This window comes from Barbus barbus, assembly GCF_936440315.1.
Source record: "Barbus barbus genome assembly, chromosome: 10".
Lineage (NCBI taxonomy): Eukaryota > Metazoa > Chordata > Actinopteri > Cypriniformes > Cyprinidae > Barbus > Barbus barbus.
This window is the reverse complement of record NC_136738.1, coordinates 27,900,427-27,969,905: the sequence shown is the minus strand read 5'-3', so window position 1 is coordinate 27,969,905 and position 69,479 is coordinate 27,900,427. Positions and strand designations below refer to the sequence as shown.

General features: G+C 36.4%; 3 protein-coding genes across 5 annotated transcripts; 1 reads left to right on the top strand and 2 right to left on the bottom strand.

Annotated features, from left to right (window-relative positions):
- Window positions 1–10,398: 10,398 nt before the first annotated feature.
- frzb (frizzled related protein) lies at window positions 10,399–15,496 on the bottom strand. Its single transcript, XM_079427560.1, has 7 exons — window positions 14,712–15,496; window positions 13,870–13,908; window positions 13,699–13,755; window positions 13,418–13,483; window positions 13,083–13,287; window positions 12,947–13,010; window positions 10,399–11,388 (listed from the first exon to the last, which is right to left on the bottom strand). Exons 1-7 carry the CDS (start codon window positions 15,166–15,168, stop codon window positions 11,314–11,316), a joined length of 963 nt encoding a protein of 320 aa, XP_079283686.1. The 5' UTR covers window positions 15,169–15,496; the 3' UTR covers window positions 10,399–11,313.
- A 1,646-nt stretch (window positions 15,497–17,142) lies between these two features.
- Window positions 17,143–57,401, bottom strand: LOC306876473 (nck-associated protein 1-like). Of its 3 annotated transcripts, none has more exons than XM_079427663.1 (30): window positions 57,084–57,401; window positions 50,463–50,573; window positions 44,484–44,576; window positions 44,016–44,072; window positions 43,774–43,916; window positions 43,606–43,696; window positions 43,348–43,485; window positions 42,724–42,772; window positions 42,381–42,537; window positions 42,166–42,222; window positions 41,846–42,049; window positions 40,515–40,647; window positions 40,065–40,146; window positions 39,701–39,759; window positions 36,169–36,314; window positions 35,413–35,545; window positions 32,833–32,952; window positions 31,540–31,679; window positions 30,971–31,102; window positions 28,835–29,053; window positions 27,900–28,030; window positions 27,658–27,755; window positions 26,050–26,143; window positions 25,181–25,263; window positions 24,082–24,162; window positions 23,917–24,010; window positions 20,864–20,980; window positions 20,602–20,711; window positions 20,355–20,444; window positions 17,143–18,094 (listed from the first exon to the last, which is right to left on the bottom strand). In XM_079427663.1, exons 1-30 carry the CDS (start codon window positions 57,189–57,191, stop codon window positions 17,978–17,980), a joined length of 3,387 nt encoding a protein of 1,128 aa, XP_079283789.1. In that variant the 5' UTR covers window positions 57,192–57,401; the 3' UTR covers window positions 17,143–17,977. The 3 variants fall into 3 exon arrangements, with proteins under 3 accessions (XP_079283789.1, XP_079283790.1, XP_079283791.1); XM_079427664.1 differs by having other exon boundaries at window positions 44,484–44,570; window positions 57,084–57,377; XM_079427665.1 differs by lacking the exons at window positions 50,463–50,573; window positions 57,084–57,401 and adding an exon at window positions 48,171–48,300.
- A 1,202-nt stretch (window positions 57,402–58,603) lies between these two features.
- On the top strand, window positions 58,604–61,642 carry LOC306876472 (dual specificity protein phosphatase 19-like; the record flags this gene model as incomplete). The annotated part of the gene is made up of 4 exons (XM_079427662.1): window positions 58,604–58,817; window positions 59,264–59,310; window positions 59,392–59,544; window positions 60,276–61,642. The coding sequence occupies 4 exons, from the start codon at window positions 58,604–58,606 to the stop codon at window positions 60,492–60,494; spliced, it is 633 nt and encodes a 210-aa protein (XP_079283788.1). The 3' UTR covers window positions 60,495–61,642.
- Window positions 61,643–69,479: the final 7,837 nt, after the last annotated feature.

Genomic DNA, 69,479 nt, shown 5'->3' with positions numbered 1-69,479 from the left:
TTAATTTATCTACCATAAGCCGTCTCCAAAGGCGTTTCAGAGAATTTGGCAGTACATCCAACCGGCCTCACGACCGCAGACCACGTGTAACCACACCAGCCCAGGACCTCCACATCCAGCATCTTCACCTCCAAGATCATCTGAGACCAGCCACCCGGACAACTGCTGCAACAATCAGTTTGCATAACCAAATAATTTCTGCACAAACTCTCAGGGAAGCTCATCTGCATGCTAGTCGTCCTCATTGGGGTCTCGACCTGACTGCAGTTCGTCATCATAACCGACTTGAGTGGGCAAATGCTCACATTCGATGGAGTCTGGCACTTTGGAGAGGTGTTCTCTTCACGGATGAATCCCGGTTTTCACTGTACAGGGCAGATGGCAGACAGCGTGTATGGCGTCGTGTGGGTGAGCGGTTTGCTGATGTCAACGTTGTGGATTGAGTGGCCCGTGGTGGTGGTGGGGTTATGGTATGGGCAGGCGTATGTTATGGACAACGAACACAGGTGCATTTTATTGATGGCATTTTGAGAGTGAGAGTAAAACCGTTATAATGTTCAAATTAATGCTGTACTTTTGAATTTTATCAAACAATCTTAGAAAAAATGCATCATGATTTCCACAAAAATGTATAATAATAAAAACATTATTAATAATTAAGTACCAATTACAATTGATAATAATTGACCTGTTTTCTAAAGGATCATATGACACTGAAGACTGGAGTAATGGCTGCTGAAAATTTAACGTAATTTTTTTTAATGACAATAACATTTTTTTTCATTATACGTTCTGCCAGTGCCTGATTCATTTTTGAGGACTTTATATTTTTCCCTCTATGCTACTTTTGACATTACAACTGAAGATAGATTGCTAGGGAAAGCTTTGTGTTGGCCTAGTCATGAGTTCCCATAAGCAAAGATGACATCAAGCAGGTCCTGTACTGAGACGAATGGGAAAGCTAATGGTCACTTCTGCCCAGGTATTATAGACCTACTTATTTGGGTTTTGATCGTCAGCCTGAAAACTCCCGCACCTCTCTATTTGTTCCTTCATCTCCACAGGGGCCCACACGGCTGAATTGCCGCCTCCAGTCCAAGTTCATCTGAACTTCCTTCATTTTACCAAGGGAGAAGAGAAAGGAGGGGTTCAAAGGGCCCGGCTGCCCCGTGCGCAGATGTTCGGAGGATGAAATGTCTAGGGTCCGTGGCAGCACATCAAACCCTTTTCTTCCCCGTGTCAGTCCGTCAGGAGCTCCCTTCATAGTGCGCAGTGTGTGTCCTGGCATGTGCGCTGGAACAGGGCTCACCCCTGTGGCCACTGCCTTGGCCTCTGTCATTCGGGCGCTGGAAGAAAATCCCTCAGCGGCGTGACCCCAGCGTACCCCCCTAACCGCCGGGTCCCATCCAGCGCTTATGAAATCATGGATAACGCGCAGGGTGGGGAAGAAGGCCATAAAAAAAGCAGCACACCCCAAATTAAACAAGGTTCAGTAGTAATTGTTCAGGGTCATTTTGACCATTAGAGAACACTGGAAAGGAATCATGGGAAGCGTGTGAATGTCCTGCCCAGGTGAGGCAGCGTTCCCAGAGCTGCGGTTGCCCTGGTGATTCCTGGGGAACTGGGCGACCCTGCGGGATTGCTGCGCATTTATTTTCTTTCATTCGGAGGTGGAAAAATCCCACCTGGGGCCGCTGGACAGGCTCTCTCGGCTGGCAGTGCTTTTCCCAGTTCTGGCGTCAGCGCGTTGTAGCACCTTGTAACCACAATGTGGTTTTTACGAGAGGAACACTAGAGTTCACGGAAAACACACACTATATGCTTTTAAAAACCAACGTCATTTTGGACAATCATAAAAATGTGTTTTGAAATTTATACCCTGATTAAAGTTTTATGCTTTTTTTTATTAAATATCACACCAAAATAATACATTTTCTTATTTTTTTTAATTGACTTGGTTCACGTAGTCTTATTTTGCTGCGGTTGACGTTCACACACATTAAGGAGTCGGGGGAAAGGGTTTATGAAGCCCATGTGATAACCGTAATGATTTTTCTCCATCAGGTGCACAGCTCTACTAAAATGACTATAAAGCTCCCTAATGACTATAAATTCAGATGCACATACAGACTGGGGCAAGTCTTGTAGATGGGTTGGTGGCATTATTATTAATATTTTTTCATCTTTTATTTTATTCAGAAATTCATACACAGATATTTTTGTAAATATGTTTTCAAAGTCTGAATTAAAATTAACTTTAATATTTTTATTTTATTGTATACGTAACTTCAAAGAGATTTTAATAAAACAAACGTTCATAATTTACATATTTTATTCCTTAAAAATGTTAATTATTTATTATTATTATTTCATCTATCATGTTATTTAAAAATCATAAAGAGAAGCTTTTACTGTAAATGTTTTCAATGTCTGAACTAAAATTTGTTTTTAGATTTTTAGTGGGGTTTAAAGTAAAAAAAATAAAATATCTAGGTGGTGTAACTTCACAGAGATTTTAATAAAGCAAACAGTTTCAGAACTTCTTAAAAAACAATAATAAACTTTGAAAGTAGTTCGTTGTTCCTTAAAAATATATTGTTAAATAATTTTTATTATTAAAAAAATCAGCTCAGTGCATAGTATATGCAGTCCTTTTAAAGTAAAAATGGCTAGCTCCCTCAGTCTGAATAATTAATAATATTATTCAAAATTTAAAATGAAAATAAAATTCTAATAAAAATAAAATGCTTATTTTTTTTTACATTTGAATGCTTGAAAACATAATTAAGATGTGCTCATAACTCATAAATCAGAATTCAAAGTGCAAGGAAAACATTTTATTGTTAATATTTTACTTGACTATAAAACTGTAAATCACTATTAAAAAGTAATTAATAATTTGCTGAAAATTGTATTTTTTTTTTTTTTTTAACTGTGTGACAACAACATGAATACAAAAAATATGTAGCATCTGTTTTAAATCAGATTTTTAAAATATCTCTGGCATCCTTATTTGTCACTGAAATTTTGCCCAAATTTGTCAATGAAATGTGTATAAAAATGACAAAAACCCATCAAGTTTTTTTTTTTTTTTTTTTTTTTTTTTTTTGTAAATCTCCTGTTTGATGTGTAAAAGTATTTGGTGTTAATGATTAAGTACATAAGATGCCCAACCGGTAAAGCCCTTATTTGTCCAGACAATGTAAACGTGATAATTGGGGTTTTGTGATCAGGTTTTCTAAAGTACGTCTGTCCTGTGTGACTGGCTTTACAGAACATCTGAAAGCTTGCAGCTGTTTATCACTGCAGAGATCTTATGATAACAGATTCGTCTGCAAGCAGACACAGTCCTCAAAACCTCAAGGCAGGTATTTGAGCAAATTAGTGTTGACTTTTCCCTTCAGAGAAAAAGGTTTGTGTACAGGTAATTAATCAATTAGTATACAAAGTTAATAGGAAAAATGCAAGACAAAGCATAATAGTTGAATTGTGGGAGTCTTGGAGAATGTGGTGCTCAGAGGGAATCTAGTGTGAAGAGAAACACTGCTGCAGGAACTGTGACCAATCCCTTCGAAATGGAAGTTAAACCCCTCACCTGGTCCACTGCTGCAGACTGCAATGTTTTAAAGGACCTGTTCACCCAAAAATTACAATATATTTGACCTCAAATGACATCTGCCAGCTGGATATCAGGGATTATTGATCTAAATTCGCTGTCAGATGACTTCAGAAGGTTTTAAAGCTCAGAAGAAAAAAATTATATATATATATATATATATATGCACACACACATATACAGTCATGGCCAAAAATATCGGCACCCTTGGTAAATATGATCAAAGAAGGCTGTGAAAATTAATCTGCATTGTTAATCCTTTTGATGTTTTATTTAAAAAATTCACAAAAATCAAACCTTTCATTGGATAATAAGAATTTAAAATGGGGGGAAATATCATTATGAAATAAATGTTTTTCTCAAATACACATTGGACACAATTAACGGCACCCTTTGATTCAATACTAGAAACCCCTTGAAATTCTTATCTTATCAAAGTATATCTCTGAAGTATACTCCCATTCATATTCACAATTTTGAGCACTCCAGGATGATTATGAACATGAAATTATCCAGCCATGGCTTCCTGTTTCACAGAAATATAAATAGGAGAAATATAAATATTCCCTTAATCATCCATCACAATGAGAAAAACCAAAGAATATATTTCTGATGTGCAACAAAAGATAATTGAGCTTCACAAATTAGTGAAGTGGCTTTAAGAAAAGAGCTAGAGCAGTGAAAATCCCCATTTCCACCATCAGGGCAATAATTAAGAATTTTCAATCAACATAAAATGTTACGAAACTGCCTGGAAGAAGACGTTTTCACAGCCTTCTTTGATCATATTTACCAAGGGTGTCGATATTTTGACCGATATATATATTAGTGCTGTAAAATAATTAATCGTGATTAATTGCATCCAAAATAAAAGTTTTGGTTTACATAATACACTTGTGTACTGTGTATATTTATTATGTATATTTAAATATACACACATGCATGTATATTTAAGAAAAATCTGTTAAATTTATACATTTAAAATATTTATATATAATATCAATTATATGAATATAAATATACGCATGTGAATATTTTCTAAATATATACTGTATTTATGAGTATTTATATATACATAATATATGTATATTATGTAAACAAAAACATTAGATAGATAGATAGATAGATAGATAGATAGATAGATAGATAGATAGATAGATAGATAGATAGATAGATAGATAGATAGATAGATAGATAGATAGATAGACAGACAGACAGAGTTAGATTATATAGATAGATAGATAGACAGACAGACAGACAGACAGACAGACAGACAGACAGACAGACAGACAGACAGACAGACAGACAGACAGACAGACAGACAGATAGATAGATAGATAGATAGATAGATAGATAGATAGATAGACAGACAGAGTTAGATTATATAGATAGATAGATAGATAGACAGACAGACAGACAGACAGACAGACAGACAGACAGACAGACAGACAGACAGACAGACAGATAGACAGATAGATAGATAGATAGATAGATAGATAGATAGATAGATAGATAGATAGATAGATAGATAGATAGATAGATAGATAGCATCTCTATGTATACATTTATCTTATTTTATAACTTTTTTATTTTCATGTTGATATAAATTTGATGTCTTTTTTCTGTGGAACACACACAAAAAAAAAGTTCACTGCATTTGTATGAAAAAGAGCAATTCTTCAGCACAATTCATCACAACTCTTCAAACATTCTCAAGAATTCTGAAGAATAAATAAAATCAAAGCAGTTTAAAATAACACAAGAGGGAGGAAATGGTCCCAAAATTGTATTCTGTGCGTGAACCAACCATTTAAGACTAACAAGCAGTCTTTGCACACCAGAAAGCAGCTGTTCAGGTTTTGACGTCCTCCTGTAAGTGTCCACATGAAGTTCAGGAAGCCTCCACTTGTCTTTGGCCTCATTAAAGGGCAGAGTTATTTTTCTGTGGCAGAGGGCAAAGAAAAGCAGCCATAAATGTGAGCTGTACAGATGTTTTAACATTCTGCAACAGCAACAGTGAGGCAGCCTAAGTCACACATCTGTAATGCATTTGAGCTGGATCTCTACAGTCCAGACAACCCTTCATCATCCACCACTTCGCACCTGTGGAGGAGACTCACGCATATGCACAGCCCTCTGTGGGTGCGTGATATAAATGGTAACAAACAGTAAGTGTTGCTGATTCAGTGACAGATTTCTTTTGATGCTTAATTGGAAACGATGGGTTTGATTTCAACAAAACAGTCCAGTGCTGTGTTGTGCAATAGGCCTATTCATGTTCCTGCAATAAGTGTGATTAGACTGAGGGCGATCACACAGCAGAGCTCCAGCCACATATGAAAGTACTTAGTTATCTGAACAGCCACATGGAATCAGAACTGAATCAGAACAGATTTGGAATTCCTCACAAAGTTCTACACATACAAACCCATATCTTGTTGTGTGTTTGTTGGTTTTGGATCATTTTATCATGCTTTCAGCTACCACAAACGGTGTAGTCCTTTCAGCTTTGCATATAACATTTAAATATCCAATGAAATGGCTTGACATCCAGTTTTCTTTCCATGTTAAAGAAACCCAGAAATGAACATTTGCTGAAAATTTACTTACCCTCAGACCATCCAAGATGTAGATGAGATGAGAACAGATTTGGAGAAATGTAGCATTACATCACTTGCTCGCCAATGGATCCTCTGCAGTGAATGGGTGCCAAACAACTGATAAAAATATCACAATAATCCACAAGTAACCCACACCACTCCAGTCCACCAGTTAAAGGTGCTACAGAATGAAAAACTGTCTTTACCTTGGCATAGTTAAATAATAACAGTTCTGTACATGGAAATGACATACCGTGAGCCTCAAACACCATAGTTTCCTCCATATGTAAATCTCATGATTAAAAGACCACTGAAAAACAGGCGAATCAGAACATAACACCGACTGAAAACCTAAAGGAGGTATTTGAAAGTTAGCATCTTCTTTCTGTCATTTGTCAATTTTCTTTTAATTTTCCCTCTTTATTTGAGTATGTGAGTCAGTACAAGTCTCAAGCTATCAGATTACATTCTAGTGGTCATGTCAAAGTGAAAATGTTGATATTTTCAAAACTAATGGCGGATAATAATTCGGGAACATGTTTTGTACTATCATTAAAATATATTAAAGAGAGGGACTCCCAAAACGCGTTAAATGTAAAATAAGAGGTTTCTTCCTTGTAAAATTCCAAATTATGTATAAGAATAACTGTTGCCTTGTTTGAGAATGTTTTTTGCTAAGAGACTCTTGGCTTTGCTGTGTCCATTTCATTCCCTTTGCGTGCAAAACATAATTAGCACTGGAATATCTTTTTTCCTTGTTAACACGTACTGAAGAAACAGAAACCCAAACAAAACGTCATATCAAGGAGGAGTTGAAAGGTGTACTCTGTACTTTTTTCCTCATTACATTTTTTTTACACATAAATACATAAATAATACTACTGACAAATATGATTATAGTTAAGATTACTCAAATGAGATATGACTCCAGAATGATGTATCATAGGGCATAATAATAATAATTCAGCTTTAAAGAATGACTAAATGAACTAAAGGGTATATTTGTCAATCATTTAATTTGGTTAAATGTAGAATAAAAATATTTATTGAGTTAGTATGGCAGTAATTAATTCCAGCATTGACAAAAACAGATTAAATGGGGAAAAAAAGATCATTAATATGAATGACTATGACCTTGAAATATTATCAGCATGTAATTGCGACTTGGCCTGCACTGCACACCTCAAATTTGAAACATTTCCCAGATTTTTCACACACATTTCAACATGTGTTTCTGATCAGCGTTCATATTCATGAACGCAGACCCTACGGTGTGACAGGAAATGTCTAAAAAGGGAAAAAGAGACCCAAAAGGACAGTTCCTCTTGTCAGCAGTTCTTTATGCTGTGAATTATGGAGGTCAGTAAGTCTTTGATACTTTCTCAGCGTTAAGGAGTGCATGGAGGTCCTGTCCAGGGTCCAGGGATGGTGCTCGTTGTCAGCGGTTCTGGATAGCACTGCCCACATCAAATAGGGCTAGATCAATTTTAAGACTTGTTTTGCTCAGCAATGTTCTCTAATTTTTTTCTTGCTGAGCAAATCATATTTTATTGGTACTCTTCTGAGCTCCAGACTCCACTGTGCTGTGCCAACTAAAGGTTTTGGGGACTATCTATCTATCTATCTATCTATCTATCTATCTATCTATCTATCTATCTATCTATCTATCTATCTATCTATCTATCTATCTGTCTGTCTGTCTGTCTGTCTGTCTGTCTGTCTGTCTGTCTGTCTGTCTGTCTATTATAAGATATATATTATATACTGTAGTGTAGATAGATATGAGACATGTAACAATATATATATCTCAAACATTTGAAGGTATCTTTAAGCAACAATATATTAAAGCCATTAGTATACATGACATGGGCTACACAAATGAAGATGTGAATATTTGGTGCTTACTGACACATTGAACTCGTGAAATTAGCTTGAGTAGAGTATATTATGGGCTTTAAACTTAGCGTATTTCTACATAAGACTTCTCACAGCTTCACTTACATACTGAGAATGAATGGAAATGCAATTTAAACATCCACCCATCCATTTAATACTAGATTTTCCATATATTTGTGTCTCCTTTCGCATCTTTTTGTCTCTTTGCAGTGCAGTTTTTCTTTTGGTCTGCATGGAAGCAACATCAAAAATCATCTTAGAGGGAACATTCTGCTCAGCATCATAAAATGATCACATCAGTGCATCGTCTGCCATTCTTTCCCTTCTCATGCATAATGGATGTCAAACCAATCCAGTGATTGTGCGTAAGCTGATTTTATATGGAGAAACTGTAGTTAGGCCTCACTGAAGTGCTCCTCTGGTAGTCATTACAGGTCTGTTTTGTGAAGTCAGTGATGTGTTTTGGGGAAGCCGGCCATCGGTTTGACGCAGGGCCAGATGCTGAAGGAGACGTGCCCCCCTCCACTCCTCCGGCAGCTCTAGAGAAACGGAAACAGGAGATTTACATTGCCGCTATGCTGTTTGATGGCTCCCACATGTCGCATAATTTCAACAAGTTAAAATATGAGGGCTGCAGGACGGACTGATTGTGAGGGCATTTCATTAGCCCCGGTATACACACACACATATATATATATATATATATATACACACACACAATGTCAGTTAACGCTTATAATTCAAGTAACGAAAATTGTTTATATGGTTTTAGTTAATATGCATGGAGTAATCATGCACAATAAGAGTAGGAACACACAATAAAAAAAAAGAAAAAAAAGGTAAAATGTGTCAAATACGTTTTTTGTTACTTTAAAATTCTCTTTTGCATTAGTGTGCAATTTGTGGACACTAAACATGCTCTTTATTATTGCACTCTGTACCTGTAACAGTGGATGTGGGGTCAACAGCTGTCATTGCAATAGTTCTGTGGAGCAGGTTGTTTACAAAGAGTAACTCTGTATGACTCTATTACTGTAGATTACTGTAATGCCGGGCCCAGTACTGAGCCACGGCATTGAGAAGCACAAACAGACTCTCTCTCTTTCCCTGACAGCAGGAATGCTTCACAAAACACTGCAATAGCATGCTAGTTTGGACTGGCTCCAGGTTTGCTCTCTATCCATCGACCAACAGCCAAAGGAAGATGAGGGGAGTTTTCAGGTCAGGAAACCTGCTTGAAAACAGTTATTATTTATTTGTAATTCTTAAATTTGGTTATGCAGAAATTACATATTTCAACCTTCAAGTAAATATGGTCAGTTTTGACTTGATACGTGAAAACATATCATTACTTTGTCGTTTTCTCATAAAAAATGTTTTAATATTCTTAAATCAATTTTATTTTTTGAATCTGTATCAAAATTATGTGAATTTATCCCTAAACACACACTCACAAAATCTGCCAATTTCAAGAAAAATCAACCTAATTTAATGGGAAAACAAGATTAGTTTCTTGTTTTAATATTTATATTTTAATAAATATTTCAAGGATGAGACCTAAATGAATAGTTCACCCAAAAATTTTAATTTGCTAAAAATGACTCACCCTCAGGCTATCCAAGATATAGGTGAGTTTATGTCTTCATTGCAATAGATTTGGAGAAATGTAGCATTACATCACTTGTTCACCGGTGGATCCTCTGCAGTGAATGAGTGCCGTCAGAATCAGAGTCCAAACAGCTGATAAAAAACATAATCCATAAATAGTCCACATAACTCCAGTCCATCAATTAGTCTTAGATAATGTCCAGAACTGTTTCCACTTGTAAACCATGCTTAATATGTACATATTTCTATCCTGATTCAGATGAGACTTTTTCACTGGAGCAAACAATATTAAGGATAGAGGACTCATATTTTAGCCAGAAGCAATGGTTTTAAGTTAAAAACGTCTTAATAATGGATTAGTTTTATTACAAACACACAACTTTTCACTTCACAAGACTTTAATTGATGGACTGGAGTCGTGTGGATTATTTTGATGTTTTTATCAGCTGTTTGGACTCTCGTTCTGACGGCACCCATTCACTGCAGAGGATCCATTGGTGAGCAAGTGATGTAATGCTACATTTCTCCAAATCTGTTCTGATTAAGAAACAAACTCATCCACATTTTGAATGGCCTGAGGGTGAGTAAACGATATTAATATCTTAAATCATTTTGCTTCTCAAGTAAATGTATGCTTTTAAGTATGTGTATATAAAAATAAATACGTCACACCGAGTTAAGATTAAACATCTTTACTTGAACCGAAAGTACAATGAAGAAATATTCTTGTTTGTCTTGGAAGACAAAATGTCTATTTGTGAAATTGATGTCATTAACAATGCATATATTAATGGTCATGTCTTCAGCTAGATGTAAACCAAGTTATAGACTGATAATGGACTCAGAAGGATTATGTACAGTTTGTACAATAATAGCCATTTTAATTGCATGACACTTGCAAACGCAACGTCTTCCTAGGAACAACACTTAAGATCAAGCATATCTACGAGAGAACAGAAATACAGAAATTATCATGTAAAAAGCTTTTTTTCTTTTTTTAAATGAACATCATTCAGAAAGACCAACAGCTTGTTTTCGTCGTCCACGATAATGTTACACTCCTAGTCTTGGATCATCTCGACGTCTCTGTGCTTCTGCCAAAGGATTCTCTCTCTCTCCCCCCGCGCTGTTCATTGTTCTTCAGCAGAACGTTTAAACCTCCTGAGGGGAAAATCCAGCGCAGCTGCAGTTTGTGATGAGAGCGCGTTTGTTGCTTTTGTACGCAGAGAGCTCAATGGAGCGCTGCGTCATGTCAAAGCACACTGGCATCTCCGTGGCTCTCCACCTCAACGCCGCTAGAAAAATACTCCTCCCTCCCGTTCATTCCTTCTCTCTTTGATGGGCAAAGGCTGCCCGACACTCGCCACCCTTTCCCAACAAGTATACACAGCAATGTAAAACCAACATTTTGTTTGTGCAAAGGCAACATTTTGTTTATGAGAATATAACAACAATAAAACAAAGCAAACAACTAAAAAAACAGTCTCAGCCAAAAATGAAAAACAAACAAATAAAAGTACAATAGTGCAATTTTTCAGTTTTTTGAACCTCCTCTCCTCCTCGGGCTTGTCCGTGTGGTTTTTCTGAGGACAGTTAGTGGCGGCTCCGTCTCGTGTTGCTCCTGCCTGAGTTTGCTCGGCTCTGCTCACGCAAAAGCTGGTCCCAGCGCTGGCACACACAGAAAAACATTAGTCACTTCCCATTGCCCTCTGCATCAGGGGCCTCTTTCCATATTCTCATTCAAAGGCTCTACAGTCTTAGATTTAATGTCAGCAGGTCAAAGCCATACAACACAGAAATTGATGACATTTTATTCTATGCCAAAGTTTGCAGAAGAGAAAAATATTCTTGCTAGCTATTATATGCTTACAAAAACTCTATCTATCTATCCATCCATCCATCCATCCATCATCTATCTATCTCTGTATTTTGGCACTTAAAAAATAAGAATATCATATAAATATAATTTATATATTTTTAAATAGTGCTGTCAAACGATTAATTGTGATTAATTGCATCCAAAATAGAAGTTTTTGTTTATATAATATATCTGTGTGTACTGCGTATATTTATTATGTATATATAAAGACACACATACAGTATATATTTTGAAAATATTTACATGTATATATTTATATTAATTTAATTTAATTTAAATTATAAATAAAAATATTTAATATATAAACATAACATAAAAAAAACATATATGCATGTGTGTATTTATCTATACATATATGGTGCAAACAAAAACTTTTATTTTGGATGCAATTAATCTAAGGTTGATTAATCGTTGCCCAGCACTAATATATATATATATATATATATATATATATATATATATATATATATATATATATATATATATATACACACACACACACACACACAACAAATTTTTATATTTATTGTATATATGTTTGTATGTATGTATGTGTGTGTGTGTGTTTATATATATATATATATATATATATATATATATATATATATATATATATATTACATAATAAATTCTGTATTTTATATATAGGCAATCAAAATTCTGTCTATATATACTTGTATTTGGAGACTTAAAAACACAAAAATAAGTTTGTTGGGTATAAAACTGTTCATACTTTGAAAGAAAGACAAAGTTTGTAGAAGAAAAAAATATTTCCTTACTAGATATAATGACCAAAATAAATAAATAAATGAATGAATAAGGACAGATTTGTCTACATGAATATATGATTTGTAAATGTGAATATATAAAAATAGATTTTATGTATACTTTGATGTATGTTTGTGTGTGCTTACATACAAACACATATGTCTATATATACATATAAGTATCTGGAGACTTAAAAATACATTAATGCCATTATTTTCAATTATCTATAATATAAAACTATGTTTGTTAGATTTGAGATGATAAAACTGTTCATATTTTTAGAAAAAGAAAACCAAGTATTTGGATACTTTTTGGTAGTTAAATGTTAGGAACATTCTTCTACACCTGTAGTTATTCTGCTATGACACCTGTGTGAACTTCCAAGAAAATCACCTTAAGACCGGTTGATTAAAAGTGACTGAGCAAAACTGGCTCATAGAAGTATCATCAAGCATCATTTCTTTGCAGCTGCTGCTTGATTTGATATCTGACCTCTAATGCAATATTTAGATATTTTAAGACTAAAGAATGTAAATGCTTTCTCGGGCCATGGTGATGAATTGAATGCTATTTTCATACCTTCACTTTCCGGCCCATTTTGTCTTTCCACTTCTGTGCAATGGATCCTTCAATGAGCAGCAGTCTGTGGGAGAAATGATTAATGAGAACAGGAATATAATCCACAAATATCCTCATCACATAAATCAGGCCTTACCTGGACCTTTCCTCATTTTCATAACCCATGATGATATATTCCTCATTGGCTGCTAGCGGAGGACACAGACACCCGGAGTTATAATAGAGAGTGACTGTGTCTCGAGGGATGTTGACCAGAGAAGACTTCAGGACGTCTTTGACCTCCACGATGGCACTCAGGTCATGATTTCTAGTCTTGATCTCTTTCACTCTTGCCCGGATGACTGGAAAGAGAAACAATGAAAGCGTGCCCTGAGCTTTAGGAGAACATGTAAGAAATATAAAGCAAACAAAAAGAGCAGTCTGAGACTGCTGAGAACTTCACACAAGATAAATGATAAAATAAGACCTTACCATAATTGTAATTGTTCTTTGAATATGTCTTTTGACCAAGTCTCACAGACTTGCATTTGCACCGATCTAAAACAAAGTAAAGGTATTTAGGTTTAGAATTTTTAGGCAGAACTCTAGTAAATTTGTAATGTTATGTTTATAGAAATATTTTTATATTTTTGTACAGCAAAAATAGACTGTAAAGCACTTTGCTATGCCATTTTAAACATATTTGCACATTACTTATTATGCACACAAACAAAACTAAAAAACATAAAACCATAGATACTTAAATAGCATACCATTAGCTCCTTTGCAGTTGGCATTATGTGAATCCATTGGGAAGTCTGGATTTCCTTCTGTACAAGAACCAGAACTGAGATTACATTTCAAAATGGATATGCATTTCAGAAATTTCCTCTTTAAAATTTGCAATACTTAATCATTCCCAAAGTAATATAACATTATCTCACCAGGGTTACATTTTGAAGGGTCTTGATAGTAAGGATTATCTTTAGGGAAGAAAAGTTCAAGGATTATTTTAACAGAATTTCATTGATGATAATGATTGCAGGTATTACAGAAAAAAAATATACTATACATACTATAAGTTATAACTAACGTATATGAATATAAAAGGTGAATTCATGTAAAAGTAGCCACTTTGGATACTGAGATGACTGTCAAAAGTGCCCCAATAAGACACCTTTTATTATAATATAATATAATAATTCATCACTACTGTGTATAAATATAATATAAAATGGCACATTTTTTGATACTGAGATTACCAAAAGTATTCCAGTCTACCTGAATTCATGCCATATAATAACAATGATGATAAAAAAATTATCGCACACTTTACATATAAACATATTACACACTATATGCATAGACTACAATAAAATCTGTATCTATATTATATAAGCAAATTTTGTATTGGGTAAATTTGCACAAATTGGGTCACTTTTTGACACTGATAAAACTGCCAAAAGTGCCCCAATAATACACCTTTCATTATAATATAATGCCATAATTCATTACCACAGTGTAAATATAATACAAATTGCCTACTTTTCGATAATGATATTATCAAGTGTTCCAATCTACCTGAATCCATGCCTTATAATAATAACGATGATAACATTTTACACACTGTATGCAAAGACTACAATAAAATCTGTATCTATATCATATAAGCAAATTTGCACAAATTGGGTCACTTTTTGACACTATGATTGTCAAAAGAGTCCCAATTTACTCTATATATCATTAACAATAAATAACAAAAATCAATGATAAATGCATGAATAACCTGGCCCCTCCGCCTTGACTATCGCCTCAGGTGAGATGCAGACTCCTCGGTCGTACACAGGTAGCTCCTCGCAGGCCAGACTCTCCGGCCACGTGTGGTTGTACTTCTTCATGACCGGCTCGCAGCCGCACTTGGCCCGCTCGCACACGGACTTGCAGGGCTTGATGGGGTCGTGCTGGAAGTCGATGGTGCATATGGGCGCGTACATGGCGCACAGGAAGAACAGCAGGTCCGGGCTGCACTGGGTGCCCAGGAGCCCCTCGAACTGCTCGATGGCGAGCACGGCGTTGGCCTGCGTGCTGTGATGGAGGTGGTTGGGCATCTTGGTCATGTTCCACGGCATGGACCTGCACATGGGGATGCGGATGGGCTCGCAGGACGCGGCCGCGGTGCCTCGGGGGATCTCCAAGAGACAGGCGATGGCCAGGACGCAGATGAACATCTCGTAGGAAAACATGTTTTTGGTGATTAAAAAAAATACACAATTGAGAGACGACGCTATATATAATTCACCAAGGGCATGCGGAGGTCTTCTGGAGAGCTGGAGACTCTTGCGCGTAAAAGCTTCCCAAAACAAAGTTCCTCAAACTAACTTCAGCACACTGGAGTATTGCACCAGATACACAGAGAACGAAAGCTCTTTAAAAAAATTAATAAAAAATTCTCGCTGAAATGGAGGTAAAAAAAAAAAAAAGGATTTGTCTCCTGGAAATGCTCGTCGGGTTCCTCACTTCAGGAGCGCGCTGGTGAACTGATCTCTCCTCCAGCTCCTGCCGACAGAAAGCGACTGGAATCAGCTGGAGGAGGAGGAATAAGAGGAGGTGGGCTGGGGACATAAAGCAGACCACCTCCTCCTCCATCACTTCAGTCTCCCGTTGCGCCCTCAAACACAAGACTGTTGACTTACTGCCGTAAAAGACTTCCAAGACAAAAGCGCCGTTTGAACAAGTAAAATAGTACATAGAGTTGTGGACATAAGGTGGTGTTAATTTAAAGGCAGACCTCTAATCAACATCGGTCTGTGTTGATTAGGACACTACAATAAGCTTAAACAAAATTAGAGAGGAGAAGGGTCACACTTTACATGTTCTTGAAGTGAATTTACAAAAGTAGCTAATGAACGGCATGCAATTATATTTGGAGCTGATATTTTTGCAATGTAGGCTAAGGCTTAACTTAAAATATGGAGACATTTTTGGCTATACTATAAATTAGCATCTACATGAAAATATAAATATCGTGAAATCAAACTTGCTTCTAATTTTGTGTCTTTAGCATAACGTTTATTTATTTACGAGTAAAATAAGGTTTATGGTTAACATTAATTTCAGGTTTTTGCATAGTCATACCTCAAACATGATTTCTTGAAGAAAAAAAATGCTAGTCGCTAGCAAGTTACTAAACAAAGACTACAACTACCATAAATATATCAGGTTATGTTCTTGACGAATCAGACATCCGTTTGTAGTCTTTATGTAGAAAATTGTTAGCATCTTACTTTCAGCTGCATTTTAGGAATGACTTCACAATCTGTTATACAACAAAATGTGAAAGTCTCCTCAAGAAATGTTAACTACACACCTTAATTTACTCATAAATCGAACAACTGCTAGGCTAAAAACCCATTAGAAATTTCTGAGGGAACTCATGAGTCAAATCCTAATTCTCTTCTGGGGTTTAGGACAATAAACAGCTCTTTTAAGCAAATTCATGAAGTGATACCCGTCCACCAGATGATATAATCACTGAAATAATGTGACAATGTACCACAAAATATCAATATGCTGTGAGAGCCAGAGACATGAATCTAGAACAGCTATGTAGCAAATGGGTTCAATTATGCAGTTACACCTGGAGAAATATGTTTTTTTGTTTCAGCAGCAACTTACAAATTAGGTTTTAACTATATACCTAAAAGGGTCAGGCACAACTTAAATGTGAAGCTAAAAACAGAGTGCAAACAAAAGGTAAAAACAAGTCCATAAAAGTATATCTAAAAACATCTGCACAGTGCCCCCTTTGGCTCATGTGAGAAGATTTAGATGAGCAGCCTCGGATCAAAGAAGTTCAGCAATGTTTCTGTCAGCTTGGACTAAAAACAGAATACGAAAAATGCTGTATATAGAAGCCATTTTTCATATTCCCACATAATACAGTGTCAAAATCACACATGCAACCTGTTAAAGGGTTCCCATACTTTTTGACAAATGAATTTTCCATAAAGTTGCTGGTGACCTCTGGATAAGGACTTTTAATAAAAAAAAAAAAACATCATAAAATTGAGAAAATCATTTAGACAAATATGTGAATTGGCTTGACTGAATTAAAACGAATCGACTCAAAAAGACAATTTACTGCTATTTCCAGGTTTTTCACGACTATCAGAACTACTTTACATCACTAAACAGCATTAAAGTGGACCAGCCAAACTGCATTTGACCTGATGTTTATTCATGTTAAGGAAGATACATCGTCATTTCCAAAAAATCCAAAACATATAAAACCGGTTAAGAGAGAGGAGGGGGAAAACAACTGATAAACATTCAATAAATATGTAAGAATGTTTATTGTAGCTCACAGACAAGTACAATGGAGTGTCAATGCCACAAGGCATCATGAAAGTTAGTTAAAAAATTATACTATGCTTTGTACAAACAACACACGGTTGCTTTTATAACATGTAGTTATGCACAATTCTGCCGTTTCAATCCAAATGAGATGCTGTTTTATCCATTAATTTGGCAAGTATGTCAAAGGAACACAAAGTGTAATGAAAATCAATGCAAATTCACGGGGGGGGGGGGGGGGGGGGATTGGAGAGAAAGCACGCCGTAACCCACACAGATTAGATCTAGAACAACATCAAAAAAAGAATCACTGTTTCATAGAGGCATCTGTTATCGTAACAAGCATTTAGCATGATGTAGAGTTTTTAATAATTCACCCTTGCCCTCCCCCCACGTCCCAACACACACAATTAACTATTTAATGTGTTTATTTCCATGTTTAACCATTGCAAATTAAAACACAAACCAAAAAAAATGGTCAAAATTAAACTTAGTGTCACTAGTTCCTGGGATCAAACTCGATTATTGTAAGTGGTCAATAAACAAATCATTTGTTTCCCTCTTTATTCAGTGTCATAAAAGTTTTGATCCCATTAAAAGTCTTGAACTGGTAAGACTATAACATTGGAGAATCCTACAGAGGAATATGGAATGAGGGCTGAAGTATCCGCCCCTCGAGTGCTCTACGCACGGGAACTCTTACGCGGAAGAAGACACAGACTGCTTGTACACAGCGTGGTAGGCGTTCCGGAGCAGGACGTACGGGAAGCAGGATTCCAAGAGGTCCATGGTGAGGAACGGTGATTCTTGAACGATCTAGACAAAAACAATCATGTTCAGAATCAGAACAGATGTCAGGGTGATGGGATTGGGAGGTTCGTGGGCTCATTCTGATAAAAACCCCTTCTTGCTTTCCATGACGCTCTAATTCAACGCATCCTGTAGATTGCGCTTCAAAGAGTGAAAAATCCCAGGGACAAATCCCCAGCAAGCCTTACAGATCAAAAGAGCTGCGTGACTCAAACAAACAACAGAAACGGTCCTTAGCACATTTCCCAGTCATCACATGGTAATGGACTTAAAAGAACCAAACCAACTGCTTTGGTGCGCACTATTTCTCCATATTGCCATCATTTTTTTAAGTATTTTCCCTATTCATTTTCTCCAGAGGGAGTTCAAAACTCTCCAGTTCTAAGCACTGAATCAAACCATTCCACTCTGAGAACAATCACATTATTATTGCATTTGGTTCAAGGCAACAAAGTTTATGAAGAAAAAAAAAAAAAGACAGACAATTCTAAGTAATATTGTTTATGGGGAAATGGACTATTTATGCCATAAAGCATTTTGAAGTTATGACAAAACTACTGACTTTAGTTCCAGCTAAATAGTTTAATTTTACTGCAAAAAATTATATATTATAATTTGGGATCAGTAAGATTTTAAATGTTTCTTATGCTCATCAAGGCTGCATTTATTTGATAAAAAGTAATATTGTGAAATATTATTGCCGTTTAAAATAAGCTTTGCATTTTAATATACTTCAAAATATAATTTATTCCTGTGAAGCAAAGCTGAATTTTCATACTTGAGTCTTCAGTGTCATATGATCCTTCAGAAATCCTTCTAATATGCCGACTTAACCAACTGTTATGCTGCTTAATATTTTTTAGGACCTGTGCTACATTTTTCAAGATTCTTTGATAAATAAAAAATTAAAAAGAACAGTGTTTATTCAAAATAGAATTTGTGTTACAATAATACACCACTATTCAAAAGTTTGGGGTCAGTAAATGTTTTACTTTTTTCCAGCAAGGATGTTAAGATTTCTACTTTGATGAATAAAAAGTTAAATAGAACAGCATTTTTTCAAAGAATTAAATAAAAAATTATCACAGGTTCCAAAAAAATATTACGCACCACAGCAGTTTCAATACCGATAACAAATAAGCATATTAGAATGATTTCTGAAAAATCACGTGACACTGAAGACTGTAGTAATGGCTGGTGAAAATTCATTGCTGCGTCACAGAAATAAATGACATTTTAAAACATCATAAAATAGGACACCAATATGAGAAACCGCAATAATATATTGCACAATATTACAGTTTTCTGCATTTTTGATCAAATAAATACAACCTTGATGAGCATAAGAGACAACCATTAAAACAAACATTCAAAATCTTACTGATCCCATACTTTTGAACGGCAGTGTATATATAGTCCCATGCTCATTTACACCGATCAAAAATACAGTAAAAACTATTTAAAATTAGTGTTAATCGCATCCAAAATAAACGTTTGTTTACATAATATATGTGTGTGCTGTGTATATTTATTATGTATATATAAATACAAACACATGCATGTATATATTTAAGAAAAATTGTGTTTATATATTAAACATTTATATATAATAGAAAATATATAAATATATATGCATGTAAATATTTCCAAAATATATGCTGTATATGAGAGTATGTATATATACACATAATAAATACACAAAGCACACACAGATATTCTGTAAACAAAAACGTTTATTTTGGATGCGGCACCATTTAAAATGTAATTTAATCCTGTGATGCAAAGCTGAATTTTCAGCATCATTCCTCAGAAATCATTCTAATATGCTGATTTGGTGAAGCATTTATTATTCACTGATGAAAGCAGTTTTTGCTGCTGAATATTTTTTGGTGAAAATCGTGACATTTAGATTCTTTGACGAAATGGTTAAAAGTTCAAGTTCAAGTGCATTTATTTAAAATGCATTTATTTAAAATGGAAACCTTTGAAATATGTCATTTCAACAAGTATGGGAAACAGACTTAACATAATTTCTTCAGACTTAATCAGTTCTCTTTAATAGACCTTTTTATTTTTTGAAAATTTGAAACCAGTTGCTTTCACAGAAGTATATATCATATATACTTAAAAACCTCAGCATATGATAAATCTGTCTTGAATAATTAATACATTATCATTAAAAACTGATACGTCTACAGGGAATATGATTGCACACCATTCTGAAAGGCTGTCTTTTGTCTTGTAACGGAGGTGTGGATTCACTCACCATGTCCAGGAGCAGGTAAACAGACTCCCTGTTCCGTGTAGTGGTTTTATCCGTCTCCTGTCCAATCTTCAGCAGGCTGGAGGAGGCGAGCTGTGGGAGAGAATTACAGTTTTATTAAGCTGCAAAGTCCCAGAGAGAGAGAGTGTTTATTGTTGACATGTTAACGTAAATCGCATGTTGTGTCGTAAAAGTATTGGAAACAAAAAAGCCAGGATTTAGAACAATTACAGCTAATTCTGTTACTTACGGCGAGGAACTCTTTGAGGCGATCCTCTATGCTGCCCTTGTGGATAGTGAACAGAGCAGCGGCAATCTGGTTTATCGCTTTAGCCAGACAGTGAATGTTGTTGCAGTGACCTTAAAAGATTTATAGAGAGTTAACACACACAAGATAAATGCCACGCGCATTAAAACGCGTCGTTCCAGCAGACCGCAGTTCAAACCGCTCAGATGTAATCGGATTTCATTCACAGCGGTTCAGCACGAGTCTGAAATGTAAAAATTGGTACCTTCTATTGCGGGACTGTACTGTGACATCACGTTGCTGGCCAGGGTCGGCATGGAAACGGCCACGAAGACCATCAACAGGCAGGCGATCTTGTACTCCTCCTCCGGGCTAATATTTTCTGTTACAAAAAGAGAATTGAGTTCATGAATTTTCCTTTAGGTAACTCTGAGAAATACTGATGTGCTGCCACTGTGAGATGGCAGGGAACTTGCAGCGATTGCATTACTCTCTCTGGACAGTGTCCGAAAATCTGCACGAAGAGCCAAGAAAAACGGCACTAATGTCCAAACATTAACTCTTATTTATGTTATTAGCGCAACAGCATTTGGAAGTGATTCAATTAAGTCTAGTTTGAGTTGACTCGCTATTTAGATAGTAAACTGAAGACGTTTGGATTTAACCATCAGGGGAATAGAACAAAAACATCGGTGCTGGCCAAGAGGCCTTGGAGGGTCTGGGCTGCCCTGAGAAAATGAAAGCTGTTCACTGGAGAGCTTTGCTCAATTCTGGGGAACTGCTGTGTGGAATGAGGTACGTTTAAGTGCACAAGGCTCTTCTCAGGAAGCTGATTCCTCGAATGGGCTCTAATGCCTGATGAGGGTTTGATAAGCAATGCTGGACAAATGCATCTCCAAACAGCTGTGTGAGAGAAGCTACTTTGAAACTAGCTTCACAAACTATAGCGATACACATCATTGCACAAGCATTGGGTACAAAAAAAATTACAAAATGTTAAGACTAGTGCAATACACTGCAATTTTATACATGCTACCATTTAATATATTAATTTACATTTTAAACAAAAGCACTAAATATATTCTATACTCTGATGTAAAAATACCGTACAAATATTGAAATATTGATTTAAAAGTGTCAGTTTTCCATTAATATATTTTAAAATTTATTCTTGTAATGGTGCTGCTCAATTTTCAGCAAGTTGAAAATAGTTGCCTAATTTGTGAAAATTTTCAGGATTCTTTGATTAGTAGAACATTCAAAACAGCATTCATTTCAAATAGAAATCTATTTATATCATTATAAAGGTTATTGTGGAGCAGTTTAATGCATCCTTGCTAAACAAAATAAAGTATTAATTTCTCTTACTTTCAAAATAAAAAAAAACACATTTGAATAATAAAGGTAAAAGAATACATTTAACATTAAGTAATTTTTTTTTAAATTACATAATATTTATATAACCAAGTATAATATTAAAAATATTGTGATAAACAGCAGCATTTAACTGAATATTTCCATTAAACAATGATGTAAAATGCCTTGCATAGACTCTTTTTTGAACCAGTTAACTGAAACAACCTGTCCAAATGAACTAATTCAATAAAATGAAGTGTGTTTGATTATTGCCTCAGTTTGCATGTCTGTTTGCAGCATTTATAGATCAACCTGCTCAAAATGTTGCTTTATTATGGTAGTACCTCTAATATCAAGGCCTAATGTCTAGTTTAACACATCCTTTGTGGTGGTGGAGAAACTATGACACGAAATGGGCTGATGGCATAACATTTGCCAAGTTCAAAGGTCTATTAAAAAGACTTCGGTCTCTTTAATGCATAGTCTGTGGTGGTCAAGAAACCACACCGCGAAATGGGCTGATGGCACAACAGGTGGCTCATTGTCCTATATACTAAATTTAATGGTTTCTTGTGCACATTTTCACTAAAAAAAAAAAGAAAAAGAAAAAAAAGTGGCCTAATGCTTAGAGAGTCAGACTCGTAACCTAAAGGTTGCGGGTTCGAGTCTCAGGTCCAGCAGGGATTGTAGGTGGGGGGAGTAAATTTGCAGCGCTCTCTTCCAGCTTCAATACCACGACTGAGGTGCCCTTGAGCAAGGCACTGAACCCCCAACTGTTCCCCGGGCGCCGCAGCATAAATGGCTGCCCACTGCTCCGGGTGTGTGTTCACTGCTGTGTGTGTGTGCACTTTGGATGGGTTAAATGCAGAGTACAAATTCCGAGTATGGGTAACCATACTTGGCCACAAGTCACATCACATAAAAGTCTGTATATTTTTTTATTTTTGCAAAGGTCCTTGAGTTATGTAATACAGTGCTAAGAACATAGTGTGAAGAAACCCAAAATTTTGCATAATGAAAAAGTGCACCTCAAATTCATTCAGTCATATTTGGCGATCACTAAAGAATCACTACACAGCTGCCAAGTTACGGGCAAAGTGATGACGTTTCAAAGACAGCTGAGTACTATCACACAACAACAACAAAAAAAAAAGTTAAGTGTCGTTTTCGTTAGCCAATCTTCAACCCTGAAAACGACACTCATGAGACAGATCTCATATGCACAGATATTTTTTATTATTTTTAACTCTTGAGGTTGTGGTTAAGATTGGCCTGGCCAAGTGAGGTTTGAAGCTTTCTTGTGAAATCATTCACCACAGAAATAATAAGACATGGTAAATTGATACTGTGACCAAAGTGAATATGGGTGTGGATGTAATGTATGTTTCTGAGTGTGTATTATAGCATGAGGTTACACCGTAATCACAGTGCAAGCGAGCATCCCAGCGCTGCAGTACTTGACCAGATTAGACCCGATATAAACCATGTGATACCACTTAACGTTTCAACACAAACCAAACCTTTTTTACAGCCAGCTAGCTTGCATCCAAGGTCTTAATACAGGGATTTCTGGTAAATCATTTGGCATGAAATGGCCTTTAGATTTGACTTGCACTTTGGAAAAAGAATTCCAGTTCAACTTTTCTTTCAAGTATGTGCACACCGACGTCACACTTTGTTAACTGCCTATTTTGTAGCAAATGCTGATGAAAGCTGAATTCCGAAAGTAGACGCTCTGCGTTCTAACAAATCTAGAGCAAAAACACCTGATGCGTATCGGCACATCGGCAAAATCTGCACTTTCTTAAGAGGCCAAAACCAAAGAACTTCCAGTTACGCCATTTTATTTTCCTCTGACTGGGAAAAAACCGAGCCAGTTTATATTTTGATGCCAAAAAGTTACATCTGGGTTAGAAATGGCCTGATGCGCATTGCCATCTCAAAAGGTCTGAAATAACCTACCAGACTTCTGGGAAGACAGAGCCACTACCAGAGCAGGGTCGATCTCACAGGGCAGGCCTGCCGCAGAAGACAGCTCGTACACGTTCATGGCGACCTGAGGAAAGGGAGAATTTCAGGTCTGGCGGCCCATCGTTACTGCTGACGGCAAGTCTGAGCGTCACCTACCTTCATGTCAGTTTCACGAGGAATGTGGTCTTTGAAGTCTTCCACGGAGCTCACCAGGAAGGGAATGTGGCAGGACAGCACCTGGAGAAAAGGATACATCTGTGATTAGAACTTATTAGGACAACGACGTCTTCAAACAAAGGAATAGTTAACCAAATTGTTTATTTTACAAAATATTTGGAAAAAAAAAAGTTTTTACTCAACCTCACTTCATTCCAATGCTGTATTATTTTATTTCTTCCTTCAAACACAAAAATCAGAAGAATGTCTGAGCTGCTCTTTTCCTTACAATAAAATGGGACAGTAATTCACACCAACAAGCTTTGAAAATGACAAAAAAACAAAACAAATGTAGTCTATATGACTTGTGAGCTACATTCAAAGTCTTATAATTTCATATACATATTTATGAATAATGATTGTCTGTAAATTTCAATTATCGTTTACAGAGAATCTCTTACTGTAGCTCTCATTCACACTTATGCATATTCAAACTTGTCATGTGACACGTGACAACCAAACTGAAGTATCTTCAGGTGGCATATTTGAAAGTTTTATTTTAGCATTATTTATATTCTATTATAGTATTTAATAATTGGCATTAGGTTTTATTTGTACATTTTCATTTTCCATTTTAATAAATTTATGTACTTTAGTCATTTTTATTAGTTTTTTTTATTTATATACATACACATATATATATATATATATATATATACACATATATATATATATATATATATATATATATATATATATATATAAATAAATATATAATTCCAGTTACTATTAGGGTTTATATAAATTTTATATAAAAATACAAATTTTATTTTTATATAAAATGTCTTATTTTTTTTTCTTTTTCTTTTTGGAGCTTGGCAGTACAAATAATCATCCATGTGTACTGTATGAAAAAAAGCTCGGACATTTTACTTTACACCTTGTGCATTTCATGGAAACAATAAAAAGCTAATACAGGATTGGAATGAGCAAAATCTCAGCTACGAGATGTATAACATCCTTGTGTTAAGCTGAAACGATGTCCATGTGAGTGAGGAGCGAGTCATGAAAGAAACCAGACGTCTGGATAACAACTCACATCTCTGAGAGCTTCCTGAGCCAGAGAGCGGAACGACAAAATCACGCCGATGATGGTCATCCGTTTCAGCACGCTGTCAACCGCTACAGAAATAGAAGACAAGGCATATTAATAAGTTCCAAAAATAGGCCATTTTCTTCCTTTAGAACCACTAAAAATAGGTCTGCAGGTGGAGTGTATACGAGTCACATTCCTCAGACGGGATTTTTAAATTCCTGCTCACATTTGAGCTCAGTAATATGACTGTATGAGGACAAGCCATAACAAATAGCTCTGTGTAGAGGGCCTGTCTGCAGTGAGAAGGGGCCGGTGGGTATTATTACAGCTCTTACCATGACATTCCAAACAGCTACTGTCTAATACAGGGCTTTTCCACCTGTGGTGCATGGACATGACTGTAAACTTACAATCTTTACACCATCTCAATTTTGATATTTTTGGAGTTTTATTCGTCATTTCTGACCTTGTCTCACAATATTAATTTTAAAGCTTTGTGTCAGTCTACAAATCATTCTAATATGCTGATTTGCTGCTAAAAAACATTTCTTATTAGCATTAATATTACAACAGTTATGCTGCTTAATATTTTTATAAGGGGGGAGTGGTGTGTGGCCAAGTACGGTGACCCATACTCGGAATTTGTGCTCTGCATTTAACCCATCCAAGTGCACATATACCCGGAGCAGTGGGCAGCCAATGCTGTGTCGCCCAGGGAGCAGTTGGGGGTTCGGTGCCTTGCTCAAGGGTCTCACCTCAGTCGTGGTATTGAGGGTGGAGAGAGTGCTGGTTATTCTCTCCCCCGCCTACAATCCTAAAGTCGATTGAACTTATTGAATATATATATAAAAAGTCCCACAACTGATACGCACATGTGAGCCGCTTAAAGAGTGCTGCCATATGGTCCGGCTTGTCGAAGCTGGTCCTCATCTGGGTCAGAACCTCCACATTGTCCACCACAAGTTTCTGTAAGGGTGACAAAAGACACTATGATGAAAAAGCAGAAAAATTACGATAATAGATCTGAAGCAGTCTGTACATCTTTCCAGGAGGACATCATAAGCTACACGCACCTTTAAAGGAATTCAATACTAATAACAGCATTTATGACAACGTTGATTACCAGAAATTAATTTTAATTCGAAAATCAAAACAAATGCTGTCGATTGAACCCAGAAAATTACTTTTTACATCTAAACAGAATAATCTTGAACAGAAGCAGATTTAAGATATGAAATCGCCTCAGACGGGAACAGGAAAGAGTTAGCACGTCAACAAATGATTTGCGTAATTTGAGCTCTAAGAGAAAACACGTTCTGCATTAAAATCCTTTGGTGAACATAGTGCAGAATAGAAGTGCAAAATAAACCATTTCACTCCACAGCTGATTGTGGGTCAGATAGGAAACTTGGTTCTTTTTTCCCCAAATTACTTTCAGCTGAAGGAGAGAGGCTTGCATGTTAGAACATCACTGACATGTGCCAAGCCTGTGTTCACACACTTGGTGGTGGTTGTTGCTCAAGAAATGTTTATAATACAGAGGGCTGTTTCAATTATATATATCACGCATTTGCAAACCTGCTCCCATTAATGAAATGAAAACAACAAAAAAAGCAATATACAGATACTCCACAAGAAAAAGAGAAAAGCAGTCCATTCCTTTATCATTGTGTCAGGGAGTGCAAACAATACACCATTCATACCCCACGAGGAAGGCTTTACCTTCAATGTAATCAAACTAGCATTTGGTTCAGGTTTGATCACAGTTCCCGTTAATTCATCATTGCTGACAGTAACTCAGAGTGAGGGGAAGTGCTACCTAAACTCTGTTCCCAGAAAACAGGCCCACATGGAATCTGTGGCTGCAGTAATCCTCAGAAAGCCATATATCCACAAAATTAGGACATCCAATCATTCAAAAAGTTTTATGTAACCTCTTGTGTTTTGGTTTTACATAATTGGATAATTTAATCATGTTTTACAAACGTAGTTCTGTCAGCCACGTTTTAAGGTCATGAGCTATAACACATTGTACCATGTAAAAAAAAAAAAAAAAAAAAAAAAAAAAAGAGAATTTTACATAGTTTTTCTTAAAAACACATACACATATACATATATATATATATATATAAAAAAGCCCACAGATTCAGACAAGACCTGCCAGTAAGTCAAAGTGACTTTTTCCTAAAGAAAAAAACAAATACATACGCAAGTTATTAAAAAAAAGCCAAACTGATGTTATCAAATAAATAATTTATTTAGGTAGTTAGTATGTTTTTGAGTCTGGGCCTGCCGGTGAGTCTAAGTGACTGTGGGAATCACTGTTCAACAGGAAGACTAAAAAGAGGCTCTAATTGCTCTCAGGCAGTCTCCAACAGAGATCTGTGCTTCCTAAACACTTTCAGTGGAAAGCAAAGACGTCAGAACTGCGACTAGCCTAACGATGTGACCTTTCACCTCAGAGACCCCTTATCGCTCACCTTGAGTTCAGCCACCTGGGAGGAGATGTGCCACATGAGGCTCTCGCTGAGGAACTTCATCCCGTACGGACCCAGCAGCTCGGACAGGGAACGCATTTCTGAGAGACAAAGACAAGAGCTTTTAGACGTGCTATGACAGTTTGAGTGTGAATATAATCACGTCCAGCTGAAGATTGTGTAATGTTTCTAAACAAGGAAATCCTTTATCCAAAGTGTCTTTGTGGAGTGCTTTTTCCCCTCACCAGATATGTCAGAATACTCCTCCGCATTAAAGGTGAGCTCATTCTCTGTGGGCAAGTTGACGAAGGCCTTCATGGCAGGAAAGTAAGCGATGTGACCGTTGCTAACCTGCCGCAGGAGAGTCTCCAGATACCTGCACACAGATTAACACCAAACCAAATTTCATTATGACATCTTTATTTAGCTATTATTTTTAAAGACTATTACAACATATTAACTTGTTTGAACCTGTTATGTAGCACTTTGTTTGCCAAAAACATGAAATTAATTTTAAATATCCAATTTATGTTTTAAAGACTAATTAAATTGCTTAAGTTTTATGCATTCATTTAATCTTCACCAGTTTTGCTGGTTTAAATTGTATTAAATAGTAACACACAGAAATCAGAAAAAATAAAATGCAATTCATAGGGCCCTTTGAGCGAGATACTAATGGTCTAATCCGATTCAATGATCTATGCTAAGCCAAGCTAAAAGTGCTACCGCCAGACCCGGAGATCGGCTGAATGGATTCAAAGTAAAACTCAGGTAAAACTCAACTCAGGTAAAACTCAACTGTTTAACTCTAGGGGAGTTGTAAAATGAGCCTATTTTCAAATAAAGTGGAGTGTTCCTTTAAAATGTAAATTAAACCATTAAAAAAGGAACCCACAAAAATTTAAATTAAGATTTCGTAGGCCCCTTATAAATATACTTCAAAACCATTAAATACTTATTAATATATAAAATATAGTTATTTACTGTTCAAGTTATAATTATATAACTGTTTAGTCAAGGCTGTCTGTTAGGAGTGCTTTTTGTGGCTTCCTATGTAGAGGGCTCTAAATCCGTCACTTAAGAGGTTCTACTTCAGTTAGGACGTCTTAGAAGGCAGCAGCCTATGCAGGCAGTATACTTGGTTTTGGAACCATTCTGGAATGGGTGTGTAGAATCTCACCAGTTGGTGTAGAGGCTGGTGATGGTTGGTTCTCCGTGGCTGTCGAGGTGTTGGGTCTGCTGCAGCAGCACGTTGTTGAACACTCTTGTGATGTCAATCTGCACATAATTCTCGATGGACTGCAGCACTGTCATGTAGGCCCGCACGCTGGTGAGCAGCTCTGATGGTTTGGCAATCTCCTGTGTAGCCTGGTTGTACATGGTCATCCCGACTATGGACCTGAGAGACAGTTACAGAAATGGTCAACAAGGCCTGAATAACAAAAATGAACCGCCCCTACTGACTTTAGCATATGTCTCTGGTTTTATTGCACAATTGGTGCATATAATGCTAAAGGAACAAACTGATTATTTTTGTAATATTTTATCAAAATGCATCCTTCTACACCTCATCAAAAACATTTCTGCTGATGTAATCAAGACCAAGCAGCAAAAAAAAAAAAAAAAAAAAAAAAAAAAAAAAAAAAAACACAATCTAAATGAATAAACAATCCAATAAAAATCCCAATGGATGAAATCAATTTCCTATCTTACATAATTTCCTAGTAAATGTTCAGTTTCACTCAGAAATAGTTCCCATTTGAAAGTCATTAAACCAAACATGAAATACTGCAAAACTAACATTTTAAATGAAATATTGATAGCTAATCGATATCGACTCAAATCGAAACCATAAAAATCGAATCGCAGAATTGGTCACAATACCATACATATACATACATATACATACACACACACATACACATACATATATTCATATATATATATTTTAGATTATTTCAATTAATGTTTATTTCAAGCAATGATTGTTTTTCTTTATAAAAAAAATTATTCTTTAGTTTTTGTTTCAGTTTAAGTTAATAATAATAACCCTGTAAACAATAAACCTTAATTAGTAGAATATTGTTGATGTTGTTGTTATTATTAATTATACAAGTAAATAACCCTATGTAAAAACTGTGATCACCCCCCCCCCCCCTCCCCATTTAAAATTTGGAGCAAGTTATGACATTTTGATAAAGGCTTATGAAGACAAACTATTTTTTCTTTGGAATAACATGGCTCAATGAAACATTCACAGTAAGACCTGGACTATATGTTAAAGTAAACAGGGTCAATTTGGACTTGGTTATGTGGTGTTGTTCGGAGAGCAATGGTGGCCACTATAAACAGATCCATAACCACAATGACCTGAATCAAGGCTATTTACCCCGTCAGATGGAAATGGGTAATAACAGCACATGGTTGGGTGGTGAGATCTGCTAACGGGGCCTCTCACTGCTGAGAAGCATGGCCACATGAGGGGTTCACAGCCCGGGAGAGAGGGGCCAGCCAATGTATCCGCGTCAGAGTTTTGAATCCAACAGTGGAAAATACCTGTTATTCCTCGGCCTGATGTTTATTTAGTTGGACAAGCGCTATTCTGGAACCGTGTCAAAAATCATGCTAACCCAAACTCTCACCGCTAGTCCAATAAATTACACAAATCGAACAATAAACCCAAGAGGCTCTTTAAGCTGTTGAGTTCTCAGCTTAATTAATAAGGGAGAGCTGGACGACAATTTTCCTTGACATAAAACACAACAGTAACTCTCCCCTATGAGGCAAATCAATATGATTGATGCTAGTGCGGAACGAGAGTGGATAGACCTCATCAGGAAGGGAGGACTGTGGGAAACCTGATAGATAAAACGAGCAGTGATGCATGTACGCAGGTAGCGGCCAAATTCAGTTCAAGCTATTGGGATGTTTAGACTCACAGAATTCAGGAAAAAGTCTCACTACAACAATGTTTTGTATATGTATACAATTTTATGCATTCTTATATACACATATACACACACATACATTTACTATAAATATATAAATTATATTACGATACTTTTTAAATTTTGTAATATATAATATAAAATACTTAAAATACAAACACACACACACTTACACAATCAGTAGAGATAGAAAGTCCCTTTTATTTGTGAACTAATTAATGAACTAGATTATCCAAAAATAGGCATTACCATGTGGTTATACAATATATAATGCATTTTTTCCCCCACAGAATGTCCAAAAATTAATAATTACCTAATAAACCAAGATATTTTGGTCATTTCACCCAGCCCGAGGTAGTTCAACTTACTTAGTGAAGCGGATCTCCAGGTGGGAGGTCAGGTACTCGCGTGGGGTGAAGGTGTGCTCCCAGACCATCATGTTGGGGACGTAGTTGATGGAGAAGCAGAGCTCTGACAGAGCAGTGTGCAGTTTGTCCAGACTGTACAAAAACAACAACAGACAGCAGCCTTAAAAACTAATTTCCTTCAGATTACACAGTCAATCAGGGAAAGCTTCACCAGCACTATAGCGCTGCTCACTATGGGGCCACACCACTCCCAAACTGTTACTACTACTGCTCATGCGTGTCCATAACAGGCTTTAGGATAAATCCATTTTATATTATAAGGAGGATCCGTTTGAATGTCTGCTGAATGTGAGGATAATACAGAAAAGGCCCCCAGCAGGGTTTTGTTTAACACAGCGATTCTCCACTGGTAAGATCTAATAGGTTCGCAGACATGCCCGCCCCTCATTGTCGAGAACCATGAATTACAGAAACTAGTACAAGGTAAAAAAAAATATGACCCAGACTGAATTAAATATGAGTAACAAGTGCTTGATTAAATGTAGAAGAGCAGCGAGTTTCATCCTTACTTGGTGACCAGGAGTCTGTTCTTCCTCATGCTCTCAACACCAGGCTTTTCTCTCTCGGGTTCCCCCTTCTTCCCAGTCTGCTTTTTCGACTTCTTGTTCACGGCCTGACTGATGGTTTTGGCACAATGTTTTGGCAGTAGCTGTGCAGAAAAGCAACAGGAAACAAGCCCCTTTTTAAAGTCAACATGAAATCAAAATTGGCCCCATTTACTTTCTTAATACAAGTTCCTGGTAATATTGTGCACAATTCATCAGTGCATGTAATTTTAAATGTGCGTTTAGAGTTGGGAATAGAAAAGTCTTAACTTTTTCTTCAAATACCGGAACTGAATGATTTACATATTAAAATAAAGAACCATGGCAAATTAAATTGTGAGCTTGAGTTGTGGGCCTGCAGCCTGAACAAGATGTAATGAAAGCTTGGGTGTGCGGAAATAAAGCCCATAAATAGCTATATTTCTGTTGCACGCAAAAACATTCAGCATTGACAGTATAGTCTGACTCATGAACAAATCAGTTTGAATCGGTCACAGTGGTTCTTAAATGACTGAATCACTTGCCTTGAAATTAAGACATGATTCTGTGAAATGCACATTCTTGTTTTTTAATACATGAGTTTTGCATATGGTAAACTGAACTGAACCACAATTTATAAAAAGCAGAAAAATATGATTTTTTTGTAATAAAATTCAATACCCTGCTCTGCCTCTGACACAACATTCCTTTTTGTTTGACAAATCCAAATCCCTCTAATTTTTCAACTCCTCTCCTCCAATGACCTGTAACATACACTTTCCACCATCCAATCAAATCCTGATAGATAAAATCAAGACCTACCCCAAGTCTTTGCAAATTTAATATCTTGTTTTAATAGAAAATATATCAGATTACAGAGGGAAAACAGTTTTGATGTTGACCTTAAGACTGTAATTCCTGTAAATGTGACTTCCACAGTCCAGACAAGAGCAAAGCTGGAAGTGACTTATGAGCTGCTGTCCTGTTTCCTTACAACATGAAGGGGGGGGGTGAGGGGTGGGAGTAAGTGTATTCATTAAAACTGACCGTATGTCATCGAATCAGTGCTGTCAACTGTGTCCAGGAAATCAATCACTGTTTAATTTCATTGTAATGATCATATTGCAACGGAATGGAACAATCCTGGTGAATCTGCAGAACTCTTTGTAAACCCAGTTAAGTTTGTTAAAATCCCAGATATGACATGGAAAATTCCAGAACTCCCAAAAGTCCCTCTGTGATTTGGCAGCGCTGAAAGCATGTGTGTGCGTCACTGACCTGGTCGCTCAGGGTGCACTGCTCTGTGCATATGTCTGTGATGAGATTGCGGGCTTGCTTGGCCATCTCGTCCAGGAACATGTTGCAAAGGGACAAGCTGCGGTCTCCGATGTGGTGCCTCTGCAGGGAGGAACAGACAAAGAGACATTAGTGGAGATTTCCCTTAGTACAACCACAATGTTAAGCTAGACTTTTGATTTTCAGTATAAGGTACGATTCACTTTGCAGTGTACATTTAGTATGGGCAGTGTGAAGCTGCCAATGCATCAGGTGTGTCATTTTTGCGCCACAAACAGAATTACAGTTCTATTTGGTTCTGGTACAGGAAATATATCCTTTACCTTTAATATCAGCTGTAAATTACAATATGGCTCAAGTGGCCACCTGTTACAGCCATCTGTAAACAAGGCCTTAAACTCGCAAAGCACCACCCAATTAAACAGGATGGGGTCATCTGATGGATGCATAAACAGATTTTGGTGTTTAGGGGCAGGGCAGGTCAATCTGAAATGGCCTATAACTTCACACACATAGACATAAGCAAGATTTTTAGGGTAAGAAATGAATGTTGAGTTCCAGCAAAGACTTTGTTCTTTTGAATTTTCTATTCAGCTTTGCCATCACATGAATTGAATTTTAAACTATATTAGATTGCAAAACAGTTACTTAAAATTGTAGTGCTATTTCACTACATTCCTGTTTTTACTGTATCAAATGAATGTAGCCCTGCTGTGCATAAGACTTCTTTCAAAAATATTACAAAAAAGACCCCAAACTTCACATATTAATCTGAATGACTTGAATTATTTGGACCAGGGTGGAGAAACGTCTTATTTGTCAGCATGCCCATGGATCACTCATGGACACAGTTAATGGCATGCTGTCAGAGGCTGAAACTACTCCAACATAAGCTGCTCAGGTGAATTTGGCTCACAGTGAGGTGCTGTTTGTGACCCGTCCATGTGTAAGTGAGGCTCTTTGTTATGGCCCAGCTGGTCTCGTTGCCTCAACTCCCTCCCCAGAGCAAACAGTGCATACTCTCTAAATTTCTAATGCAAAACAACCTTTGCCCCTGTGTGGAGCTGAAGCCTCCGGCTCCTGCACCGTTTTGACGAATCCCAAACATCACATAGGAGGCCTTCACGACAAACAAAAAGTGTAATTTAAAGCTTTGGTGGCTCGACTCAGATTTGGCGAGTGCTCTCATCATCCGTTCATAACCCAAACATTCTGCCCCTGCTCTTCGTGGGCATCCGAGGGGAAGAGTCGGAGACAGTGCAGGTTGGAAATAACACATCTATCCGACGTGATGCTGAGGCTAACCTCTGCTGAAGCACCGTAATCTTTTGTTGTTTCTCTAAACCGCTGTAAAAAGTTTTCTGTGCGAGGATGGAAATATTCTTGGAAACTTTTAGTGCTTTTCCAACATAAATAAAGCTTGCAGCTGTCCAAAGCTGTGTGGAGTGGACATAGGAGGAAGACCATTTCAGAGACATGCTGAGAGAGGGAGTTTCATGTTTGAATAAGGGAAACCCAAGCCTTCTATGGCTCAATAAATCTCTTTTATTCCTCTAAGTGCTCTCAGACAGCTCAATGTTCAGGACCCGCAATGACATGAGAACGCTCATTGTGCTGTTTGTTTTGGTGCCGTTTGTCCACCAATTAGGAGAGAAAATGTGGGTTTATTTACCAAATTAAATTGGATATTGGAGGGTACGATGTTTGGCAGGAACAAACACTTGGTGAATGTGCCGGCCGTATAACGGCGGGGGGGAAACAGGAATCTGTTGTGCTCCTCATGTGTGCGGAGGGGCTTCCATATGCCCCCGGGGAGCCTGGGTAGCTGCACCGGCGTATGGTTCAATTACAGATTTAATAAATCATGCTTTTCAGCATTTGGTTTTCTATACACATCCTGATACACGGACCACAGTGCTCAATGCTGCGTGTTGGGACATTCCAGCTCTAGTAAACTCGTGGAGCCTTCCGGATTCACAGTACGACTCCATCCTGAACCCTCGTATGGGTCGCGGCTAAGCCGTGGTGAGACCCAACAGAGAAGAGGAAAGATCTTTTCCAAACTCCTCTTCTCAAAAGTAACACTGACCATATTCACTAGGGGACATTCACAGACACATAAAACACAGTTTTTTCCAAAAACACAGAGCCTGCATAGAAACTAAACCAGAGATTTCAGGACAAGGCAAACAGAATATATAATCTGAACAAATTAAATAAATTAACTGTGAACTGATTTATAATAGACAAAGCAATTACACAAAGTTAAAAATTGACATTTGTCTAAGTACAAACTAGAGACATATATTTAATATATACATAACATGTGAAAAATGTCATAATATATGATTTTGTACATAGTGAGAATTATTTTAAAAAAATCAATTTAAATCATCCAACAACTTGATTAAACCAAAGCTTTGTCATCTTCAGAATACTAATCTCACTGATATCTACAAAAAAAAATTATCAGTTACAGATCAGATCGGTTTACTGAAGTGAATCTGACATTTGTACTCCTCTTGGGGCCTTTTGGACTGATTCCAGGTCAGTGTGACTCACCTCTTCAGGGCAGAGCTCATGGGTGCAGCTCATAAAGTGGGTGCAGAGCAGAGGGAAAGAGATGGAGTATCGAGACTGGGACGGCAGTTCGAGACACTGCTGGAACATCTTTTCAAAGGCGCGGCTGTAAAAGCTATCAGAGACAGAGAAAGAGAGAGAAAATGGGCTGCCAGTTCACTTCACCGTCTGGTACAGTCATATCTAATCAGTTGAACGAACGCCCCTGTCCGCTTTCCACCCAGCATGAAAGAGAAATATCTAAAAACAAGAGGCACAACAGACAGTTGCTATGGCCTTCTGAGAACAGATATGCCTTCTGCCAATTGTGGAGCTGGCGTTACACAGTGTTTCCCGCGCCATTGCTGAATCGACAGCGTCACGGCAAAAAGGAATCATATTTTGCCCAAGTTATGAGCTTGCAGTCTGAATTAAAATGTACCAAAAAAAATTATAAAACAATTTTGCATGGTCTTTGCTGGTTGCTTGCAAAATTAGACCATTAAATGAATAAAATAACTAAATCATTATAAATTGGTCAAAATATTCTAATTTCAAGTTTGAATTAAAATAACAGATCATTCAATGAACCAGAGCAGCTGCAGAATTAACAAACTCACACAATGAACTGCAAGCCAGCGTAATTTGTATACATTTTCTGACTTTATACTGATTTCTAAAGCCACTTTTTGCCTATTCATTGTTTAACTGTAATCACATTAATCTTTGAATGATCTTTTCTCCGATGGAAGGTCATACCAGAAAATGGAAAGGTCAGAAGTCTCCACAAGCATCTCCACCAGAGAGTCCACCATCTTGGTGTGGAAGATGATGGTGTTCATCATTTTTCCCAGCTCCCTGTGATCAGCCAGTCCTAGAGAGGCCTTGGACACGCTAGTGTAAGCCTAAACACAAAGACAGACATCATCGTTAGCTTTCATCTTTAAAGTTCATTAATTATTCTGACAACTTTTCACAATCTATTCTCAAAGGCTGAGCTTGGTGGGCTTGATTTCCATGAGCAAATCCTCAAGCAAATCAAGAGCATCGAATCAGATTGGAAACTGGACCAGGGTAGAGTCTGAAGAAAAGTGTGGTTTGATGTTTTACCATATCATTAACTTCTGAGAAGGCTTTCTGGGAAATATTTTCGTAAACTTGATACTGTTGAACCAGACAATGTCCAACCAACACAATTTCCTCTCTAGCATACAAGATCAAATGAAGACAGTATGCAAAACAGATTCCCTCTTTGGTGTTTAAGTAAAAAAAAAACTTTTTTTGCAGCAAAACAGCTGTGCCAGCCAGTGCGTTCAGCTCTTGGACAACTTGAACATAAGTAGTGTGAGAAAACTCAAGCAAATGAGGACTGCACACGCCCTGCCCTGGCTTTCATCATCTAAAGATCAGCCAATTCAAAGAACGCGGCATGCCAGGATGATGCCACATGACATTCAGCAGGTGCTAAACTCACAAAGCTTGTGGTTATGGAGTCTGGGGAACGACAATAAACATATCGTACAGCACTGAAGTCCACTGCGGAGTAGAAAAAGTATTGAAAAACAGGGCTTATTTTTAGATGTACATTTGCAGACGGCTGCTGGTAGTTTAATCGGCCATAGCGATAAATAGGACCGCGCCTTTGGAAACGCAGAGGCCAAATGGAGACGAGCAGACATGAACTGAGTGAACTGTTAGTTGTTATATACTGGCAAGTGCTATCTCAACAACCGGGTCATTACACAAGAAGAAAGCATGCTAAACTTAAGGAGAGAAGAGGACATCCCTTGCTTAGACAGCAGAGTCACGGCAGCTCTTCAAACTAACTTGCTGCTATCAAACCTGGAGGAGTGATGGATTCTAAACATTTATACACAATCATGGCATTTTATTTAAAGTCTAATTGGTTTCCTTAAGTTTTAATGACCAGCTACCCTCTATTTGACCCTTTATCTAACTGCTACACATTTAAGACTTCTATTTTTACACTACTGTTCAAAAGTTTGGGGTCGGTAAGATTTTTAAAATGTTTTCGAAGCCTCATCAAGGTTGCAGTTACTTGATCAAAATACAGTAAAAAGAATAATTTAATTCAAATATTACATTTTAATTGTTTTCTATTTCCATATAGAACAGAATAGCAACATACATGTTTTTACTGACACTATGGATCAATTTACTTGCTGAGTAAAAGTATTGATTTAAGTATTAATTCGTTTTTTTTTCGAATAATAGATGACAGATGGAAAATGTATTTCAGTAATAGTTTTATAAAAATACTAAATTACAGCAATGAGAATTTAAAAAGACCCACCAATAAAAATGGTAATAAAATAAAATAAAATCAAAAATACAAATGAGTAATTAATAAAAAAAAAGGTACAATGATTAATTTCATTTTAAATATATTACTATAAATTTGTTATACATTTATTGCTTTTGATTTTGGGGAAAATTGAGACTTGGACATGTTTTAGTGCGATTCACCTACATATCTGAACATCTATATCCACCCACCCACATCTGTCAACAGCCTCACACACTTACACAGTTGCTCTATATCTGACTGTTTAAATCCTTGAATTTGCTTTGTCCTGGCAAACTGAGAGCAGTCTGAGCTCAAGGCCTTGCAGTGAATAAACACTGCTGTTATTAGGGCCGATTTGTTTTTGTGGCCATGTGAAAGAGAAGACTCAGGCTGTGAAAAGAGCGAAGGAGAGTGGGAAAAGGCTCAAACACAGAAAACAGTTGTTCAGCTGTGAGAAAGGTTAACATTCTGCTGATAGCAGTTTCTCCTGCTGAAAAGGTGAACTGAAACCTGTGTGAAGAGGTTTAGGCCTGCTTTAGAAGCGATCGCCTGGGCTCATCACAAATTAAGTTCTTTTTGTGGGATCTGTGGCATTACCGCAGGAAATAATCTGTCCAAAAAAGCACAAATTGTGGTAACTGTAAGGGAAGTGCAACAAACACAACGGTTCAGGCAAATAAGATGGCGCAAGGTAAAGTGTGACAGATTGATTTACTGAACATGCCTGTGTAAAGTTACATGGAGTTTTTCAACATCAGTGAATAGATAAAGCAACTTGCACCAAAAGGAATTGCATCAGCAATGAACAAAAAAACCCGGCCAAAAAATGTAGACATTACAGCTTAAATAATAAATAAGTTTAACATAATAAATGTTCTTACAAACACTATGGATCGATTTAATGCATTCTTGCTGATTAAATGTATTCATTCCTTTAAAATGTGGGATGGAGCACTTGTTTTGTGGAACAAATGGAAGACAGATGTATGAATATATATTAATATATACATATTGAAGTACAGTTAAAAGTACTCATTTGCTGCAATATAAATATAAACAAATACATAATGCACAAAAAAAAGAACAAATTAAATAAATAAATGGGTTTAACGAAATATTAAAATGTAAAAGGTTCCTACAAATGAATACCCTAGTCACTCCTATTTTTACTTTTTATTATTTTATAAAGAATGCAAACACATAGATAATTTTAAAGCTGATTAGATATTTTAGAGCCGAATTTAATAAGAAAAATATATTATAGTAATTATAGTTTACTTATAATAAGATGTCAAGATATTATTAATATATCCATTATTTTCAAAATTTTGAAATTAAGGTAATCAGTGCCTGGAAATATTTCCAGGTTTTCTATGATAATGTAAAGGTTTTAAATAAAACTGCAAGTATGTTAGAGTATCTGCGATTACAAAAAATAAATAAATAAATGGTAATTGAGATCATGCCTCAAATTCAGTTGATAAAGCTTCACTTTTGAACCGAAAACATTCCTGTAAGGAAGAGTTCAAACGGCTTCTCTGCTGTGGGGCTGCCTTGTCTCTCCATCTCCGCTTCCATTCCCACCCACCCACATGCGTATTCCACAGAGACAAAGTCTGATTTACTTGAGCCTGGATGAAAGGCGCAGGCTCTTCTTGAATAATCAGAGCTTCAAAAGAACAGCTTACATTGTGGTTCATTTCTAAGTAATTCCAAATTAAGCCATTTTTCATACAGCATGTAAAAATGTTGCTTTTATTCGGAAAACAAAGGATAAGCAAACTTTTGCAACAAACATTTACCAGCATGAACCTTTTTGTTGTGTTGCATCTCAAACTCAGAGCATTAGTTGCTTTATGTTAACCGGCATCTGCTAATTAGTAAGAGCAAAGCAGAGATAAGAACTGTTAATTATGTCTGATTAGGATCAGAGGAAGCAAACACCATGTATTGACCCAGCTCAGATGACTGAGATCAGTTTACCTGCAGTCTAAACCAGTCCAGCCTCATCCCTCTGAAATCAAACACTTCCCCATCTTCAACTGCAACACACAACCAAACAAAGTTAGTTATTTTGTGATACCGTACAAACAACAAGTGACAGTAGAGATGTTATATCACACACACAAAAAGTACACAAGCCTTTATTATTTATTTAATTTGCATCCATAAAGTTCTGTAGTACTTTTCATTGTAAGGTACTGATTTGGCTGGATTATGCAAACATTGCCCAATGACCTTGATTATTTAATAAGCCTTTTTTTAATTTATGCAAAAATAATTATTTTGCCGTTACCATTAAATAATATGATACAAGGTAAGTGTTTAAATAAGAGAGGTTCACTACCTTGTTTAACACCGAGAGAAGTCATCGTGTTTACGAAGGATGACATAATAATGGACTCATCCTCTGGGCAGACAGACAGGTTCTACAAGGGAGGAAGACATGATGATTTTACCATTCATTCGCACGTGTATTTTAAAATTAAAACACCATGACGAGCAAGTCTATCTCCTGATTGGGGTCTCAAAGCTGAATCACAATACTAGTTCTCCATCTAGTGGTGAAGTTCGTGTATTTCGCCTCATGTTCTTCTAGACGCCCTACATGAGATCCTGTGAATGATTCATAATGTGACTAATGTTCATGTCTGAACCACCCAACTGCATATGACTGATCCTCATCTCATGAGAGCACTACAAATAACAACTGCTCTCATAAGGAAGTGTAACTGATCTGTGTCCTTTCTTTAAGTGCATTAAGAAGGAAATGGATCCATAGTTCGGACAGTCTCACCTGTACTAGCTCATTGAGCACCACGGCATCAAAGCCGGACAGGTACTGCACATAGTACCTCTGCATCACCGGGCCGTACTTCCGCACGTGTGCCCTCAACTCCTCCATGTAAAAGATCAGCTCTGCGATGTGCCTGAGAAAACAAGCAAGAATGAAGAAAAAAACAACCTTGGTTTTACATGCATTTTTCCTATTCATTTTCTCCATAAAGACTTGCAAAAGCATGCAAAAAAAAAAAAACACAAAACAACTAGGATTGGTTCTAAGCCGTAAACCAAATCAACCTGCTCCAAGATGAATCACAAGACTCAAAGATGTTAATGAAATTAATTAATTACTCATTCCATTATGACCAAAGATGGTGACAGGGTGTAACATTACAAATTATATCAAAATAAATAAATAAACAAATAATGTCCTGAATGATATAATCAAACAAGAAGTGTTGTTATTGTTAAACAAAAACTATAAAAAATATGAAAATTTTAACTTGAAAACAAATGAAAAATGTTGCCTAGGCAAGTAACTAAAATAAGTTTAAACTGAATAACTTAATTACTCAAATTGAAATAAAATAAAAAAGACAGAAAAAAATACTTAATTGAAATAAAATTGGCAAAAGAACATAAAAACACTAAAGTGCTAACATGAAAATGCAAATATATAAAAAGAGCATTTAAAATATGAATATACACCGTTAACTAGTAGCGCTGTCAAACGATTAATCGCATCCAAAATAAAAGTTGTTTACGTAATGTGTACATATAAATAATGTTTATTATGTATGTATATATATATATATATATATATATATATATATATAAAAAAGACACACATGAATGTATATATTTTAGAAAAATGTTATGTTTATATATTAAATATGATATAATTTATATGAATATAAATATATACATATAAATATTTTCAAAATATATGCTGTATGCGCGTGTCTTTATATATACATAAATATACACGGTACACACACATTTTTATTTTGGATGCGATTAATTGTGATTAATCGTTTGACAGCACTACTTTAAAGCTAAAAAAAGTTTGTGTTAATTGAAATAAACCTGAAATAAAATAAAATATAAACATTAGATTAAAAACTTGGCAACAAACCAACATGTTAGTTTGCTTTAGAAAATGTGGAAAAAGGCAAGTCAATATATTAACAGTATATAAATAATACTAAAATTTGCAATGCACTGTAGGAACAAACTGTAGTGACTCACATAAAACAAAATGACAATTTTTAGCTTTTGAAAAGTACAAAACTGTAACAGTCTCATTAAAGAATAAATAACTTGAAATGTAAGACCCGGATTTACTTGTCAATGAAGTCATCGGTGCTTTTCTTTTGGATGTTGTCGGCGTGTCTGAGCAGCCAAATGATCTCATCACGGGCGAAGGAGAGAGCCATGAACACAAACAGAGCCTTGGGACCCAGTAAGCCTGGCTGGTCCGCCAGCACTGTAGCAAGTTCTTTCAGGGCAGACCTCAAGAACTTGCGGCGTTCTCTGTGCATGGAGCCCCTGGATGAAATCATAAAAAAATATAGATCCAGCTGTTTTGGTTCGGTATCCTCAGAAATACCAAGTTACCACTTGCACCTTTATTAGAATTTTTTTTTATCCGAAGTACCACTTACGCATGTGACAGAGCAGATTCTTTGCATTCACGGATGTCATTGACACGTTTGTTGTAACTGTAAAAAAAAAAAAAAAAAAAAAAATCAATATATGCTTTATATGAAAAGCAGGAACCACATTTTGATAATTAAAACTAATTACATTTATGTTACACACAATATGTAAACAAATGATAGAAAACGTGAGAATGTGTTTGCCAGTGGAAATGGCTGACCCGCGAATGTTTACAAAGAGATCCTCAGCAGATTTGTGGATGTGGAACACCTCGTCCCTGAACAGACAGAGACAGGAACTGCTCTGAAGAGCTAACTTCCACAGACTGAGAGCTGCAGGGTCACTGTTCAGAGCTGCGTGACACAAGATGAACCCGACTAGGACAGAGAACAGAGAGAGACTCTTACATACCACATACACTACTGTTACATACAAAGACACTTCATGTCAATAAAGTGATAGGTGTAAAAACTAGGCCCTTACACCGTATAAATGGGGACATTTTATAAGTCAGTAAAAAGTGTCAGTTCTAAATTTCATGCTGTCTTTAAAAACACACTTACAGACAATCCATTTCTCCATAGCGTCCAAGGATAGATATTCACAGGGCATCTGAAACACAAAGACCAGCAGAATACATCTGATCAAATAAACAATGTTCAAAAATCCAGTATGAGTCATTGGCTTTATTTCATTTCTGTTTTACTAATTTTAGCACTTAACCTTATTTCTGTTGTACACCAAGACACAATTTCCATTCATGTTTTCCATTTCATCAATAGTTTTAATTAAACATTACAACACTGGCTTGTGCCCCTTATTTTAAGCGTTGTAAGATGCTGTTTAGGGCTTTTTTAAACAACTTGATGATACTTAGTTTTGGCCAGAATCAAAGGCAAAACCACAGACATTAGTATACACTATGTGCTTATTTGCTAAGTTGTTTGTGAGCTTAGCAACATGTTTACATCAGACTACTAGAATCAACAGAGTGCATTTATTTCGGCTTGTGTGCTTCATGTGAGGAACTCATTTATATGGCGTTCATGAGAGGTCATTACTGGAGTTATCCATGAAGAGAGTATCAAATCAATCTCTTGCCATGATGGTTAGTACGTTAGTATAAGATATTATGACTGTAGGTTTTTTGACTGTTTACAAAAATAATTACTACAGCGAATCCTGACCGTGTCTGACTGAGCTGGATTGAGCATGGTACTGGGAGCACTAATCAAGCTGAGCAGCTGAGCGTTCCTCCACTGATCTGCAGACAGATTCCGGCGTGGGTACACCATCTGCAGGGAGACCAGTGCATCTTGCAGCGACTGTCAAAAACAGAACAAGAAGTAGGCAGAAAATATCAGAGAGCTCGGGTTAAAACATGTCCTCCATTTGAGATGGGTATTTAACAGAGTAATAGGATTTTAGGAAATAGCAGATTTTACTTTTCCATGAGGGACAAACTCCTCCATCATCTTTTTCAGTGGGTTCTCATAGTCCACAATCATCTGTCCAAGCCTGGGATATTCTCGATCACTGAACAAAAAACATCACACAATACGTGACCTCAGCAATTTGCGGCTCTACATAAGATGCTACTTTACATGTATTACCTTGAGCCGTGTGTCATTTCGTGGGCATAGTTGTAGAGGCCGATTATCGCCTTGCGCTCCTCAATTCGAGAAAGCAGCATCATCAGGGTAGTGTACGTCACCACCAAATCCAGGTAGTTCTTTGTGAGGTCAAAATTTACAGTCTGCATTGTGGAAAAAAGACACTTTGTTATACATCTGCCATGTCACTGAACAAAAAATTCAAAAGATATATAATGCTGATTGCTATTAATTCAACTCACAATGTCAAAGAAAACTTGACAAACGTCAATAGTGTTCAGAAGTTCACAAACGTGGTCCTGGAGGAACAGGAAAGCACAAACATTTCAGGTTTAATAGACCCTCAATGTGTCTTTTATTAAATATAAAAAAGAACAAAAAAAAACACAAATGTACAATTTAGTATTTACTTAAACTATATACTTGCATTAAATTACAGGTTGAAATAAAATAAATATTAGATGAAAAAATTTAATTGGAAAAATTAAAGGATAAATAATGACAAAAGCACATAAATTTACTAAAATTAAAACTGAATGTATAAATAAAAGACAATTCAAATTATGAATACTATAATAGTATATAATACTAATAAACCATTGTCACATTATGCAAGTATAAAAATAAGAACTACAGTCACGGTGTCTTAAACCTTAAACTGCATCTAATTCACTGCAACTGAGGTCAACAGAGTGGGACTGCTCTCATACCTTAAATTCCATAACGTCCACAAAGGTGAAGTAATATAGAGCTAAATTCTTCAGTATTTCTGACTTTTCTTTTTGTAGTTGTGCAAGCTGTTGCTGTAATATAAAAAAAGTGCAAATTAAACATTGTCACATTAAACAAAGTCACATAATTGTAATATCTGACCAGGAAACTTATCAGCAGGGCTCACATTAGATCATTTAAACTGAAAAATCCACACAGATCTCAACCTGCTGGATTGTGTCTCAGAGCAAGGGTCAACAATAATGGATGTGAGAGCGTTTCGGGACATTTGACGGGAACTGTTACTTGTGCTTTTAGGACAGTTCTGAATTGTAATTTATGTTTACTGATGTACATCTATTTTAAGACTTGCAAACTTCAACATTTGGGTTTTTGTGATGCACTGAACACTGCTGCTGTGAATTCAAGTGATCCTATAATGAGTAGTTACAACGCTGATGGTGTTGTAAAGAGAAAAAAAAAAAAGTTATATCTGCTGCATATGCCATTGTTTTCTGGCACACTTGTTTATAAATATACACCTGTCATGAAGTTACACTGAATGTAATGAAAAAATACATAATGTATAAACACATGAATATATATCAGAAAATGTGGGCATACAAAACTACTTATTTCTATGGCAGACCCAATGAAATGCTGACAGGGCAAGAACAACCCTCCTGTACATCCTTATCGTTGAGCCCGTTCAAAGACAGCGTTTCTCAGATTTTATTTATGACAGTGAAACTAGTGAATGAACCCTGCATCAAGTCCTGACACGCACAGGCCTTCACCCTTTGGTTGTCTTTAAGGTATTTGCAACTCTAGAGCAAAAATGCATTACCGCTGCACCTGGGAAGGTACTCAAAATAACACGAGTATTCTGACCTCATTTTAGACATGCACATCTATATTCTATGATGTCCTGCTAATATCATTGTATATTAGTGATGTTTGGATAATGTTATATATTAGTTCAAAGAGTTACAACTCAATTAAAACATCGTAAAAATGAAAAAAAAAAAAAAAAAACCATGATTTGTAATGGCTTTTGCCATTTAAGCAGTCTCCTCCAGAGTGAAGAGTAGTGCAAATATGCTCTAGACTCAAGTTAGTGACAGAATCCTTAGTATCTATCGGGATTTCCAGATAACCAGGTTAGAGCTAATAGAATTAATGATGCACTTCAGATACCCATAAAGCTCAGAGAAACTACGTTTAAGGCAGAAGACACAAATTCCATCAAACCACACCATCCCCACCCTGCATACGTTTACTGGAAATATATTCACATCCTATCCTAATGAAGGATATAATCCCACTAGATTATAAGGTTAAATATAAAATGAGTCTGGTATTTAAATACTGTAAGCCTATATGAGGTAGAGGTGATAAAAACAGCAGAGAGGGAGATGAAACCATAATTAACCGAAAGACCTGGAACCGCTTAAGGGTTAATCTTAAAACAAACAAACATGTTCCGGTCACATTTCACTCCTAAATCAAAAAGATCAAAAAATGTAGAATTATATTTTGCATAAAGAAAATGAAGCCTATTTTTAGGACTATGAAGTTGATATTTTCAATACAAGTAGTCACATTTTTGAGCAAATGATCATTAGAATGGAAATTAATTTTTTTCTTTTTAGTTTTGCTTTAAATTTCTATATTCCCATTATTTAATGTTATTTTTACAATTTTAAATTTGTGTATGCTATTTTTACTAAAATAATAAAAATAAAGCATTTAGTTATTATTGCATCAATTGAAGCCAGTAAAATAAACAATATAGCATTTTTTAACAATATTATTGCATTATAGTCATGAGAATTGGGAGAAAAATGTGACAAATATCACAAAACAAGATTAGGTGTGTGGGCGCGTGCATACTGTATATACATATATATTATACATATATTAGGGCTGTCAGTTTAACACAGTTAAACTTTATTAGTTAAAAAAAATTTACGTGGTTAAAATATTTTAACGCAGTTAACGCACTGACCACGCCCCCAAACCTGAACACCATTTTACATTTCATAGTTGACTTGACAAATATGATGCAGGGCAACAACTCCATAAATGCAGTTATGCCCTAAAAGTCAAAATATTGGTGCAAAAAATGCCCCCTTATGAGTTTGTCTCATAGCCTATTATATAATATAATAAGTAATATCACATGAGCAGCGAGAGTACACGAGCATTGCTCGTCATGATAGCATGAGTGCAAATGTGATTTTAAACAACAGTTCAATAAATAAGTAGTTAATACTATTATATTTTAAATACAATATTGTCTTTCTGCTCAACTTTGCTAAGGTAAATATTACCAAAAGCCACAACAGAACTACTGTGCGTCTGTGAGCAACGTAGCGGTGTTTAGTTTCCGAATGAATGAATCCATGTTTTGAACAAATCAGGTGAATCAAAGATACAAAGGCCCATTCATAAAGCGAGTTGTTCACTTAATTCCTGAATCAGCCATTTGAACGAATCGAATAAATAAATGGCTCAAAGACATTTACCGCCACCTACTGGCAGATTAAGTTTCTTATTTAGAGTTTCATTTCGGTAAAAAATTAAATAATAATACTAATAATAAAAACATTAGGGATAGTTCACCACAAAATAAAAATTCTGTCATCATTTACTATGTCGTTTCCAACCTGTATGACTTTTGTGGAACATAAAAGAAGGTATTTTGAAGACTGCTGGTAACAAAGCTGATTTGGTTACCAGTGACTTTAACTGCATGAACAAAAAAATACTGAGATGTTTCTCAAATTATCTTCTTTTACAGTATGTTCCACAGTTAGATTATGTTATGCTGTTGTAGCCTAAACATTTGTGTGCAATACATTTTATGTTGAATCAAATCATTTTTTCTTTCTAAAGCTACTATCTGTAATGTCTACTTGATACTTTTCCCATTTAACACAATAACAGCTTTATCTTTTGTGGGCATTTTCAAAGCCAAATGTAGTTTGCGATTAATTAGATTAATCTCCACATCATGTACTTAATTAGATTAAAACTTTTAATCGACTGACAACCCTAATATTATATATATATATATATATATATATATGTGTGTATGTATGTGTGTATGCATGTATGTATGTATGTATGTATGCGTGTATGCGTGTATGCATGTATATATATATATATATATATATATATATATATATATATATATATATACATACACACACACACATATTTTTTTTATTTTACCCTCTCATTGGATACTTGGCAGGTTTCATGAGATTCTTCCATAAAACTATCATATTCACACATCTCCATCTCTGCTCTTTTCAGAGTAAAGTGTGTCAGGGCAAAACTATGTGATGCTGTGCACAATGGGCTAAAACTAATTTCAAATTTGAATAGTGCGCATAAATATATTGAGGAAAGCATGTAACCATGCAGTAAGAGACTCAAAAGGAAGCTCAGAGCACATCCCAATCAGTAGTCAAACATTACATAACAGCTACTCCAAACACAATTGACAGGCATTATATTTTAAGAATTATTTAAAGGGCCCATCTGAGATTCCTTTTGTCCACGTAGGTTACTGAAATACCGACATATATATGAGAGTATAACTGAAATGTTAAACTACATATACATAAGAGCAGGAACTAAATAAAGCAAATGGGACTCCACACGGAATCCAAACTTACCAAAAGAATAATCCAGAAAATAGCCATGTTAAGCATGCAAAAAATGCAAAAAAACAAAACACAAAAAAATGAAATAAAACACTAAAAGGCAACTCAAACAGTTAAACATGACACAGCTCCACATAATTGCGAGAAGCAGTTAAACATCTTTAACACAAAGTAGGAGGCAAAGCGGCATCTGAAATATACATCACTTCAAACGGACATTGTGGTTGGTTATTACAAAGAGACCAACATAAAAATAAAAAATGAACACAAAACACACACTTGAGACATGGAATGAATATAAAAAAAATCATTATATAGCACACATGGAAAAAAAATGTTTGGTTAATTTGTTATGAGAATCCATCAAGTAAATTAATGCAGATCCTGGATGTCATGATGCTGATGATTTTCCTGTTTTCCCAAAATCCCCTTTCCTTTGTGGCTTACCCGTTTTCCTCTAAAATGGAAATTCCAGAGCTTGTGCTTGGATAGCATTTAGGGCTAACCTCCATTTACTTGACAGCCGAATGTTGTATGTGATCTGTCTTTACATATTGCTTTGATGTAGCATCAGAAGTTGTGCAAATATGAAAATAAATTTCTTAGCAATCAATTCACAAACATGTTTTTTGTAAATAAAATTTCACTTATGAACAAATGGGCAAAATAAGGAGTGTCCATCAACTGAATGTGCATCAGGACACACCAATCGGGTTCTTCCAATTTAGGAAACTTTTTAAGGACAACGGGAGTGTTCTAGTTTTAAAGAAAATCCTGCTGGAAATGTGCAGAATTGTGTGAGAATGGGTACTCTGGCACCAGGATCTTGTTGGTGGAAAAGGGGTATCCGAGATAAAGAAGCAGGGAGAAAATGTACTTTTCCCAATAGTAGTACACGCCATTTGAGTTGTGTGCATAGAGATCAGAGATTGTAGTATCAGGAATGCCAACCCAAAACCAGTAGAGGTGTGAATCTATGACTCGCCTACATTCCTAAAGCAACATGGGCTGAACTGATGCCATTTCCTTACTGACAAACACCAGTAAAGAAGTGCTGACTGCATCTTTTTTCAGGGTTATATGGATTGATCCAGACAAAAATTATTCCACATTAAGAATAAATCATATCTGTGGTGTCGTGGTCAAGTTAAGTGTGGCCAAAGATTCCTGGAAACACAGACAGATCTGGGAAAGCCCCTCTCATGAGGACATCATCTCATGTTCTGCCCTAATAAAGCTGACACTACATCAGACATTTGGAAAAAAGAGTGGCTGAATGACAAAACATTGTGTTTTTACAATGACCTCAAACTAAACCTCAATATTCCACAACCATGAGCAGTGATGTCTGAATCACTCTCTGGTGGTTGAGGAATGAGCACCATGGTAACCCATGAACAGCATGGTAAACATGCTTCAGAGATGTTCAGGGTTGTGGCAATGGCAACAAAGTGTTACAGAAAGGACTGGGCTTGGTGGGGTATGATGGTAATCAGATGGGAGACTAAAACTGCTGAAACACAGAAAAGAGATTATTGAGCACTTGATTCACTACTACAACAACTGTCACCCAACACCACATCCAAGTAACGTATACAAATAATTAATATATAATATGTATATATTTGTAATGATTAGATATTAAAATAATATAGCTGTTATCTGAAAGCAAACAAAATCAAGATGTAAACTTAAATCATATTTTAATTTTCTCTCAACAACAACAGTTTATATCTTGATTTCGTTTATAACCACTGACATAGAGAAACTATTCTCCAAGTTTGCTGTTGAATCACATTTATTGAAGAGTTACTGCCATTAAGGAGCCCCTTTCAGCAATTTTATTTCATCAGCAACACAGACTAATGCAAAATATCTGATATGATCCGGGTCACGGCACCAGATTTAAACAGAGGGTCATATTCTCTTGTGCCTTGATGAGTAGGCTATTCTTAAAATTATGAATTCTGATTGCGCTGATATAACAGAATGGATAGAGGAAAAAACACCTTCCAACGACTGCTGAAAAACTGGGATGATCCTTGGTAATCATGGTAATCAAAACCTCATTTACTGATGCACCACTGAAAGCAGGAGAAAACATGCAATACTTTCTTTCGTCACATATTTTGACTGATTAATGGTGCTGTAAGAGGGTTTGGAAAAATAAAACAATCCACTTGCAGCACCTTTAATACATTAAACATTGATTGGAATTGGAATTTAATACATGGGAAAACATTCTACAGGCATCAACATCATAACATTCACTAAAGCATACTTGATTCATAATATGAAACTTACGTTGTTGTTGCGCGTCTCGACGGCCGGAAATTTTCTGACGATGAATTTCACAGCTGACTCCAGGTTTTTGTCAATCAGGTAAGAAGGCTTTGCCTTGGGATCTCCACAGGCCTACAATGAACAGGGAAAAACATCACTGCTAAACGTGCAACAGCTTGAACAGGAACAATATGAACATGTGCAACTGACTGATATTCCACTGATCATGAAACAAAGATTCAAACTGTTCGAGACAGATCAGAGAGGATGAACAGTGAGGTCAAGTGCAGGGATTTGATCACAGTTAGAAAATGCAGTGGAAGAAATAACAAAAAAGAGAGCCAGAATGTTGAGACTGAAAATAGAGATTGAAAGAGAAAAAAGGACAGATAAAATGGAAAGTAGGAATGGGAATCAAAGGGAATTTAATTTAAAGATGTTTTTTAGAACCCTTTTGGTAGCACAAAATTATTGAAATGATTAATTCTAATTATATTGTACTATATACCAAATACAATAAGTTCAAAAGAGTAATTAGTTTGGAAATCAAACTACAACCAGTATGCATGATTCAAGAGGAAAACAAACATGTTGTTCATTTATTTATTTAAATAGCAATATTTTGTTGAGCACAGTGTCACAAACACAAAAGTATTTTAGTACATTGTTCAAGTTTGGTTTTAAAAACATTAATATTCTGGATTCCCAAACCTAATGGAAGGACAGATAACAAGGAAAAAAAGAGGAAAAGAGAGAGGACAGAATTGAAAATGCTCTTCAAACGGACAAGGTGCTGCGTGAGAAGTTGGAGAGCAGTTAGTGGAACACAGACAGCAGTGTATGATCAGAAACAGTCCTGGAGAGAGAGAGAGAGAGAGAGAGCAACAAAGAGATGGTGGGTTTGCTGGACAGTGCGTCTGATTGGCTGGCTGTTCTGTAAGAGGTGAGTGTCTTACAGAGTGAAGGAGCTGGAACGCGCCAGTGGACGTGCAGCTGAGGCAGGGCAGTGTGTATGGTCACATGACACGTTACATGATGCTTTACATGCACCTATGGCTAACGCAGTATCGAACCTCGAGACCATTCCAGTGTGCATGGCAACACACAGAGGCTCTGGGTGCTGTAAGACAACGTTTTTTTTTTGCAAAGCCCATTAGGTCGTTCCCAAAAAAAAGACACCGCATGGCTAGCAAAGCCCTAGACGCAGGCCCTGGAAATAATGCAAACCGGCAGTCAGCTCAGGGTAACCGAGCGAAACCCACTAACATTAAATTTACATTAGCTAAATTACTTCTCTGCCCACTGATAATTTATCACAGCCAATCACAGCGGAGTAAATAAATAAACCCACAGAGAATCTACACTATGCCTCAAAAACGGCTGGTTTTGTTCTTCCTCGTTCTTTATCGTAGTGACATCCAACTGGTGCTTTGAAGTTAAAAGCAAACTTGGTGAAAATAAAGAGGATGGTAAAAATAAAAAACAAATAAGGGAAAAAATGGAAAATAAAAGAAAAATAAGCCTCATGCATTAATAATATTACCCCAACAAATGTAAGCAAAGGTTTGTGGTTACATATATTTGGCTGGGCGATATTAGTGAATCGGTCTATATTTAATATATTTACTTTTGTCATGTAGAGCTAACTTAAATAGAAAGACAGTAAATAATTAACATTTTAGGAGCAGTCATCTAAAAGTGAACATTTAATCATATTTCATAACGTACATTATTGCTTAATGAAATGTATAAAATATGGATAAATGTATGTTTTAGCTTATCAATGAAGATTTATCAATGAAGTAACAATAGCTGTTGAAAAGATGACTGCTTCATATATATTAAACCATAAACTGTTTCAGAGCACATACATAAATAGACCGTCAAAATGCAGCAAAAATATTGAGGGTATAATTGAGAAAATGTTGAAGCTATATCGCCCAGCCCTCAGCACTCAACATCTGTAAGACTGGCATAAGTTTAAGATCGCAAAACAACAATCAAAACGACACTCACTTCGCTAAAGCAATAGAAATTAATCAGTTTAAAGAAAGATTGAACAGAAGAGTCCTGCAGGTGCTACAGTTTGGGAAGGGCCTTTTTTTGTGAGTACAGAAAGATCATGGGACATGAAACTGGTAGGAGAGCGGGGGGAAGGGGGGAAACTGAGATTTTAGGAAGGTGAAAAGCTGTGCAAACCTTCCAAACTTGTCCTTGCTGGGGGAAGCATTGTAACAGAAAGAGAGAAAATTACACATAAACACAGGTTCCAACGTCTACCATGCATGTTCACTTCAAAACAAATTAGCTTTGGGAACTAATTGTAAGTCGTCCGGTTAGTGTGTTGATTCGGGTCCTAAGGAGGGACGCAAGGGGTCAGTTGGGTCACACAGTGCATTGAGAGGCAGTCGTTCCCAGAGCTAACATTGACACCATGCAGAATTCACTCCTCCGGGAGCAGGAACACTGTGGGCTGAGTTCAGAATTCACGTCCATGTTCAAGAAAAGACCAGGAAGTCGGTGATTAGTCAAAGAAACATAATCCATGCAAGTAAAAAGTAACCAAGGTCAACATGTTCACAAAATGACTGAAATCAGATCTGAACTTAAAGAATGACGAACAGAAACACACTGCAAGAATAGAGCGAGCAAACAAACAAAACAGACAAACAAACAAAAATGTCATTATTATCTGCTTTATCCAATGCATCAAAGCATCTCATGCACAGAATAAGACCGAAGGGCCAATTACAGTGAACCATCATTGATCTCAGACTGAATCTATTCTTCTCAACTTTGACTATCCGTGTCATTTTGAGCAGAAGTAATAGCAGGTAAGAGTGCTAGATGCTACATCAAGTAGTGCACTAAATGCACTCGTTCTTTTGAACTCAGTTTAACTGTTACTCTAAGAGGTATAGCTCTTGAAAGAATAATTCATTTTTCCTATGCTCTGGATTTCCTACAAAGAACAGTATCTATTGTCTCTTAAACCTTTTCCACCAAAATGATGTTGGTGCCAAAACATCCATACATAAGGCAATGTAACAGAGCTGTTTTGAGTTCCTTTGGTTGATTTGAGTTTGAGTCAGTTGATTTGAATCAGACAAGCAAGTAGGGCTGTGCAATTAATCACATACGTGTCATTGGCATCTCGTCAGTAAAGCCGGTTCTGTGATTAGTAGTAAATCTCCTTCACGTGCTTTCAGATGGAGCGGCATTTAATACACAGAGCCGTAGTTCACTGACAAGCTATACAAGATCTTAGAACCTCAGAATCAAAGATCCGGCTTTACTGACGAGATGCAAATGACAATCACATGCGATTAATTGCACAGCCCTACAAGCAAGAATACACAACAAGCAAGCTAACATTCTATCTTTCATTCCATTTAGTCATATAATATTATACAACATCAGTGCTGTTTTTGAAGATTGTGCACGTGCATTCAAATTCTTAAGGGAACACTGTATGACATACGAGGGAACCCTGGATGCATCAAACATCAAATAAAGCAAAATGACAGGGAACAAAAAAGTAGTCATAGTTAACAGATGTTATTTTAATTTGGAAAAAAATTGCGTAGTGGGGGAAAGATGCTGATTTAAAGGGATAGTTCACCCAAAAATGTAATTTCTGTCATCATTTACTCACCCTCCACTTGTTCCAAACCTGTATGACTGACTTCTGTTGAACACAAAAAAGGATATTTTGAAGAATGCTGGTTACGCAACAGCTGACGTCCAAAGTTTTTTTTTTTTTTTCAATACTATGGAAGTCAATGGTGTCAACGGTTTCTGTCACCAACTTTCTTCAAAATATCTTCTTTTGCGTTCAACAACTGAAAGACATTCATACAGGTTTGGCACAACTTGAGGATAAGTAAATGACAAAAGAATTTTCATTATTGGGTGAACTACAACCCATATGATGAACGAGTTTCATCATTGTACAGAAAACTCATCTCAGAATGGTTCCACGTTTGGGCACTGGCTTTGGCACCAGCATTCTTTTGGTGGAAAAGGGGTCTCTAAGGATTTCATATTGAGGTAAACACACTGCGAGATAAGAATGCACTTCCTGAGGTTGTTTCCGTGGAAGGATTCTGCTGTCATTTCCCGTGGCACAGTTTTGCTACCAACCTAAATGCTAAATCCAACAAATTCATGTTTAAAACAAAGTCAGTGTAAATTGTGTCGCTTAAATTGCACAAGAAAGATGAGAGGTGATCTATAGATAGATGCCTATTCAAGGTACAAAAAAAAAAAAAAACAATCAAATTCTTTTGGTTTAGATAGTAACCGTAACAAAGCAAAAATAGAGTGTCATGAATTCAGAATCAAAAGAACATCTAAAATTTTAACTCCCTCTCTGTATCCACCACAACGCAACGTAGATCTTACAGCACTCAATGCAATGCCTGCCAGTTGCTAGGCAACAGGACTACCAAAAGCATGTTTTCCAATTTCTAGTCCTGTGGAAAAGCTATTTTTCAACTAAATTTGACAGAAAAAAATACAATATGAAATAATGGCCAATATCACTGAACTGGTTCGGTCAAGTTTCCCACAGTGCTGTATTCTGAACGATATGGTGCATGGGAGTACAGAAGAACAACAGAATATGACTAATATTGGGTTGACCCCCAATGACTTGTTTGAATGAGTGAGGTCAGATGTACACGAGTGACATCAGTGGGCATGGAGAGACAGGCGGCACTCCAGAGACCTTCTTGCGCTCTAAACGGGCATCACACACACTAATGAATTCACATCACATATTTGAGTGAGTTCACGGCCAGAGGGAGGAAAAATGCTAACAGCGCTGGTCCTCCACTAGCCCACTTTCTACTGTGATCTGGATTGCTTCCAGTACTGCTAGCCTCAATGCCAAGCCTTTCTCAAAAACCTTAGAAAGTGGTTTTATTGGCAAAGGGAAAGAAAAAAAATATTTGAATATGCAGGCTAGAACTGACAGGCTTTCATTTGTGTGTGATGCTTGCATGATTCAAGATATTTCAAGCCCCTGACTGCTGAGGGAATCGAATGAAAACATGTCCAGCTCTCATTTCAACAACATTCAGGGGATACAACAGATACAACAATATAAAAAGAATGTTACTTCATGACACTGAAGCACTTTCCTACCAAATTCGCATTTGTAAAAAAAAAAAAAAGGAAAATAAAATATTTATAACAACTTTATTTTTTTTAACAGGTGTTTTATCTGTATTTCATATTTTGCACTTCATTGTATTGAGTTTTAAGGTTAACATAAATGTCCGTAAAATTAATGGATAATATTCTGGAAGAAAATTATGATTACATTTTTTTTTAGGCCAGTTTACAATTTGGCCGTTTTCAGATGTTCAAGAATCAGTCTGTTTGATTATCAGACATTTATTAATTTGTCAACATTTATTATCAGCATTTTTAACCGATTTTTTCCCCTGTAAATATTATGTAAAATAAGCACTTAAATTAATTTGAAGAATTTTATTTGCTGTTATTATATTTGTTTAGTGTGGACAGACAAAATGCATGTCACTTGATATCTAACCTATTTATGACACGGTCTCACAAAAAAACTGTAATATAATAAAAAAAAATCAAATAAGCATTAAAGCATTGATACAAATGCTATCATTAAGTATACTTCAAACTAAATGGGTATATATATATATATATATATATATATATAATAATTAACATAACATACATTATAACTATATATTAGAAAAACTTATTGCATTAAAATAATGAGAATTAGCGAGGAAAATGTGCTTAACTGCCATGAAAATGTCATTTTAGCAAAATATCTTTTGATTTTGAGGTGAAATATGACCCGGACATGCTGGTGTTTCTGTGATATTCACACAAATATGTTTAATCTCCCATAATCTCTTCCCATAACGCCTCTGATTATTAAATCACAGATCAATGATTTCTAGCTGAGCAAAATGAAACAATTACTTTTACCATTAAAACATCTTCTATATCATACCCCCATCAGACCCGCTTCAGAAACATCTGTCAGACTTGCTCTGGACTTCAGGTATGACTGAAGGAGTAAAAGGGTAAAAAACACATGCACTGACATAACAAACAGAAAGATTCAATTTATCCAGCACTGTCAGGCCACTACCAACTACCCACAATTAGATCTTTGTAGAAACTCACGCTTTCAGAGCTGAGATGTCTGGATTGGATTATCCGCCTTTATAGATGGGTCTTTATAAGTGCTTTAAAGTGAGGTTCTAGTCTGGACACAGGCCTTCTTCTCAATCATGGCTTTGTGCACTTATCCCTGAAGAGGCAGTGCCAGTACAAGGATGCATAGCTTGGCATCTTGCTTTATGATCGGAAGGGAGGTAAAACTAGGACATTAGCTATCCTCACCTCGCCATTAAAATAATAATTACTAATATGCATTAGATCGACTCGTTTTGGCTGGAAATTCACTAACCCGTACTAAATCTGATTCAAAATGAGCCTGCAATGCATTATGCAGCGTAAACATTGATTTATGGCTGTGTCGCACTCAATCAGGGCCTGGCCTCATCAACCCCGCGTGTGTGTGTGTGTGTGTGTGTGTCTACTGCAGTCCTGTGAAACACACATGCATGAAGCACTTATTCTCACCTTCTTGATGTTGTAGATGCGCGTGAGCATCCCGATGCCGCGGTCGTTGAGGATCGTCAGTTTCTCCGCCAGCTTCTGCTGGCTCGGCTGCAGAGCGCCCCGAGACATGGCTCAAACGACCGTAAAACGAGCTAAATCACAACCCAACGGATTCCTCGTGTAGTGTTAAAGGGTAAGGTGCCAAATCGAGTTGGGTTTTAGTGTTAAAATTCGCCCATATTACGGGCTTGAGGCGCGTCGTCGGGGATGTGTTTTTTCTAGGTGTTGCCCTGACGCCAGAACGAGGCTGCTTCCGGTAACGACGTCACTACGTCACGTGACTGGAGCCCTCCGCAGGACCTCCTCGTGCTGCTGTTGATAAGATGTGGCTCGTGAAGTTATTTCGTATCTAATGGTTTTATTTGGTGAATTTCATAGACATTAATGCGTTTCCCAATAACTTTTTTATATTTAAAATCTCATAGATTTATTTTTTATGAAAGTGAAATCTATATAATTATGAAGTGTCTGTATAATCTGTTATTTTATACATTTGTAGTGCATGTTTGATGTACATTGACATTTAGGCCAATTAGAAACAAATAACTATAACTCCAAAATGTATTAAAACTGAACCTACATCATAAAACTGACCGGAGCGAAATCACGTGACTTGAAATCCCTAATTGTGCGCTTATTGTTTAATTATTTATTTATTAATTGCTCGTTGTATTACATTTAGATGTTTTACATACAGGCCTGTTTATAGACAATACGTTCCAAAACGGCTTGTCAAATCACGTTAAAAACAAGATGTTAATGACTAAACATATTATTATTATATATATCATATATTATATATGATTTGAAAAGCGTATTGCATTCACTTGAGGAAAAAAAAATCTACTCTGTTTTTCTGAATTAACGAGTTAATTATCTCAGAATTACGAGATAATTTTTAATGAAAAAAAAGTTTTTGCTCTGTTTTTCTGAATTAACGAGTTAATTATCTCAGAATTATGAGATAATTTTTCATGAAAAAAAGTTTTTGCTCTGTTTTTCTGAATTAACGAGTTAATTATCTCAGAATTACGAGATAATTTTTAATGAAAAAAAAGTTTTTGCTCTTTTTTTCTGAATTAATGACTTAATTATCTCAGAATTACGAGATAATTTTTCATTAAAAACAGTTTTTGCTCTGTTTTTCTGAATTAATGACTTAATTATCTCAGAATTACGAGATAATTTTTCATGAAAAAAGTTTTTTCTCTGTTTTTCTGAATTAATGACTTAATTATCTCAGAATTACGAAAACAGAGTAGATTTTTTTTCCTCAAGTGAATGCAATACGCTTCCGTAGGTTCGCATATGCAGTTACATTTGTCTCCTTTGGGTGTCACTATGGTTTTGATCTTCGCAGGTAATTATGCTGAGGTGCACTAATGAATCTTCTCAGTTTTCAGGTAGTGCGGGAGCAACAAGCACAAACTCAGATTCGCAGCCTTTACATTTCTGACCTGGACATCTCCACCGCAAATGTGATGCAGTCGCTTGCACAAGAAATAAAATCCTTCTCCAAAGCTAATTTGCGGAAACAATGCACCAGAGTAACGACTTTGAGCGGCAGGCGGATTATTGAGACATGGAAAGGCTCTACTGTACAGGTGACAGTACAGCCTGAAACCGCATGTGGATATGTTCAGGATAATAACTGGGATCTTCAAGTTGGATATATTAAACCATATCTACTACTTGGTGAGTACTTCATATTCTCATTTGCCACTTAAAAAGTACAAACAAACACTTAAAAATATAATGAATTCTCAGAATGGGCTGTTTGCTCATTTGCAATAGACATGATAATTTTTTATAAAATGTTTAAAAAATGTAGAATTATATTTCATTTTTTGTTGTAATGTAGGCTATACATTAAATAGAATGTAGCCTATATTTAAGGTAAAATTAGAAATACAAATTATATAAAACATTATTCTAGCCTATATACATTTTTTATACTCTAATAATACATTTGCATTTTTAAAGACTTTTGAATGCAATATGTTTTTAATTATTATTAATATCATTGCTGTTTTTTTTAATTGTGTAGAATGTCATAAGTGTCTGATTGCTGATTTCCCCAAAATAGGACATATTCTATTATATTCTAATAAAAAAAACATTTTTAATTGTTTATTTCAAAGGGTCACAAGATGCCGCTCATGACTTTGGTACTCTGAGGAAATATAAGGTAATGTGAGTTTATTATTATAGTATCTTATTATTAAATAACTTTGTTTTATGACTTCTAATGTGTTTCCATTGATTTCAGGTCACACATATATTAAATGTCGCATATGGTGTGGAAAATGCCTTTCCTGACCTGTTCATCTATAAAACACTGAGCATACTGGATCTACCTGACACTGATATCACATCACATATCGAGGAGTGTGCACGGTTTATAGACCAGGCTAAAGCTGAGGTAACATTTGCCTTTGGTTTCATGGCGAATTCATGATTACATTTGGTTAATATCTTGATTTCCAAGAATGATTTTGCACAAGTCTTGAATTTTGCATAAGCGTATGGAGGTCTGGCAACATTATAAAAGGAATGTTTCATTCTCTCAGTGTAATTTCCTGAGTGTTGGGCTTTAGCGCCTGATACTGCACGGTCGTCCAATGGCTAACTCCGTTATTCTAGGTAACCGTGCGGTGTGCTGAATAATGGATGCTGAGTTTTCACGATGCATTATTTAGCGAGTTGTAGAAAGATCATATCTCTAACGGGCCATTGTTTGTCATACAACCTCTTTACTAAATAGTGCCGCCAGTCACCCTTAACCTGACACTGCCTCATGATTCAAATTCACTAAGGTTTATGATTACAATGGCTGCTGGAAATAAGTTTCCATTCCTTTGTAAAACGAGTGTAGCACCTCCTGTCACCTAATTTAGTATGTCGTCTATGATGCAGAGGGAAGCAACAGCTCAGTTAATCAAATAATGTTCTTCTCAACTCAGCGGAAAGTGGTTCTCTCACCCGTAACTTGCAGTTTTGTAATTCCCTGCAATTAGCATAGGATTAATTACATGCTTTATAATGGAGTATGTAATGATGTGAAATTAAATGCTTCCATTGAGGGATTCCAGTAGCTTCTGGAAACAGTTTATTTTCCTGCTGTCTGACTGAACAATTGGTTTCTCTCTCCAGAAAGGAGTTGTACTTGTCCACTGCAATTCTGGAGTTTCACGCTCTGTTTCGGTCGTCATTGGATATCTGATGTTGAAGGAAAATCAGCCTTTTGGAGACACACTTGCGCTGGTGAAGTCTGCTCGACCCACCTCGTGTCCAAATCCAGGTTTCATGGAACAGCTGAAAAACTTCAGACCACAGGATGCTACACAAGCAAACGGTTTGGGTCATGATTGAACATTATGCTACAGATGCATCAACGCAATATCAAAGAAATAGTTCACCCCAAAATGAAAATTCCCCACCTAATATCTGTTAAAGCTGGTTTTCCATTGAAGACAAATGGAGACATTTATAGAGCTGCTCTTTTCCTTACAGTGAAAGTGAATGGGTCCATGGAGACCTTTTGTGTCTATTCCTCACACTAAGCTTAGAAATGACAAAAATATGGGTTTTAATGATATGAAGATGAGTAAATAAAGACAGAATTTTTTTTTTTTGGCGAACTGCCCTTTTAAAGCTACCGGTGCTTCCATCATAGTTTCAGATATGGCTTTAGTTTAACACTTTGGAAATTATGGGTGCTAAAATGACAAAAAGAAAAAAATGGCTGCCTATCAGCTGGAATTTGAATTGAACTGACTCCACAGGATGTTGAAATGGAATTTGAAATGATGGGAAGAAGAATTTACTGAAATGCAGTACAAAGAAATTCCCAACCTATTCCATTTTATTTGTAATTCCTTCAGTTCAATTACAATTCTCATCCTGTGTGCTGCTTCAGTTTAATTTCAGTCATTCACATCCATACACTATGTAGCTCCATTTCATTATAAATCATCTTAACATATTGCATCCTTTAAGATGCGGTTATCATTGATCCGGTGAAATATTATTATTTTTTTAAATAAAGACCGGGTTCTTATACTCAGTAACTTTGATAGCAACACTAACTCATTTTGTCCTCACTTGACATCCTTGATTAGCATCTGGGATGTTAAGCTATATTTGTGCAATATAGTAACTTAAATATCAACCAAAGGAGAGGGACTAGTTGAATGAGTATTCCTGGTACATCAAATCTTAGTTCAGTTTCTTTTGTAATTTTGTAATTTTAATTACATATTTTGATGTTTTTGTCCATAGATTGCATAGTAATATAGAGATTTTAAAAAAACAAAAATCTTTAAGATTCTTGTTTAATCTTGTTTTGCACTGTTGTGATGTGTTTTTCTGAAGGTAGAAAATTGTCGTCAATACTTGTGAGGATGTTTGCCATGAAAGTTTATTTCACTTTTACAACTTCATTTTGTGGTGTAGACTGAGCCTTGCTTTTAAAGTATGGATGTGTGGAATGTATTGTATTGAATAAAATTTGTACATATATACAGAAATGCTTTTCATGTCTGTATGTTTTTGTATAAACTATGTGCTTAACAGTGATTTTAACTAGACCAAATTAAATGTATTCAGTCTACAAACATAAGCTGGCCCCATAAACAGTTCAGGGTTCCTACGGGGTTTGGAAAAGTACGGAATTTGATTTAAGCATTTTCCAGGTCTGGAAAAGTATGGGAAAGCAGAGTATGGAAAAATATTAGTGTTCCCAGACTTTTGCCCCTATTTAGTTTTTTAATAGTAGAAAATTAAGAATTGTATTAATATACATTTATCGTACAAGAAGTGAGGTTTCATGGGTTTCTTTAGTGATCGCCGAATTAATGAATTCATTCATTGTGCACTTTTTCATTATGCAAACTGCAGGTTATAAGCATTTTGGGTTTAGGACCATATTACAGCCTCAAGGATCTTTGCAAAAATAAAAAAAATAGGGCCTTTGCAAAAAATAAGCATATAGGGCAATGCACACTGTTGTGCCATCAGCCCATTTCGCTGTGTGCATTAAAGAGACCTAAGGCCTTGAAATATGGCATATTGCCCCAATGAAAGATGAATCTTAAATACTTTTTTTTTTCTTTTTTTTTTTTACAGTACCAGTCTATTTTATAGATGCTTAAACTTGGCAAATTTTATGCCATCAGCCCATTTCGTGTCATAGTTTTTCCACCACCACATAGGATGTGTTAAACTGGACAATAGGCTATGATTTTAGGGGTACTACCATAAAGAAAAGCAACATTTTGACCATGCTATTGTTTTATTCATAGTAAGATGCCAGTGATGCACAAAGGAAATATAGGTTATATAAAACTAGAAATTGTAATGTGTAAGCATGCAAAACATTCCCCTGCAGATGTGAATAGAAAAAATATTCCTGTGTGAATGTAAAAGTAGGGCCTAAAATAAATTTTAGGGTGTTATTTCAAGAAAATCAATGAAAAAAAACCCTGATAAAATAAAAATATTTACCGATGACTGCACTATATTCCAAATATAAAGCTGAAAATAATGCTCCATGAACCATTTATGTTAAATATTGTCTGAAAATCTACCGAGAGGTTTGGAAATTTGAGTCTGGAAAAGTATGGAATATTGAAATGGAAAATGTGTAGGAACCCTGTAAACAACATTATCTCATGTACCTTATTTTCCAAACCATATTGAGTGAAATTTGCTAACAATATCGGATGTAAAAATATTTGTATTTGATTCATAAAATAGTGAAAGTAACCTATGTTTGAAATGTTTAAAAGAATATAAAGAGACAAAGCACTTTCGTGATGCTCTGAACAAATCTGCTCAATATATTGTTTGATTGTATCGTTTATTTTTATAAAATGCCGATGGTGCTTTTAACTGGACTGTCTACATTAGGATATTATGGGTGAACTAAGATGACTTGTATCGAAAACACAGGGAAACTCTTTGGGCAATTGTCCTCACTCTGACTCCAACTCCCATGTTGTTGATAAACTCTGGGATTTTCTTTTCAACATGGGCACGTTCTCTTCCAAGCTCTCCAGGAGAAACATTGTGACCGTGAAGCCCAAAGAGTCTGATGACCGGGACCTGACCGAGAGCCAGACTCGGGTCATTAAAAATGCAGTTCAGAGGGTCAGCCGGGAAGCTCAGAGGGCGTCTGTCAACACTGAGGGAGGCAAGTGATGAGAGTTTCATTGCTGCTTTCAACACTGTCCGTGCTGAGGAAAAGTTTGGCATGGTCACTGATGGGTTTGTTTATTAACTTTCAGGGGGGGTAAAATGATGTCAGACATTTGGTTACGGCTTAATGTTAGTGCAGTTATATTAAAGTTATGTTTATATATATATATCTGAGGAATTAATTCACATAGTAATTCACAAAGAATAACACGGGATTGGTTATTTTAAAATGGAGGTTAAAATGTTCCATAGGCTATTCTTTTTACATAGCCTACAGTAGTGTCTTCAAACCACTAAATAAATATAAAAGTTAAATTACAAGTGTTACATCGCTGTCTGGGATGGCAAAAAAACAAAAAACTTGACACAAGTAGGGCCTGCGGTAATAATTTATTATCACTGTTATTATAGATGTAGGCCTAAACAACATAAATATAGCAAAAACTACTAGTGTTGTATTTAAAACGTCTAGGGTTAGCCTACATTCATACAATTTTGGCTACACAGAAAAAACCTTAAGAAACCTAAAGAACAAACATAATAGGCTACTTAATACTTAAAACAGGTAAGCACTTTTAATTAGATATTCACAGGGATTTGTTCAGCAAAAGCTGGATTCAGTATTTGTAATGTTATCACGTCCAAGCACATTTGTAGAAAACATGACCAAAAAAATCAAATTGGAAAGCCTATCTTGTGGTTACAGTTGTTTCGGTGGATATTTATGGGTGGAATTTGTAAAAGCTGACCCCTTTAAAACTCACTGAATAAACATAAGTTTTATGGGTTTGTGAGATATGAGGGACTCAGGACAGGTAAGCAATTTTTCCTTTATACATCACATTCATCAGGGATTTCTTCGGCAAACGCTAGATTCAGTATTTACAGTGGTATTGGGTCCAAGCACATTTTTTAGACAATGTAACCAAAATAGTAAAACTTGAAAGAATATCCTGCGGATGCACTTGTTTTGGTGGACATTTATGGGCGAAATTTGAGATAGTTTTGCACGCATCCTCAAAACAACCTGTTGCCTTGGGAACCTATATTAGTTCAGTTTCAAATTTGCCTTGGTGTACAGTTGGTCACTTACTCACTAAAGGCCACACCCCAAAATTGTTATTGGTAAATAAAATAAATGAGATTTTGACAAATCAAAATTGGTCTTTAAATAATACAAAATAAAATCAAAATCTTAGAAGGAGTTAAAAAAAATGAACATTTTAAATGGTTGATTTTATGGTGGGAGTGTTTAAAGAGATGTTGTGTCAAATCTCACATGATTTGACATATGATTTGACAGAGATGCTGTTGTAATCCCACAACAGCTTATATATAAACTAAACCTGCTGGGCCTTAACAATTCCCTGTGTAATTGGATCCTGGACTTTCTAACCGGAAGACCTCAGTCAGTCCGTGTCGGCAACAACACCTCGAGCTCTACCACACTGAGCACAGGGGCCCCACGAGGCTGTGTGCTCAGCCCGCTGCTCTTCACACTGCTGACCCACGACTGCACTGCCAAGTTCAGCTCCAACCACATCGTCAAGTTTGCTGATGACACAACAGTGGTAGGTCTCATCAGCAACAACGATGAAACGCACTACAGAGAGGAAGTGGCACAGCTGGATGAATGGTGTGGCACTAACAATCTGTCCCTCAATGTGGAGAAGACAAAGGAGGTTGTGACCACCCCCCACTGACCATCGACAGCTCGACTGTGGAGAGAGTCAGCAGCACTAAATTCCTGGGGGTGCACATCACAGAGGATCTCACCTGGACCACCAACACCATGTCACTCTCCAAAAAGGCACAACAGCGCCTACACTGCGCCACACTCCGCCGGCTGAAAAGAGCAAGTCTCCCTCCACCCATCCTCACCACATTCTACAGAGGCACCTTTGAGAGTGTGCTGACCAGCTGCATCACTGTCTGGTACGGGAACTGCAGTGCTGCTGACCGCAAGACCCTCCAGCGGACAGTGAACACAGCTGCAAAGATCATCGGTGCCCCTCTCCCCTCCATCCTAGACATTTTCCTTACACGATGCTCCAGCAAAACCAACAGCATCGTGAAGGACTCTACCCACCCCTCCCACAGTCTCTTCCAGCTCCTACCATCAGGAAGACGGTACCGGAGCATTAGAGCCCGCTCCGCCAGACTGCTCAACAGCTTTTTCCCCCAGGCTGTGAGAGCCCTGAACTCAAATCACCCCGCCCCCCTCTGAAACCCCATGCAAACCCCTACCTCCTGAAACATGGAGAATGCATTATGATGATTTGAATCTCTACAGGAAATTAAGTTTCCACAACATATTTATATATTGCAGAACCTTAATATATTTAATTTATGGCAAAATTTGGTAATTCTGTATGTTGCCTGAGCATTGGCATCCTCTGAGGGGTTGGCATTATCTTTTCTCAGGTGTTCGGTCATCTCAGATCATTTAAGGGTTGGATCCAGACTGAAGCTTCTGTAATTCCTAGTTACCACGGGATGTTAATCCCATGGCAGAAACAGAGAAACAAATATAAACATAAATAGCGTAGCTGCTGTTCCATCAAAAGCAAAAGGGATTTGTTCAACCCAAGCTAAAGAATAATAATAATGTACATTTGATCAGATATAACTGCAGTACAAGATTATAAAATGCATTATGTGAATGCTTGGCTAAAGAGATGTGTCTTTAATCTAGATTTAAACAGAGAGAGTGTGTCTGAACCCTGAACGTTATCAGGAAGGCTATTCCAGAGTTTGGGAGCCAAATGTGAAAAAGCTCTACCTCCTTTAGTGGACTTTGCTATCCTAGGTACTCCCAAAAGTCCAGAGTTTTGCGACCTTAGGGAGCGGGTTGGATTGTAGCGTGGTAGAAGACAAATTAGGTACGCAGGAGCTAAACCTTATAGGCAAGTAATAATATTTTGTAAATGATACGGAACTTAATAGGTAGCCAGTGCAGAGACTGTAAAATTGGGGTAATATGATCATATTTTCTTGACCTGGTAAGAACTCTAGCCGCTGCATTTTGGACTATCTGTAGCTTGTTTATTGAAGATGCAGGACAACCACCTAGCAGTGCATTACAATAGTCCAGTCTAGAGGTCATGAATGCATGAACTAGCTTTTCTGCATCAGAAACGGGTAGCATGTGGTGCCATCAGAATGAAAGTCCAAACAGCTGATAAAAACATCACAATACTCCACAAGTAATCCACATCAGTTATTGTCTTGTGAAACGAAAAGCTGCGTGTTCGTAAGAAACAAATCCATCAAGATGGTTTTAACTTCAACACATTGCTTTGGCTAAAATATGAGTTCATAATCCATAATAATGCTTTCTCCAAATAAAAAAGTTGTCTTGCCTGAATCAGGAGAGAAATATGCACAGATCGAACACTGTTTACAAAACAGTTCAAAATAAATATGTTGGCAGATTTTGATGTGACAGAACAACAGTAGATTAATTTTTTTTACTGGAGGAAGAATTGTTATGGATTAAGGTGTCATATTTTGGCCAAAAGCGATGGTTTAAAGTTAAAATGCCTTAATAATGGATTTGTTTCTTACAAGCACATCTTTTCACTTCACAAGACGTTAATTAATTAACTGGATTGGTGTGAATTACTTGTGGATTATTGCGATGTTTTTATCAGCTGTTTGAACTCTCATTCTGACGGCACCCATTCACTGCAGAGGATCTACAGAGCAAGGTCATATGGCACCACCAGCCAAAACAAGAATCGTCTCCACAACTGCGCAGGCAGAAGTGAGGTTGAGTTACGGCAGTGGTTGTGTTAATTGATGTAGTGATCTATATTTTAAAGTGCATAATTAAGTCTTTGAGTTCCCGCAATAGTGACTCTCCCATGCCTTGTCAAATGTGTCTGCACACTAGCGAGCCTGTAATGAAGAAGGTTTCTAAATACCTTCTGTTCATTTGAGACGCAGGGCTTGCTGTTACGTATCAGTTTTAGATTTATTACTCTGTCGCTGGAGCAACAGAAGAAACTCTTCCTGTGACATGCCTGCACTGTCATCATGGAAGAATAGGAGTGATGATTTAGTGTAAATTCAAAGACTTCCTCTTCGTTGTTGCTGATAATTAGATGACCTTGAGTTTGGCCAGGACAGTTTCATTAGACCAATTTGCATGTTCATGTCTGATAAACATGCACATTATTTCTAGAAACAAAATGGGTTGTTGAAAGTGACAATTACATTAATGAGAATCATCAACCTCCTCTCTTGTTATAATAAAAAGTGTTATGTCTTTTAGACAATAGACAGTGCAATTGTGATTCACCACTGTGTTGTTTAGCCTTACCGTGATAAATAAAAGGATGCTTCAATAGATTTGTTCATTGTGTGACTTCTCCTGCTTTAAAGTATGTGATTTATTTGGAATAGTGTGCATAAAATAGACAGATATCACTTGAATATGTATCCAGCTCACAAGTGTCACATTGGACATATATTGATAATATATTAGCTACATATACTGTAATAAATTATAATATAATATAACATATACAAATTTAGTAATATTTAAATTACATAATGTATATATTTTTTACAAGAAAATTTAATATTAATATATAATGTTTTATTTTATAATATAATATATTCTTAGTGACCTGAAAAATTCTTAATTTCATAATTTTAAATAAAATACCATTGACATGTACTACTGAATTAATGGATCTTTAGCATGTACTTGTTCTCTCTGTTGTCTATTTAATCTACCGTATGATTACCTACCAATACCATATAATTACAGTTAGACCCATAATTTCTAAACAATAGAAATGGAAATCTTACAGTGACATATTTACTAATGTTACAAGTTGAGACTTTAGTCACCAGAGGGCTCCCTTTACTCACAATTCATGAGAGAGTGCAGGAACTAAAAGGCCATCAGTTTAGTGTTTGAAAAATGGCATGCGTATGAAAAGCATTAGCAGTATTATCAGTAAGGCTCACGTGGAGAGTTATGTGTTGTTTGAAGAATGTTCCCAGATAGCTGTAAATCTAGGGTGACATTAATAATGCAGTGCAGACAAGCTCAAAGTGTTGTAAATGATAGCTTGGAAACAGGCAATGAATAACACAAGAAGAAGGATCTAGAAAACCATGCAGTTTTCTTTGCATATATTATATGCATTATCCAACTTGGACATAACAATATTGGCTCAACCAACAGTGTAAGGATTAGGGTGGGACAATGTATGAGGACAGAGAGGGTCATTATTTCACAAGACATTAATTGAACTGTAGTAGTGTGGATTAGGCCTACTTGTGGATTATTGTGACTCTCATTGTGACGGCACCCATTTATTGCATTCACAGTATCACCCATTCACAGTATCTGTTGGTTTGATAACACTCATCATTTTTAACATTGGTGCTGCTAGTAAGCGATTTCAGCTTCAATTTGAAGTTCCACCCCTGATTAATCCATTTATTATACTATCCCAATTGCTTCAATCACGCTTTCAAAATCCAGAGACTTCCAGAGACATAACAGGCAACTCAATTTCAGCAAACCTGAACATGCGCAGAGCTAGAGAGCATTTTTGATTGGCTAAAAAGTTTGAGTGGTTATCAACACTACAGGGTCTAGCTCTGTCACAGAGACAAGTGATATACAGTGAATCTTTTAGGGTGTTTACACTTGGCAGGTTTGGTTTTGATTGGTGTGTTTGCTCTGTTAGTGTGGTTAATTTGAATATTTGTGAATGCTGCAATCCAAACCTTGATGTGCACCAAACAAGCAGACCGAAAATTATTGAAAAGCTTGGTCCATTTCCAAATGGACTCTGGTGCTGTTTGACTGAAATAGGAATGCAACGTGGACCAAAGACCTCTAAGCAAGACGCAAAAACAAGTCATGATGTCATGAGATGTGACCCTAAAAAAGGACAGAATTCTCAAGCATACTGCTGTCTCCTCGTGCCTTTTGTTTTATATGTTTAGGTTTGGTGTTAAAAATGACAGTGTGAACGCTAAGCGAACCATGGACTAAGGCCTGGTTTCACAGACAGGCTTTTTCAGTGTTTCGTGCATGGATTATTATACTTAAAGGGGTCATGAACTGCCTTTTTAAAATTATTTTGTACTGTTCTCTGAGGTCCCCTTATAATGTTATCAATGTTTTACATC

Excerpts from the sequence above, each read along its gene's own strand:
- frzb (XM_079427560.1), bottom strand. The coding sequence starts at position 15,168 with ATGTTTTCCTACGAGATGTTCATCTGCGTCCTGGCCATCGCCTGTCTC. Across the intron at positions 13,909-14,711 it reads AGTCAAGGCGGAGGGGCCAG|ATAATCCTTACTATCAAGAC; the intron begins GTTATTCATGCA and ends TCTTCCCTAAAG. Across the intron at positions 13,011-13,082 it reads GAAAATGAGGAAAGGTCCAG|ACTGCTGCTCATTGAAGGAT; the intron begins GTAAGGCCTGAT and ends TTTCTCCCACAG.
- LOC306876473 (XM_079427663.1), bottom strand. The coding sequence starts at position 57,191 with ATGTCTCGGGGCGCTCTGCAGCCGAGCCAGCAGAAGCTGGCGGAGAAA. Across the intron at positions 42,538-42,723 it reads TATGGAGAAATGGATTGTCT|TCGGGTTCATCTTGTGTCAC; the intron begins GTAAGTGTGTTT and ends TCTCTGTCCTAG. Across the intron at positions 18,095-20,354 it reads TTTACCTGCTCCTGGACATG|ATCGTTCAAGAATCACCGTT; the intron begins GTGAGTGAATCC and ends GTTTTTGTCTAG.